The 72089-nt window shown below is 33.0% G+C and overlaps 4 protein-coding genes across 4 annotated transcripts; all 4 read right to left on the bottom strand.

The window, feature by feature from the left end:
* Positions 1 to 14363: 14363 nt before the first annotated feature.
* On the bottom strand, positions 14364 to 31440 carry LOC133202248 (receptor-type tyrosine-protein phosphatase alpha-like). The gene is made up of 12 exons (XM_061338044.1): positions 31360 to 31440; positions 28616 to 29218; positions 28346 to 28451; positions 27933 to 28224; positions 27643 to 27730; positions 27156 to 27232; positions 26532 to 26568; positions 25709 to 25809; positions 22866 to 23006; positions 22199 to 22347; positions 14805 to 14940; positions 14364 to 14588 (listed from the first exon to the last, which is right to left on the bottom strand). The coding sequence occupies exons 1-12, from the start codon at positions 31430 to 31432 to the stop codon at positions 14499 to 14501; spliced, it is 1893 nt and encodes a 630-aa protein (XP_061194028.1). The 5' UTR covers positions 31433 to 31440; the 3' UTR covers positions 14364 to 14498.
* A 4720-nt stretch (positions 31441 to 36160) lies between these two features.
* Positions 36161 to 37820, bottom strand: LOC133202251 (MAP7 domain-containing protein 2-like). The gene is made up of 3 exons (XM_061338046.1): positions 37597 to 37820; positions 37256 to 37428; positions 36161 to 36405 (listed from the first exon to the last, which is right to left on the bottom strand). The coding sequence occupies exons 1-3, from the start codon at positions 37818 to 37820 to the stop codon at positions 36161 to 36163; spliced, it is 642 nt and encodes a 213-aa protein (XP_061194030.1).
* Positions 37821 to 42558: 4738 nt separating this feature from the next.
* Positions 42559 to 44073, bottom strand: LOC133201932 (uncharacterized). Its single transcript, XM_061337721.1, has 2 exons — positions 44013 to 44073; positions 42559 to 43524 (listed from the first exon to the last, which is right to left on the bottom strand). The coding sequence occupies exon 2, from the start codon at positions 43522 to 43524 to the stop codon at positions 42559 to 42561; it is 966 nt and encodes a 321-aa protein (XP_061193705.1). The 5' UTR covers positions 44013 to 44073.
* A 9830-nt stretch (positions 44074 to 53903) lies between these two features.
* LOC133201931 (uncharacterized) lies at positions 53904 to 65059 on the bottom strand. The gene is made up of 9 exons (XM_061337720.1): positions 65053 to 65059; positions 64002 to 64199; positions 63690 to 63881; positions 61969 to 62606; positions 61623 to 61710; positions 58634 to 58750; positions 58263 to 58411; positions 57971 to 58106; positions 53904 to 53977 (listed from the first exon to the last, which is right to left on the bottom strand). The coding sequence occupies exons 1-6, from the start codon at positions 65057 to 65059 to the stop codon at positions 58653 to 58655; spliced, it is 1221 nt and encodes a 406-aa protein (XP_061193704.1). The 3' UTR covers positions 53904 to 53977; positions 57971 to 58106; positions 58263 to 58411; positions 58634 to 58652.
* Between the last annotated feature and the right edge of the window lie 7030 nt (positions 65060 to 72089).

Genomic DNA, 72089 nt, shown 5'->3' with positions numbered 1-72089 from the left:
CTTAACGTCTGTGGAGTCTCAGACAGACCATTTGTTTTGAGTAATCTTCTTTCATCAGGGTTTACTGAATACAATAATTTTTAAAAAAAAAAAAAAAAAAAATGGTAATTTTCAAAATCCACTTGAGTCATCTCTTGGCCTTCAGAGAGAAAAATATCTGCATATATATTGGTAAGTTGATTTTCTCATGAAACATTTGTTAAACAAAAATCTCAGGACAGGATTAAACAGTGAAAAAAAAAAACATGGAAAATAGTAAAGTGGAAATGAAAGGAAACATCGGAAATTACAGTAAAACGGATTGCACATGTGTCGGATTATACACTTCTCACTGTTTTACATGTGTTCATCCTGCATTCATTTTACATACGATGACATGAAGAATACTCAATGCAAATTATTAAGAAAGAATCCTTTATATAGACAGATTTATATGACAGGACTTGTATTTTAATCACAAATGTAGGACGGAAACTTCAATTGATCCAACTTTACATTATCAACTTTCTTGTCGGAGTTTGGATTCCTATTTTCCATGCAGACTGCACATAAAGTTAATTGTGTCGTGAGATATCTTTTGATGGTCCTAAAGTATACACTGATTTATCAATCATGGATCTTATCATCATATTAGGAGAGACAAAGCAAATATATCGTGAAAATTTAAAAAAAAATATAGCCCTAATTTTAGCTGTAAATTAATATTTTTTAAACTATCTAAAGAGTTACATATAAACCCGGGCTTTTAATTTTTTATTTCTGAATACCGAGAAGAAGAATTGTGCTTTTTAAAATTCAGGATCTCTAAAATACTTGATATATTTCAATGCCTGAAAATAACATTTTGTGAGTGCAGAAAGGTCAAATAATTGAGGTAATTTGAAACGTTTCCTTTGTCACAAATTTCAATATATCTATTCAAGAGAGAATAAGACTGTATTAGGTTCCACAAAGATGCATATTGACCCTAGCTTTTTGTTGATTTTTAATTAATAAGCTTTGTATGCTTTGTAGATACGAAAAATATATTTGACAAGAAATCCTTAAGACTTTTCATATCAGGATCCAACCTCCTTAAGTTGTCGTCTGTTTTACGATATATTTCCCTTCTTTATATTCATCAACTCAATTCACCAAACATTTAGAGATGTGAAAGAACGGTGCAAAAAGCACTCAATTCATTTGTCGATAGATATTTTAACAGTTGTTTTAAAATTCTTTTTTGGTTATCAATATTGTTTTAATTTGTGTTTAAATAAAATTACAAAAACCATCTTGACATCATTAAAAAAGTATCCTGATTAAGAATTAGCATTTCAGAAGCACTTACAAATTTTCTTGCAATATGTACATATTTTTAACTGATATCAAACAGAATACCAAGTGTCATCATTTACTCAATTAAACGAGTATGGGCAAACAAAGCGTGCATAACGCCTTTAGCTTCAAATGCATTCAAATTCAATTTGTGATCTAAGTATTTAGAGCAAAGTTTTATGTATGAAATATTAGATAACAAAAATTAAGCTCGAAAGTCTATTAAAATAATAAAAATTGAAAGCAGAGCAAACAAGGACTTCTAGAAGCATCAGAGGTTGGATCATGTGCCATGGAGGAGTAAGCATCCCATGTCTACCGGTCACACCCACCGTTTGCTCCTTGTCATGGTCGTTCAAACGGAAAAATCTGTACACAATAATTATCTGTAGAAAATAATGGCCCAACAATTCGTATGATAAACGTCAATTAGCATTTGACTTAATGATAGATTTTTTGCTGATAAGGTCATTTTATCGACCGTAGAATTTGCGAAATGTTGACTTTAAACGAGACCATGTTGATATCCATGTTTTATCAATTTTTTTGTAAATAGCTTGTCTCGTTTTAGAAATTGTCCATATTACAATTTTAAAAAGGCATAAAAATGATAAAAACACCCAAGTGATAAAAATTCTGAGTTTCTGTTGTCTTCTTAGAGACTGACACTCTAACCACTACAACTAATAACAAGTGATGGCATTTAATCTTGTTTGTGAAATGACCTTAGAAAAGGTGGACTTAAATATTTCTCGGCTAGATACGAATTTTGTCTCATAAAGCAGAGAACCACTCAAAGACCCTCTTACATAGAAAAGAATATAAAAGTATGAAGAAATTATCAATTTTCCCTTTTTGGTGCATGCTAGTTCACAGACGAATGATTCTAACACTTGTGAGATCGTTGCAAATTTTGGAGATTTTACTTAAAACACATTTAAATGTTAACTGAATTATGAAGGTAAATTGTGTTCAAATTTTATTTTTACTCTCTCTTTTGTTGAACAATAGGCATTTTCTCGTCTCACTCACTTATTTTCATTACGCCTAAAATTTCTTGCCTTAGTTTGATTGTTGATTTAACAAAAACAAGAACATTAGAATTTGAATGTTGATGATCCTAATTGCATTATCTCTCTTCTGTGAATAATTAACATTTGTAATTATATTAATCGGATTTATGTAGTGAATGCGTTATAAATCCATTTATCACAGCGCCCCACGTGGAAGGATGCGCGCGCAATATATGCGCAAGCATTTGTACATTCCATTCTCACACCATTTCCAAATGTTGCACGTTTAGGGTTTGCTGTGAATTTTTAAGAAAATTTAGAATATTGCACAATGACATTGTCAAAAGACTGTGGTGTACAAAGACGAGGTTTTTCTGATTGTTTGCACTAATTGTACCGTTAGTGTACTTCAACATGCTAGAGTTTTTGACTTCGCGCCGAAAGGGCTGTAAGGAGCGTATGGACGTTAGCCGAGGCTCTTACTTGTAGGAGTATCGTTGCTGTAAATATTGACAAAGATGTCCACAACATCTATAGTCGCCAAAGCCAAACAAGGCATTACAAAATGGAGAGAGAGAATAACGTCAATACCAGCAATGAGGAGGACATGCATAATACTACTACTACACACAGCACAAACGGTATGTCATCTTGTATGCCTACATCAATTATTAGTATAATGTTTTCACTGTTGTATCAATTACATTTAAAAAAAAAAAAAAAAAAAAAAAAAATGCACAAGAAAATACTAAATGTTCAGTTAATCGATCATTCTGTTAAAATCAGTGGGAAAAGGCAAAGAATAAGCTAATCATTACAATTGGTTTTAGTGTATTTAGTAGAATCTAAATTTAAGCACACCCTCTTCAACCACAGAGTTTAGAGCAATATAAATATAATTATGCACACGTTAAGACTGGGTTCCATAAAACTCCCATTGACTTGAATTAATTTAACCTCATACTCTTAAGATCACGCACTCGGCATCGTCGGTCATTGTTCCGATGTTGTAAGCGCCCGAGTATATACTTCATGGAGCCTTAAGGCTATAATAATAAGACTAATTTATTTATTCACCAATCAATGAGCTTTGAAAGGGGGGCATATATATATATATATATATATATATAATTTATAAAAACAATACAATTACGTTTATAGCAAGTAATGGCTGCATTACGTGCAATATTAACCTGATCCTCACTTGCAATATTTAACTGTCCTCGCTAGCATCCCTCATACAATTGCAAGACTAGTGTTTCGATGCCAAATATCGTTACTTATTGTGTATATATGTGCACATTGTTATAAAATATGTATTTTAAGCTTGTTCTCCCTTCGATTAACATCTTCGTGTCCGTCCTCAACAAATCAGCAACCCCGGCCTGGGGAACAATTTTTGAAAGAGAAAGCCTTAAATTCCGTTACTCCTAGGCATTCAATTAATAAACATCGGTCATTCTTAAGTAAATATTAAACTACTTCCAATATTTATGCATGTCATGTTCCACCAAAGCAAGAATTAGGCGATGAGTTGAGAAATGGTTTTAATTTAATTTAGGGCGCATGGAGTGAAGAGCAAATTAATTAATTAATTAATTGAAATTAATTTCAGTAGATCTGTATCAAGACAAATTCAGTATATGTTGCTGAGTGAAATAGCTATGGGCGAATGACTGTTCCTTTTTCCTTAACACCTCTATCAAAACTAGGCCCATAAATCATGGAGGGGGATCAATATCCACATAACAATAAACCAAAGATTTTATAGATTGAGGGCCATAATCGGTATGATAGCACCATTGACAAGATCTTTACCTGGCAAAATGGATACAAAAAATCGTTTTTAGACTATTGTCTAGAAAACCAGATGATTTTTTGCGTACTTGGCTTCGAATAACTAAGTATGTCAAACGCCTTCCATTTGTTGTTACACATCGTCACAAATAAATAAATAAATGAAGTGATTAATAAATTAATTAAACACAAATGAAATATTATCTTTTTTCACTCGTCAGGTCACAACCTGGTTCGAAATATGAAACGCATTTATTTATCTTGATGTCTTTCTGTTTTGCAAGTTCAGCTCACGCCAACATTTGCTCAAAATTGATGACACGTTTGGCGATTTTGGTCAGCATTGGGAATTCTTCAATGCGTTGAACATTTGTTCCCGTCACAAAAATTAATTCATCTGGGTTTGGAAATTGATACATGTCAAGTTTGTATTCTGACGAAAAGCTAATTAAACCTAAGATTTTGCTGATAGGAAGGGCCAATAAATCTTAAAAGTCACTTCAAATGAAATGCAATTCTTTCAGTGCCGTCTTACCGCTCTGTTACCAGCGTTCCCACGATGCAATGATTGGCATAAAAAATGCAGCAACTTTTCTTTTGTATAAAGACCATTTGTTTTTATGTCATTTAAATTTTGAATCACTTTATATTTATTTCTTTACGATATGGCTGATTAAGCAGTAATATTCTTAAGCGCAGACGGAAGGCATACTGGCTGCGGGAAAGCCAGCATATGATTATACACCTATAATTGTAGTAAAGTTATTTTGGTTACGATTAGATCACACAACTTTATAAACAGACGTCAAAATATGTAAGATCTATACAGTTTGATTTGATGTTTAGTATATTTATAAATGACTTATACACGTTTTTAGATTTTACCTTATTAAATTGAGATCTCCATCTTAGAATTACTTGATCACACTTCACATGTTATCATCACGGAAGTACTATTTCATTTATCAATATTACTTACATATACAGTGTCAAATTTTACAATATACAAATACATGTATAGATTATTTAGTATGTATACACATAAATTTTTTGTACTGTTTGTAATTGTAGAAATCATGCTTGTTGTGATGCCTGAAAGGGCCCTGATTTGGAAATAAAGAATCTTATCTACCATACTATCATCATCAATAAATAAATAAATAAATAAATAAATAAATAAATAGTGTATTCCATCTCATGTTCTCATTAATGTTAATATGTATCCAACAGTAGATAATTAACTATCTTTAGTAAGAAAACCTTTTTTATACTAAGCACTTTAAGTTTAAACTCGGCACTGCATAAGTACAACCTCGTTATATAAAACGAGTACTTTCATCACGTAGGCGTTAAACTGCAGGGGGGGGGGGGGGGCAGTAGGGTAATGAGACACAGTTACTCTCTGTATTGTTAATTATTAGTCATGCACCATTGTTTACGAATTAGAGCAAACATTCCTGGTAATTTATTATTTATATTAACCTTAAACTAGATGTGTTGCGTCTCAATATAAATATATGCACTATACATGTAAATTATATTCTTTTAGAACTTGAAAAGCTACTTACTTTCATGCGAATCAATTCAATTATTTGGAAGAGAACAATTTAAATGTTATCATTCATAGATTATAAACCCTACAGGTCAATAGAATAAGAAAGACATTTGAACTTTTTCTCTAGATATTTGGTTCATCTGTTCATTTTAATCACAGGCTTCTATAGCAGTAAATTTTAGTATGTTGTAACAAAGCAAGAGAGGAATGTGCTAGAATGGAGTTCCTAATCCGATATTCTATTGCGGGGCAAATGACCTTGGCTGTGTAAAGATATGCATTGATAAAACTGCCGAATCCTTAAATAAGTTCAGTAAAGTTAACTATAGGGTCGTTTCCAGATGTGATGGTGAAGTTCGATCAGGAAAAAGATCGCAAAAGTAATTATCTCAGTTACCAAGCATCATTAATCTAGTTACAACAGAGGATATTTTATATATACAATTCGTCTGGCAGTAAGCTAAAATTTTTAAAAGCGGGCTTAAAAACATAGTGAACTGCCAACTTGATTTAATATTATCATTTATAGTAGTAGTAGTGTCATTGATATATATTGTGGGGGTCACGGCTGGTTTTGTGAGTAGAGTGTTAAGCTACCCCCACGTTTGTGGCGGCGTGCATATTACATGAGTAACTATGCACGTTTGGCGGATTTAGCTTAACACACTTCATCTCGACTAGCGCCGCTGTGAACAGGGCGCAGCTGCAACATAATTATTTTGACAACTGGTCAATGGAAAACAATTGACAGAACATTGATTAATTGAAATATTGTTTGGCTTAAACATAAACTTACTACAATTCATTGAATTGAGTGAGTATTGATTGATTGAACATTGATTGATTGAACATTGATTGATTGAATATTGAAACATTGATTGATTGAACATTGATTGATTGAATATTGATTGATTGATTGAATATTGAAACATTGATTGATTGAACATTGATTGATTGAATATTGATTGATTGATTGAATATTGATTGATATTATTGAAAATGGATTGATTCATTGGACTGAAACTTTTTGATTGATTCAACTGAATATTCATTAATTGATTGGATATTCATTAATTGAATTGATAAATTGATTGATTGATTGATTGATTGAACTTGATATTGATTGATTCAATTGAATATTGATTGATTGATTGAATATTGTTTTATAAGGCTGGCGCACCGCAAAATTTGGAAAGCAAACGCCAGTCTTATAGTGTAAAAAATGACATGTGTACAGTTAATATTGATTGATTGATTGATTGTTTGCTTTGATTGGAGGTGTGCCAAAAACCAATTGGGTCGGCACCCACTGAACACATGTATCTTAAATAATTGATCTGCAACCAGCCGTGGCCATATGATGCCAAATTTAATAAATAAATAATTAAGAAATGGTGTCACTTGTTTTTTAGTGGTAGTCTGTGATAATTAGCAATTGTATCGATAGCCTACATAGATCTTTCCTAGGTTCCACAAACTTATTACTTCGATACAGGCCAAGAAAATATTTCATAATTATTAATTGTCAATTGATCTGGGTCAGATTGAAAGGATTTTTTTCTGTCTGGGTAATTTTTTATTTTTTATTTTTTACAATTATAGTAAATCCAAGTGTTTTTACAATAGTAAATCCAAGTGTTTTTACAATGAATTTCAAGTTGTTATATTCATTTTCTCCAGGATTTACATCATTTTTTTTTTATTTATTGAGGAAATATTTCTTGTATACTCACGTATTAGTTTTAGAATTTTAATTATTTGTGTGTTATTAAAGAGAAATTAAAGGTGCTTGGACACAGATTTGAAGTTAATATTTTCTCAAATTTTCTGTATGATTTCATGACTTATATGTTGCTATAGCATTTCATACAAAAATATAATAAAAATCTTATTTCATCTCGAAGTTATTGAAACTTCAAATTTCTGGACGCGTTTGATTGACACAATCTTGCACTTTCATAAATTTTAATTTTATTCTTAATACTTAAGAAAAGTGGCAATTTTGTTGTGTATTAATGAAAAATATTAAAACTATAATCCAGAAAATTCAGAGTAGAAATGTTCGAAAGCAAAACCCACTCACAGTATTGCCAGTCCGTGCTCAGCGGTGAATGCAGACTTTAACAATTGAACACACCCGGTGAATTGTAAACATTAACAATAATAGAGTGCGTGCCCTGTTTACAAAAACAGTTTACGTTTAACGGGTATATTCAACTTGTTAAACTCTGTACACAACACTTAGCACGTGCTGACGATATTAGTGAGGGGGTTTGCTTTCGCACATTTCTACTCTGAATTTTCTGGATTATATAGATGTAATGTTTTTCGTTAATACACAACAAAATCGCTTCTTTTCTTAAATATTAAGGATAAAGATAAAATTTGTGAAAGTGCAAGGATGTGTTAATCAAACGCGTCCAGGAATTCGTAGTTCCAATAATTTTCAGATAAAATAAGTTTTTAATTACATTTTCATGTGAAATGCTATTGCAATATATAAGTCATGATATTATACAGAAAATTTGAGAAAATATTAACTTCAAATCTGTGTTTAAGCACCTTTAAGGAGCGGTATCTAAAATAAGATCTACATAAAAGTTTCAAAGTAAATAAGTGTACCATAGTTAACTTCTATAAACTTATAGTTAATCACAGAAGATGTTGTTAAGGTACATGTATACTTGTATGTTTGAACAATGTCACATAAAAATGTATTTTGGTCATAGATGTGGTGTTTTTTATTCAATAAATAAAACTTTAAAAGGAAATAACGTCAACGTGCGTTCAAATGGTCTTATTGTTTGTTCACCGATTTGAATGTTGGTCTACAATGCGTATTTAAGGTTAATGTCTACAATGTCAAAATATGTCTGACTTCCCTTTGTAATACAATTTTAGTCCGATATATTCAGGGTTGGTCTTGAACAAACAAATGAAAAGTAGAATTCTTCATAAAATAATAAATGGAATAGCAAACTGAAGCGTATGATTAACATTGATTATCAGCTGTTAAAACGAATAATTATGATTAGTTTACAAACTCGATTTACCCAATTTTGACCATTCACTAATTATAAAACATAGTTCAAACTTGCTTGATAATAATGATAATTTAGCTGTATTGAAATATTGAATTCTGATAAATCATCTACCAAAGCGAAAAGCTTTCTCGAATCTGGAGAAAAAAGACGGTATATTTATATTTCACTTTAATCAGACAATATTTTTTAGAAAGATTTGAATTCTTCTATCCTTTTATGTGAGTTTAGGTTAACCGTCGAATATTAAAAGATTCTACGTTCGATATACAGATTAAGCTTCAACTTAATAAATCTAGGAATGCCCTTGCATGTTTAGAAATATAATATAACGATATTTAAATTTGATTCATTTTCCTTTTTCCCTCATCACTTAATCCAAAAATATTGCTTTTATGAATTTTAAGAAAAAGAACATTATTCAAGTTCAAAAGTACATTGAAACAATACAAATTTGGAGCAGAACAAACACGGACCTCTAAAAACATCAAAGATGGGATCAGGTGCCATGGAGGAGAAGCATCCTCTGTCGACCGGACAGCATGAAAATAATGGCCTAAAAATTTTAATGAAAAACGTGAGTCAACATTCGACTTAATGATAGATTGTATTTGCTGACAAGATCATTGTAGTATTTGCGAAATGTTGACTTGAAACGAGACTGTTGATATTCTTGTTTTATCAACTTGTTTGTCAAAAATTTGCCTCGTTTTAGAAATTGTTCGTACGTTGAGCATGCTCTTGCTTTTCGAATCAACTGGGAAACATATGCAGGTGATAATTGTATATTTAAGTAAGGGAAGTTGACGACAGAAAAGTGCTGATGTAATCACGTTTATCATAGTGTTGTTGCTAGGTTACCATTAAGGCTTTTTTCTAGTAAAATATTTAAATATGATACAGATGTGTCAGACTCCGTGGTATCTTTTATTTCCAGTTCAAAGGGATACACCAAATGAACGTAAGAATGAAAATGAATATTGTCAATTGATAAAACTTCATAGATATGTCTTAATATTAAATTGAAAGCCAAAACAAGAGACTTCTTCTTTTCATTTAGAAGTTTTTGAATACATTCTGCTTCATTTGAATAGAAATAAGGTCTGCTAATAACACTGCAATTAGTACCCAGGGGAATTCTGACAGATTGTTGGAAGACCTGATCTCCAAAAACTACACAGATATTGTCAATCAGAAACTCAAACATCTTTTTAATATCAACTTATGTGCAGAAACGGAATATTTTTCAAAATAATTTTGCAAGTTACCATGATAAGGTAAGCAAGATTACGAATTCCATTTTTATTGAAAACGCAGCTGTCTATTGTGTCCAAAAGCCTGGACTTTAATTTATCGTGGGGAATGGTTGTAAAAAGTATTGAAAAGTAGTAATACCTTCTGATATCTTTGATTTTAAGTATCCACATCTGATTTACACTCACTCTCGAATAAATTGGTTTACAGTACTCCTGAAGTTTCTCCCTCACTGCTGTTAATATTTGAGTAAGGAGTAAAGAAAGAGACTTAGTAGAACACTTATTGGAACCCGCTATGTATCTTCCTTTGTAAGGATTTCTATTTGCTCTGGAAATCTTATATAGGTATGTTAATTCAAATTCAATTTAATTCTTGGGAATATTGAAAATATTTATTAAAACTGACTCATTGGTTTTGAAGAATTCTCTCCTTAGAAAGGAAACTATGTGTACAAGTTACAACCTGCAGAATTAAATCCAAGTTCCTCTAAAATACAATAAAGATAATTATTTACAAACAAATACATGGTATTTCAGATTTTTATGGGATTCGGCAATTTTGATGAAAATAATGTCTGAGAGTTTATATTTTTTTTTTTTAGATTTAAATGAAAAACAATTTAAACTTTCTTCCACAATTTTTCTTTTAATGTTATTATGTTTGACTTGCATAAAAATTTAAATACAAACATGGGGAAATTAAAAATAAGCTATTTCTATAAATAGATAAACTTTTTTTTTTTTTAAATTATTAAAATTAACTTTAATGCTTTGGAAAATTATTTTAAAGGACATTGCGTCTACTATTAGAAATGCATGAAACAAAATAAAATAGACCGTTTCACGGTAACTGCGGTACTGCTCTTTTGCAGGGCAAAATGATTTAGTTTGGTGATATATGACGTAAAAGTAATTGTTAAATATACGTCATTTAATTATCTGTTAACAAAAACTTCGCCAAACGTTATAATTTTGCCCTGCAAAAGAGTAGTACCGCAGTTACCGTGAAGGGGCTAATTCATTGGTGTAGAAAATCACCTTAATTTTGATCTCAGTAGTACTGCTCTCTTTCAAGGATATGCATCGGTAGTATTTAAATTCCGTGCTTTATTTTCTGAAAATGACGGATAATGGCTGTAAGAGTATCAAAACGAGAAATTGCTGCATTTGTTTCAAAATATGCTAGATATTAAATGCCAAAATTTGCAGATATCTTTTTTTTAAAAACTGCATTTTTCAAATCATATCTGACATTTTAGTGAAAAAAGAGACAGTTTAAGAACAGATTGACTATAGTACAAATCAAAACAAAACGTTTCGGAATTAATTTGATCTAACGGTCTTATTCATGGTAGGTTTTTTTTCTTTCTTTTTTTAAATTCAGAAAATAGACTTTCGATAGTTATGATGAAGAGGATATAAGGAAGTTTTTTTGTAGCCGTAGCCGAAAGCCACTCCTAAACCCATATTTTAATATACTTGTTTACTTAAATATCAAGAATGATATTTCTTGCCAAAGAATCGACAAGAATATCCAATTTATTTTTCCGGTAACCACTAAAGATAATAGGATATTTTAATACACAATATGTTAAAGTTAGTTAAAAAGTAATATGAGTATTTATTAATTAAAAACAAAATTTTATTTCAACTTCCTTATCACGAAGTGATAGAAATATATTTTTCTATAAACCTATGACAGCGGAGCCTTGCTAAAACCAACATTTCCTTGAATGCCGGAAGTGCCAAGCACGAGTCAATGAACTAGTCAATCGAATGTCGTGAACTTTAGAAGATATATTTATAACTATCAAACCAATTCTCTGCTTCAATAAAATTCAGTTCTGAAATATAGGTCTGTGATACTCAAGAATGTTCAAGAACAGTTATATATAAAATATTTTGTGTCTCCAACTATTTTGAGAACCCATTTGTTTGTTAAAAACCTTAAATTACTCTTTGTTAGAAAAATTGGAATATTTTCTCTTTGAGTGGGTTTAGTTGGTTAAAGTATTTAAAGAAAATATGCAGATAACGAACAGTATTCAAGCTCACAAGTCCATTCAAACAATACAAATCAGTAGCAGAGCAAACACGGGCCTCTAAAACATCAGAGGTGGGATCAGGTGCCATGAAGGAGTAAGCATCCCCTGTCGACCGGAAATAGTATGAAAACCTCTGTCAACATTTGACTTAATGATAGATTGTACTTGCTGACAAGGTCATTGTATCAACCATAGAACTTGAGAAACGATGACTTTAAACGAGATTGTTATACCCCTACTGAACAGTCCCTTTACAATTTCTTATTTAAAAAGTCCATCAATTCGACTGTTTTCCCGACTATCGTTCCAGGAACTGTAAAAATATACTGTTAAAAAAGACTGTTGCCCGCTGACGTCAAATGGAGTTAAATTGAGTTATCTTTTTCTCATTCGGCAAACCTCAGCTGATTCGGATAACCGTGAGTTAAATAAAATCAGCCGAGGAGTGCCGAACAATTTAAACATGTCGTTAAGGTAGACAGAAATGGCCGATGTTCGTTTTCCTGCGGTGAACGAGGATGAAATCCAAGCGATACTTGAAAGTAGGAACATTAAAAATACGAAAAATGTTGTGAAAACGGCTGAAAATATTCTCGAATATCTGGTGACTGTTTTTATTTTCTAATAATTTTATGAATTTGATTTAGTATGGGGTTTAACAAAACAGTTGTCGACAGGAGTCTCGGGAAACAGTCGATCTGTTGGACCGGAGTGCAAGCTGTTGCTCTCGGCCTACGGCCTTGGGCAACAGCTTGCACACCGGTCCAACAGATCGACTGTTTCCCTCTACCCCAGTCAACAACTGTATACTGTTGCTATTCTTGTTTCATCAACTTGTTTGTCAATAACTTACCTCGTTTTCGAAATTGTTCATAGGTAGAACATGCATGCTCTTGTGTATCGAATCAACGTTAACTGAGAGACATAAACCCCATATGCAGGTGATAAGTGTACATGTATATTGCTACATAAGTAAGTGAAGTTGACGATTGAAAAGTTGAAGTCATCACGTTTATCATGAAGCTTTGTTGTTAGGTTACCATTAACGTTTTTCTAGTAAAATATCCAAATATGAAACAGATGTTTCAGACTCTACTATATCTTTTTTTTTCAAGCTCACTGGAATCGAGTCGACATATGAATTGAAGTAATTATTTTTAATTGTTAATACTTCGTCGATATAACTAAATGTCGAGTTGAAGGCTCAGCAAGTGTTTTAGAATCCTGTATTTAATTTGATACTATCCTTGGAGTTATAAATCACCAAGCAGCACTAAGATTTTATATATGCATATACTAAACGGAAGATACTTGAACAAAACGTCTCGGGTAAATAAACAATAAATAAACTCATCTGTGCCTTTTTCAATGTCATTGATAAGTTGTCCAAAGTAATAATCTAGGTTACCTTGCTATTACAGAATTACAATTATCTCAATTCATCTAATATCTCTGATGGGGCAATGAAAAAAATAAACAAGCTGATAAAACAGCCTTGTCATCTAGCTAACATTTATACTGCAAATTCTTACTTCCTGAATGTTGCCAAAATGTAATTGATTGAAGAATCGATTATACCACCTGAAGCAGTCACTTTTGTGTGGAGTATGAAAGAATGACCCTTCAATTCTAAAATTAAAGGTTCATTGTCGAAATCTACTCATACATGTGATGTTTGCCTTATACAAAAAACATTGTTAAGAATGACGAAAGAAGTCTTGGTCCCTACCAATCTCTGTGCCAAGAATGATCTACTAATGGTCTTCTAATGCACATGTACAGTAGAAAGGCACAGAGTTTAGATTTTTTTTCCATACCAAGATCTTCAGAAGATTACACATATTACTGCAAACTTGAATTAGTCGAAATGATGTTTGATCAATGCCATGATATATCTAACCCTCAGGACAAAAATTACATGGATTAAATACAACATTTTTGTATTGATAAAAATTTTACACTTCAATCTCAGCTAAACTTTGTGCAAATAACCATGATGCAAGATTGTTACAAAACCTTTGTTACGAACAACTTCTGGGTGCATTATAATTGTATAATTTTAATCTTAATGTGATGCTTTATACTGTATGAAATTCACGTCGTTCAAATGTCCTTAGTACAACGTCAACATATCTCATATCAAATGCTACCACTGTACCAAGCATAATTCTTTTTTTAATTTCTATGTTTCAAATGTTCAGACCATAATTTCTGTCCTCTTTTTCTTAGTCAGATGTTATGTTCAATAATAGTTTTAAAAAAGACATAGCTTTTATTGTCATCAATCCGAAAATACCAGTTCGCAATCGATAAAATGGAAATCAAAGTATCAATGCTTATAAATATGCAAATTAAGCATAATATGTATATTTGCAATCAAGTTTCAAGTACAAAAAAAAAAGCAATTAATGAAACACATTTGGAGGACATAAGTAGAACGAACGTCCCTGGTTAAAAAAAAAAGCGACGTGGTTTCAAATTTCATCGACAAGTTGATATAATGACTTTCTTCTAATATTCTTCAATCCCTGTGCAAGTGCGTCATAGAGAAAGATGTACTGCGCCTATAGTTTGAATAAAAATTAAGAATTAAGAATAACTTGGAAGGAACGTTTATTCGTCTATAAATGTTTAATGCCAAAAAACTTTTTTTAAAAATGTAATTTTATATATTATGTGTCCTTTGCCGTGTTGGAGACACAATTATTATGATTTCTACACCTTCCATTATACATCTTTCTTTTTTTATAAGTGATAATTTAATAATCTGTAAATCTTACCTTAGTTTGTATGGAATGCGCCCTTTGCTGTCTGAGTTTGGAGACACAGTTGATGATATCCACACTCTCCATTGCAGATCCTTCCTCCAACAAATAATCCAGAGCAATGAAGGTCCCCGTTCTCCCTATACCCGCGCTGTAACGTAATCATTACGTTATAAATTACGTTATAAATGTTTTGCTTGATGTCCTTGAGTAAAAAAGGAAAATTTTATTTTATACTGCATTTTCAGTATGTGACCAATTTAACCCCACCATTGAGCCCAAAGATTATAAATTTTATATTTTAGTAAAGTGCTTATGACTTGTTATTATAATGCAAACAGTTTGCTGCTAAATGTACATGAGTAAAAAAGTTTTTCCAAAGGTGTAAAGTACTGTATACAGGATAGTTTTTGCCCCGTGTTATTTTCGCCTTTTAAAACTTGCAAACAATTTTGCCTTTTTTTAAATTCACACAGTCACAGTTCTGTTTAAGAAATTATACCGTCTTGTTTGAATCTACCACGTCTTGCATTAACCCATTTATGTGTAGGGCGAAAGGGGCAAAAATAAAACGGGGGCGAGAATTTCCCTGTATACAGTATTTTCAATTTATGATAAATTAACCCTAACCCTAAGACCGGAAACATGTACCTGTGGGGAATGAATTTCCAAATTTTGGTAAAAGGTTAAGAATAAATTATAATTTGAAAACGGCATCGTAGAAGAGCAGAGAACATACATGTTTGTCACATGAGTCACGCAGGAGGAGATGATTATATACAGAACACAATAATCTGTTTACTCTACATAGGATGAGCAATATAAACAATGTAAATTCAATTAAAATATGATTTTTTTTTAATTATCCATTGCATTATACACAACAATCAAAATATTTTCAAGAGCAGAATTACAATGGATTGTTTTAGCACTTATACACCCATTAATAATCTCCTTGCACTTTAATATGGAGGTTGCTTCATACAATATCACTATCATCAATTGATTCTTAATATATATGAAAAAAAAATACAAAAACCTGTTCACATTGTCTTAAATTGGTTCAAATAAGTTTTTCCACAAAATCCATTATTTTTCAAAGTAAAACAGTATTGATTTCTTAATAGATATACAACTCTGAATATTGTGTTTCATTTTCAGATAGCTTAACAAACCAGTAAAAACAGCTATTTTTGTTTGAATGTAATAAACATAAAAAGATATATTGTTTTGTATATAGTATCATAAAGTTTTCAATTCTACAGTCTTTAGTAAAAGGTATTTCACCTAAAATTATATTATGGACATTAAATCCAACTCTTTTTGAAATGGTTCTGTATATGTGTAAATTCAAATTCCTCCATAGAGATACAATATAGTCACAAAAGACAAACACATTGTTATAGTTTCAGTGTCCTGAGTACAAAACTTACAAAAGTCAGTATTTTTTATATTGATTTTCATAAGATAAAAATCTACAGGAAGGATCCTATGGATAATTCGCTATTATAACCACTGCACAGAGGAATCAGATGTAGTCTTAAAACAAACTTTTAAAACATCTTTTATACATATTTCAATCACTACGTAGGGAGATAATCTACATTCCACATTGAAATTGCGATAAGAATTAAATCATTTTTGTTTATTTAATTAAAAATACTTTTCGTACATTTTTAATTATGAAAAATATTTTCAAAATAAAAAGGTAAATTTGGTTGATAATATTTTTTCAAAGATTTCCATCTATGGACTTACTTTTTAAAAACTTTGAAATAGCACAAACAGTGCTATTATTTTGCATGAAGCTTACATATGTAATGTTGAATTTTTCTTGGAAAATAGATTTTGATAGAAATTTGAAATCATCTGACAAAAAAATCTCCAATATTTTTAACTCTCATTTTATACCATGGCCAATTTTCTATAAAAATGTTCTTGTTAACTACTTTTATATTATAATTATACCATACAGGAATAAAACAAGCCTTGTATTTCATATGTACATCATTATCTACATTTTTCAAAACATGTTGCAATAAAGTAAAAACTCACACCAAAATATATTGTTCTGAGGCATTATGATATCTATACTCATAAATTAATAAATTTTGCAAATAAACTCCGAAACGGGTGAACCAGAATTCTTATTTACTCCTCGAACAATACACAAGATACAAGATGATGTCCGTAAACTGTATTTAGATTTCACTCGCATAGTAAGTATCGTACATTAAATTATAAGTCTACTTTCATTTTCTATAAACAGCCATGAAATAGCAACAAGAGGCCCAAGGGCCTTAACGGTCACCTGAGTATGATACAATAATTGAAAGGATGCATAGAGTATAATATGAACTGAAAGGTGAAGCTTTGTTGCCCAAAAGAAAAAAAAATAGGGTGATCATGATCAACAAAATAATTGGTCTTAATATTCATTAACAGATAATGAATTAGGTTCTAATCCGTTCCCCATTTATCACTATCACCATATGGTATATTAACAAATTATCAATGCTTCTGTACTACTTTAATCCCTTGTTGAAATCTCTTACATTGGCCTCTCTTGGTCTTTGATGAACATTTAATAAGACAAGTTATTTTTGTCTCATTTTTATTTATCTACTACTTACAAGTCTATCTGATCATTAAAACAATGAAAGTACTTTTTGTATTATACAATAAAAGTTCTTGCATAATTCTCTTATTCTATTTACCTTTCAAGTACATTATTTACAGTGATAAATTATCAAAAGTAAATGGCAAAGGGGAATAACTCCTCTCAGTAGAATACAAACTAATAGAGCCCTGGCCAGGACCAGAACACTTGACCAAATGGTCCAGATGTTTAAAAATCTGGTAAAAATCATCTTCCTTATAAAATTTTTTACTCTATTTACCTCAGATATGCCCTGGTGCGGAGAAGATTTTTAAAGAAATAATTCATTTTTACTACAGATTCACTATATTATCAATAGAGCCCCCCCCCCCCCCGAAAAAAAAAAAACACCAGAGCTTCATCATAACTAATCACTTTGTTTATCTGCTTAACACTAAGGAGCAAACAGGATTATTTAATAGAATTAATGCATTTTCACTATATTATCAAGAGCCCCACCCTCACACCAGCACATTTGACCCAGGGGTCATAAAATTCACTACTCTACTCTGAAAGAAGCACTCTTGCTCATCATAACTATACACTTAGCTTCTTTGCTTTTTAAACCAGAAGCAGAAAAGAATATTTTCAAAGAAATTTTGCTTTTTCACTTTATAATCAATAGAAGCCCCCCCCCCCCCCCCCCCACCAGAACCCTTACACCTGGGGTCATAAAATTCACAATTTTGGAAGAGGCATACTTGTGTATCATAACAATGTACTTCGTCTGTTTAAACAATACCCAGGGGCAGAGAAGAAGATTTTCAAAGAAATAATTCGCCTTGACTATAGAATCTATATAGCCCCGCCCTAACACCAGAACTCCTGTCCCCGGGGCCATGAATTTCACATTTTTGGAAGAGACATCCTTGCTTATCATAACTATGTACTTAGTTTGTTTAAATAATACCCAGGTGCAGAGAAAAAGATTTTTAAAGAATTAAAACATTTTCACTTTATATTCAATAGAGCCCCGCCCTAACACCAGAACCCCTGATCCAGGGGCCACGAATTTCACAATTTTGGAAGAGGCATCCTTGATTATCATAACTATGTATTTAATGTGTTTCAATAATACCCAGGAGTAGAGAAGAAGATTTTCAAAGAAATAATGCATTTTCATTATATAATCAATACAGCCCCACCCTAACACCAGAACCCCTGACCCAGGGGCCATGAAATTCACAATTTTGGAAGAGGCACTCTTGCTCATCATAACTATGTACTTAGTTAGTTTATCTAATACCCAGGAGCAGAGAAGAAGATTTTCAAAGAAATAATGCACTTTCACTATATAATCAATAGAGCCCCGCCCTAACACCAGAATCCCAGACCCTGGGGCCATGAATTTCACAATTTTGGAAGAGACACTCTTATTCATCATAACTATATACTTAGTTTGTTTATTTAATACCCAGGAGCAGAGAAGAAGATTTTCAAAGAAATAATGCACTTTCACTATATGATCTATATAGCCCCGCCCTAGCACCAGAACCCCTGATCCTGGGGCCATGAATTTCACAATTTTGGTAGAGGACTCAATGCTCATTACAATGATGCCAACAGTTTGACTGGTTGATGTCCGGGAGTAAAGAAGAAGATTTTTAAAGATTGCATTAATTTTGGTGGTTTTAGCCCCACCCCTCAGGCCCCAGGGGGGCAGGGACCATGAAATTCACAATTTTTGTTCCCCTTCACCCATAGATGCTATATGCCAAATTTGGTTGAAATTGGTTGAGCGGTTTCAGAGAAGAAGCTAAAAATGTTCAAATGTTAACGCACATCGCACGACGCACGACGCACGCCGACGGACAAAAACGGATAGCAATAGGTCACCTGAGTGACTCAGGTGACGTTTCAAGTTGGCGGATCTAAGTTACTGACAATTTTTAATGAAACTGACAACAAGCAATCGTTTATTTATTTCATAAAACGTCATAACTGAATTATTCAATCAAAACTTGATTTAAATGATATAAAAGAAATCAGCTATGATAACCGATTAAAAAGGGAAATGTGCAAATTATTTTCATCATTCACAGATCTTAATATTGACGGAAGCATCATATAGCATCGATGTTAAAAAGAAAATCGAGGCGATTATAGCTGCATGAACATAAAAAAAAGCGAAACACCCTATACTACCCCCCCCCCTCCTTTCCCATTTGACCAACTACTGTCAAGTTTTTATTCCGGATTGTTTTTTTTTTCTTTATCTGATTCCTTCATAAAATGCAATTGAAAGGAAATACTATCCCTCGCGAACAAGGTATTTTAATCTATGTCATTCTAACTCCCATCATCTCTTGTGTTGATTGCATAGAAGTAAATCATGTAAGTGCCCCTAACACCATACCTATAACTTCTAGTAAGGTTTTCTAATCTAATACCAAGTCCGTCCCTCCGTACATGACACGTTTAAATGTCAAAGTAAGCCGCTGAGTGTAAAAATCAGTGCTTCTCGCAACAGTCCAATCATAGGGCGTTAAAAGCTAATTTTTACACAGGTACTTGGTTCTTGGTTTATAAATAGGTATGTACCTTATTGGTATGTAAAAATAAGTAATGTACATTTTTACATATCAATAAGGTACATACATATTTATAAACCAAGCCCAAGTACCTGTGAACCCCCCCCCCCCCAAATCAATTTATCAGTAAAATGTGCATATTCATTGCTTTATCCTTGTTGGAAATGAAATACAAGCATCTAAAATACAATATTCATGACATAGTATAACAGGTTTCACAATAAACGTTAATTTATGAAATTGTTATTTTCCAAGTTTTTACAAAAAAGGGGGAGGGGGTGGTTGGAGACGTACATCTACTTCATGCGGGATTTTGAAAAAAAGTATTTCTTCCTGCTATAAGCCTGTAGGCTGTCAGTAGAAACTACAATATATTTTCTGTCGGCAGTGGTATAAATTCAATTCCCCGCGCTTGCGCGGGATTTCATCTAGTTTGAAATAAAAGCATCACCAAAGTCCATAAATTTATTTACAACATCAATACCATTAGTTCCCAAAAATATGTCTAGCCATACTTTATTACTTTCTGTTACCAATCTTTTGATCCAAGTACATTTTAGCGATTTTATGAAAATATCCACATTTACCATCTTTAATCTTTAATCCTCCAGCTTGAGTAACTATATCCCTTTTAACTCTATCAATCTTTGATTTCCACATGTAAATTCAAAACGGTCTTTACAAAATGAAGAGATTTTATCATAGTTTGGTGTAGGAAGGGAAATAAATAAATAAGTTGTAGCAAAAAATAGTTTTTACAATTTCGATACGACCAACAGGTGTAAGTACTCATCTATTCCATTATTGGATCAATGATTTAATTTTTGGTAGAATAATTTTGTAATTTATATCAGTAAAATTTTCTAACTCTACTGAAAAAATTATACCAAACAAAGTGAAGGTTTTGAATCCCCAATCTAGTTTCCATCCTGAATTATGATAAACTTTACTTGAATTTTTTTTAACCAATCCAAATAATTTTTGTTTATGAATTTTTCTCTTTAACCTGGATAATTGTGAAAAGAAATCCAAAGCATGGAGATCAGCAAAGAATTTTCGTGAACCGTCAAGGGCCAGTGAGATACATGTATCATCTGCATATTGAGAGATTTTGTGTTCTTTTTCATTTACTATAACGCCTCTTATATCTTTATTTTGTTTGATTAAAATTGCCAAGATTTCGGCACAAAGGAGAAACAGATAAGGAGCAAACGGAATCTCCTTGTCTACAACCTCTCTGAACAAGAAATTGTTCTTATAAAAATCCATATTGCAAAACTGATGCTTTAAATTTGTATTTAGGATCTTAATCCACTCAGTAACTTTTCTGCCAAATCCAAAGTATTTCAAGGCTTTATAAAGAAAAGACCACGAAATTGAGTCATATGCGTTTTCAAAGTTGTTTAGCATTAACAGACCTGGTATATTTATTGACTCTGTATAAGACATTAAGTCATAAATAAATCTGGTGTTTCCCCTACCTTTAATAAAACCTGTTGTGTATCAGAAATAATAATTTTACAGTTGACTTTATTCTAAAACTTTGACATCCAGTTATAAGTTTATACAGGACATTTAATAAAAATTATATAAAATATTATTTTTCATATTTTTAAGTACATGTAAAATTTCATTTTCCGCAATATCTTTCTCAATATTATTAGAAGTGTTCTCATCGAGATTTTTTTTAATTTCAGCTGGGTCAATAATTTAAAAAACAAAATTTATTATCGGTATTCTTTCTGAGTTCATGTACTTTAAGCTTTTATTGAGTTCTGCTGAAGTGAAATCAAAGTTTATGTACACAGAAATTTATCACGAAAATGATCAATCATTATAGGTATTTAGATGTTTCTAGCAGTTTAACCACATTTTAATAAACGAAGATTAACAGTAACATCTACTAAGGACAATCTTTGTACTTAAGATTGTATGGATTTATTTTTAAACAAATCTCAGTCTTTTATTATACCTAGGAACTGAATAAAGCACCATATAAGGTTTTGTAGATAAACCAATGGATCTCGCTCTATAAGATACCATCATTTTATTTTCATTGTTTTATCGTTCAGCAATGTCAATTAATGTTTTGTTTTGTTCTTTCTTTCTTCTTAATTGCAGCATTTTACATGATATTATATAGATAAAGGCTATTCTTTTGTCTGACATATTTTGAAAGAACACTTTCATTGTTTATCAACCTTGATAACTCTACTTACCTGCAATGAACAATTATTGGACCGTCAGCTTCAGGTCGGTCATTTTTCACAAGATCCCGAAAGCAGAGGAGACTATCAACATCGAACGGAACTCCACAATCAGGCCAACCAGTAAAGTGAAACTGGGTCACTTTTTTAATTACTTCGTTCTATAAGAAAGAATATTAGTTCAACAAATGATTGGGTATTCCGGATTTGGAAAATTTATTAAAATCATTTAATGTTGCACAATTGGGTGTGTATATTATATATTTGTACATTTTTTCACATATAGCCAAAATCATGCATTTATTTATTTGTTGACATGTAAATATATTATATTATATTATATCATGATATATTTTTATATTTGTATTTCTGAATTTGAGAGATAAATATATGTAGGATCTCCCATGATTTTATGTTTGTGGTCGCCAAGGCTCGAGGGTAAATAAGAAACAACTCGTTGGATAAAAATCATACCCAACCATAAATCATAGGATATTTTTTAATCACATGTTTCATATATGAATCCACATTATTTTACTTCACCATTTCATGCAAAAACCAATCGTGACGTCACAACAGTGGTACATGAAAAAATATGAATGAGTGATATCCACAAAATAAAGGGGTAAATATGTGATAAATACATATATTTTTCTGTTGGAAATCTGATAATTCTTACTGGATTTTCATCCTCACCCCCGACCTGCTGCACAACCAGGTGTCTAATTGTATAGTTTTCATAATTGTCCTGAGATTCCAATCGAATCACAATATCACCAAACTTATCCTCTTCCTCAGGCCAGTACTTAAGGCATTTCATCTGCATGAAAAAACATCTTTTTCATTTCCTTTACATGAAACTTTATAATATTTTAGAATCATTTAAATGTACGGTTATTACTTTTCATTGCTTGCTTTACATTTTTGGGTCCACTAGGATATAACCTATTTGGCGAATTTCTTGTTATGAATGATGTAACCAAAAGAATTATATTCACCAAGGTTGTAAAATCGTTAGTGAGATTAAGAACAAAATTGAAACCCACGAAATAATATTATTCCACTTTATCTTTAATAAGAGGGCCAAAGAGACTGAATGGTCACCTGAGTATAGTACAACACTGTAAACGATCCACAGATGTATAAATAAAACAAAATATACCGCTAGATGAAGCAATGTTGCCCAAGAGCAAGAAAAAGCACGACCAGGGATAAAAAAAAAATAAATAAATAGTCAAGTAGTCCGTATAACATGTCTAAAAGAAGATCCGCCTACCTGCCTGTACCCCCTCCCTCTTATTTGTCACTATATAAACTAAACAAAAAAATAGAGCCTGAGCACTGTTATTGAACTCATCTCATTCCCCTTCACAATGGCTTCTTTTGGTTATTGAAGAATATTGCATATATATAAAGATAAGGTATTTTTGTCTCAAGTTTATTTATCTATTATTTATAAATCTACACGACCATGAAAGCAATAAAAATACTATTTGAATAATATATTTTAAAAATTCTTTTACCATTCCCATTTTATTGATCTTTCAGTGACATTATTAACAGTAATCAATCATCATAGGTGAATAGCAAAGGGTAATCACTTCTCTCAGAAGAATACAAATTAAAAGAACCCCTGGCCAGCACCAGATCACTGGACCATGTGGTCCAGAATTTCCCAAATATAAACGAAATAATGCATTTTCATCATAGATTCAAACACAATCCCATCCTAACACAAAAATCCCTGACCAAGGGGCCATGAAATTCATAATACTGGAAAAGGCAAACTTGCTCATCATTATAATGCACTTAGTTTATCTGCTAAATACTAGAACTTAGGAGCACAGAAGCTTTTCGAAGATGTAATGCATTTTCACTCTATAATCATAAGAGCCCCATCCTAAAACCAGAGTCAAGGGGCCAAGTTACTCATAATTTTGGAAGACGCATTGTTGCACATCATAACTATGCATTTAGTCTGTTTGCTAAATACCCTTAGATAGATTAGACTTTCAAAGAAAAAATGAAATTTCACTATATACTCAACAGAGCCCCGCCCTAACACCAAAACCCCTGACCAAGGGGCTATGAATTTCATAATTTTGGAAGAGACATACTTGCTCATCATAACATACAATTTGTTTTCCTGCTAAATACCAAGGGGCCCAGAAGAAGCTATTTAAATTATTTATGCATTTTGCCATCTGATCAATAAAGCCCACCCTTTCACCAGAATCTCTTACCCAGGGGTCATAGAATTAACAATTTTGGAAGAGGCACCCTTGCTCATCATAACAATGTATTTAGCTTATCTGCTAAATACACAAAAAGCAATGACGATTTTCAAGGAATTAATGCATTTTGACTATATACATGTAATCCAAAGAGATCCGCCCTAACCCCAGAATCTTGGCCCTGGAGCCATATCATTAAACATTTTGGAAGAGATTTACAAAAACAATAATGCATTTTCACTTTATAGTCAATAGAGCCCCACCCCACTTTCAACATAAGAGCCGCTGACCAAGGAGCCACAAATTTCACTATTTTGGAAAAGGTACTCTTGCTCATAATAATCATGCAATTCGTTTATATGATAAATACGCGGGAGCAAAGAAGATTTTCAAAGAATGGGTTTGCATTTTCACTATATGATCATTATAGACCCCATCATAATCACCAAACAGAACCCCTGAAACAGGGATCATGAAATACATAATTCTGAAAAAAATTCACCCTTGCTCATCATAATTTTGCATTTAGTTTGTACACATCATACTCAAGAGCCTAGAAGGATTTTCAAAGAAATAATACATTTTCAGTACATAATAAATAGAACCAAGAGCCCCTAACCCTGGGGTCAAAATTTTTGTAGAGGTGTTTTGTTTGTATGTTGTTTAACGTCCCTCTCGAGAATTTTTCACTCATATGGGAAATTTTGTCCTATACTCGGCACTTACGGCCATTGAGCAGTGAGGGATCTTTTTCGTGCCAGCACCTACTGCGACACGGGACCTCGTTTACACGGTCTCATCCGAAGGACCGGTCTCCACGTCCCACAGTGGGATTCGAACCCGCGACGTAAGGATCAACTACTTTTGCCGCGACTCTAGAGCAGACGCTCTAACCACTGCGCCACGCGGGCGACTTTTGGTAGATGTAATCTTACTGATAATAACAATGCACTTCGTTTATCTGCTTAATACCCAAAAGCAAAGAAGATTTTCAAGGAAATAATGCATTTTCCCTATATAATCAATAGAGACCCACGGTAACATGGGCCATGAAATTTACAATTTGGAAAGAGGCACCATTGCTCATCATAGCTATGTACTTAGTTTGTTTGCTTAATGCCGACGAGCGTAGACAGTAATTTTCCAAAAAAATAATTCATGTTTACTATATTATAATCCTTAGAGCCCCCCTCCCAACGACAAAAACAGATAGCAATAGGTCACCTTAGTGACTCAGGTGACTTAAAAACATTTTATGTGCTTATGAAAGCATTATTAAATATCTCACATGATCGCCTTCAAATAAATTTGTTAGCATCACAATTCTTGAACTGTTTTCCTGCCAAATCATCCTCCAGAAATCAACCAATGTTGCGGGAGTAAATGGTCCTATATAAAAGGTAGTCTTTAGTAGTTTACAACATTATGAGTGAAAATAAAATAAAAGATGTGAGATAATGAATCTAATCTGAGGTTGAAAAAAGTTTTGAAGGAAAAAAAACTGCCATTTTGCTAAATTCACTGCATTTCATTTGATTTGATCAAGTATTGAAAAGTAAGATGTTTATTAGGATGAAGAGGAACATGCAAATGAAGACATATAAAATTAAAAAAAAAACGAACAATAACATGGATTTATGAATGAAGGAGCAGAAGTTGTTGAAATTATATAGTAAATTACAAAGAGTGATAAAGATTACGACAGGTAATGGTGAAATAGGCTTCATGGCATTGAATATGATACTTGTTTGGTTTTTTTTTAGGGCCTTAAGACACATCATAATGTGTCGCAAATACTTACATATTGTAGACTATTCATGTGTTTTCATTTTTATCAACAATAAAAACTGTTAGTATTTTAAATAAGGTGTTATCAATGTCATAATGCATGAAGTTGCTTTAAGGCATGAACTTGAAGTAAATGTATGTATATTATTTTTTTTTTATTCTCAAAAGTTGAACTAGAATCTCATTGAAATTAAATATTCTGCTTACTTAAGCTTTTGTTTAAAAAAATTGTTGTCTGTAGTATTTCGATTCCTTAGAGATATTCTTTTTAAATCTGGATTTGGATTCTACATGCATGCAATATAATATTTTCTTATATTTACCCTGGGCTGCAATATAGGTAGGATTTCCTTTAATACCCTGTAAAAATGAGAATAAAGCCTTAGGGTATTTTTAGGTCTTACTATCTTGGATGCTTCAACTATCATTGGGTCGTAGCTTTGATTGACATATTTCATACTACCTGTAAGGCCATTATTTTCACACTGAAGTAGACTACGAATTAGACTTTGTCTACCTGACCAATTAATACATAGGGGCCACGGCGTGTGACTGATTGACAGGGAATCCCTAATCCAGACACCTGATCTCACCTCTGGAATTTTCAGGGGTCCGTGTTTTATGTCCTGTTCACAAATTTATATTGTTTGTATGTTTCTAAGATCGACTACTGTGCGTTATCTTCACCTTTTAAATGTAGGTATTATTTTTTTCATATTCTCAAAAGCTGAACTAATATCACATTGAAATTAAGTATTCTACTCCCGATTTGTATTATCTAAATGGACTTTGAACAGTTCGTTATCTTATTGAAAACCCAAAGGTCTTTTTTAAATACTGGTTTTATAAAAGCGTTTAAAATATTTCACTTGTCGAATTATTTTTATTTATATAAGATAAGATTAATATTACTGAAAATAAAAATAAAATTAAACACTATTCCTGACCTCGACATAACAAGCATTAATATAGTCATTTCTTCCTTGTCCTTCGGAAGTGCTAAGTACAACCCGACAAAAATCATCTACAACAAAAAGAGCATCATTGTAGATAATTCATATATTGAACAAATATTTCCTTATGACGTACTTCATCATTGAATGTACATTTTTATTTTTTTAAATAATGAAAGCCTATTTTCCTCATAATGGGTATAAAATGGCGCTATATATTCGTACCTAATCTGTAACCATGTTAACAATCAACTATTTACTAGTAATCATGAGTTTTATTATAAAGAATTGTTTATATATATAGTACTTCTTATAATCTACGTACACTTTGTTTACAGTTTTATGTTTATTATCTATTACAGTACATGATTAGCATATATGTACACAGACAAAACGCATTACATCACTGCAACATTTTGTATTTCCGATTTATCATTCATATTGTGGAAAAGAATTTATATGAAACAGAGCGATAACTTACAAGGATATACGTATCTATAGCGGTTCTTAGAAATGTTCTCTTTCTTTACAGCCTCTGTGTATAGTTCCATTAGCCCAGTCGGTATTTTCTAAAATGATTCAAATTTTAGCTTGAACTCATCAAAAAAAAAATTAAAAGCTTTCTTAAACAAAATAATAAAAAAAAATAATAACATTTTTACTTTAAGGAAAACTTTTCAAATTTAAAGGAGATTTAGTAAATTTCATTAATTTAGCTGATAATTTTTTTCAGTAAACTCAAATGGCTGTTGCAAGAAATGCAAACTCTACCGCGAATTCTTCTTCCTCAAAGACGTTGTTTTCACGTCTGATGCTGTGGTACTCAATGAATTTGTCCACTGGGATCCTATGAGCTATGGTATTAGTATACTCCACATCTAGTCTTTGAATTTCATCAATGACAATGTCGTCTGCCTGAGTTATTTCTTCGAGAAATATCGTGTTGGCCTCGTTCCCCAGAATGTGCTGTGGTACAACATGGTTTAATGGCTGCTCTTCTCTAGGTCCATTCTCCTGAGAATCTAAGGCTCTAACGATCTCTGATTTTCTTAATAATTTCAATCTGCGTAGTGATCGAAATAATTCTAATTTATAAAGGTGATGGAAAATGCATGACTTTGAGAGTTCAAACAATTAGCATCATTTGAATTCAAAAAACAATATAAATTCATTACAATAAATACCTTTTGATCAGTAGAAGAATAAGAAGCAGTACCAAAATTATCATTCCAAACAGTACTGCCAATAATAGGTCATTCTTTTCTTTGTTTCCAGAATTCATTAGACTTTCTGGTCAAGAGAGAATGAAGAATGTGTTTATTCATTATATAAACTGTCAGAAATGAGCATTTAATATAATTCCTTTATTTCAATCAAATGATAAAATTAAAAAAAATACATAGGATTTTTATCGAAATAAAGTAAGATTTTAAAATTCATGGTAAATTACTCACGAGAAGATGTGTTGATTGTTGTGGTGCCAATCATTGTTTTATTAAACAATACGCATATATTAGGGCATGAAGTGCAAGTCTTATTCACATTTATATCACATGACTTTTTCGAACACGATGTACAATTGATACCCCTACAGTCTGAACAGTTCGTGACAACTCTATTCGGACAATTATCCCATCTCTGACTTCTATCACAAACATCACATTTATCGCAACTCAAACACTTAGAAATGGATTCGATGCATTTCAAACAAGATGGCGGTTTGAAGAGCTCTGATTTACATTTATAACAAGCGCCTGTTTCCTTTTCACAATCTCCTCTACACTTCTCACTACAAGACTTGTTGCAATTTACACCATGCCATCCAATTTTACAAGGTTTACACGTTTGTCCATAATATCCTGGATAACATGAGCTGCAAACTCCATTATTTATGTCACACTTTCCATCTGAACAGTTATATGGGCAATTTTTATCACAGGATTTACCGTACCAGGAAGAATTAGCACAAGTCAAGCAGAAGCCACTTGCAGGGTCGCAAGTTCTGCAGGATTTATTGCAATTTTTGCAATTTTCACCGTAATGGCTTTCGTTACAGTCTTCAAAAAAATATAGAATAGCGTTATTAGAAAACAGCGATTCAAAAATGTCTGTATTACAGACCCTCAATCAAATTAATTTTTTTTGTTAACACATTTGCCCCTTGCGCCCTTAGAAGTGTCTAACTCTTATGTTATAAATGCAACATGTTTCTATACAGCGTTACTTTTATTTAAAACAAAAACAAAGATGTGTTCTCCTGAGTTTCATATAACGACTTTAAAAAAACTTTTTATGTAAACTTTTTCCAAGCAGCACCCGTATTCATTGTTACTCTAGTGAATGGATGTAAACTCTAGGTTGTTTGCGGTAAATTTATCTTGTTGTAAGTAACATTCACTATTTTGAAATTTAAAACACATTTTTTATTCTAAAAATCAGCTCAGCTGGTATAAAATACCTCTCTCAAAACTAAAGTAACTAGAACAAAAACGTTGATTCTTCGATGTGTTATGAACCTTTATTCAAGAATTTCTTAAGATTTAAGGCCGTAATGCCTTTTAGTTACACATTATGAGGTAAAGTTAAGAAAAAAATGTTTGATTATGGATATTACATGTACGAAGTGGAGAAAATGGTATAAAACCATTCCTAGTAAAAATATTTTGATCTTCTATGGTAAAAACTTTGATTCACTACAGTAAAAACTTCCATGTTATAGTTAACTGTAGTAAACTATTTTAATAGTTTACAAAATTTTTGTCAAGGTAGTGCTTAAATGAATATCGCCAAATTATAAATTCAGATGTTTAAGAAAATGTCAACTCTGACAATGCTATTTCATTCTCTAATTAATTCATGAAATTGGTTCTTAAATTTGAATATTCTTAAAGAAGTACACACACATTTTATGCTAAATTACAGATTTTTTTAGAATCATTGAGAATTAAGTATTTTTTCAATGTTCTGGATTATTTTACTTCAACATTTATCGACGTAAACAATCTAGGTTTAGTTCGAAAGTAGAACTTATTATTAATCAGGGATAGTGGACTACTTATATGAAGGAATAATGCAATGATATTTAAGCATGTAGTAATATAGTATATCGTGTAAATACATGTATGCTAATTTTAATGTTTTCATATGAAAAGAAAAATAAATTACAATATATTTGTATTTTGCTGACATAATCATTTCCAGAACTACTTTTAAAAATTCTAACTTGTGTTATATTTATTTACAGTGAAATATGAAGAGAACTATAATTTTTATGTGTAAAGTTTATTTGGAATGATTTTTTTATCTACAGAAAAGGAAAATCAGGCGACATGTCGAAAAATTTTCTGAAAACACTTTCATAATATGTGTTTTAACTTAATTTGAAGGAATAGAGTGGGATTACGGGGAAAAGATATTATTATTAATAAAAAACAGTAACATATAGAAGACGTACAATTCCTCACAGTGGCAAGTACTGTTTGGTCAAAAGTATAATATCAATTCTATTTTTATAAAAAATAGAAGTTAAATCAAGGATCAGCAGACATGTACACGACATTTGGTAAACCCAGTTCTACTGGACAAGAAGATTCTAGGTTTGAAATTGAAGAAAACGAACAATTAAATCTGTGGACTTTTACTGTAATTACTGAATAGTCAAAAGGAGTAAAGGACAGGTAAAATTAATCGTATACAGGAAATCAAAATATTTTTCCCATTCTTTTAATGTAAGATTCTTATTTACAAAGAGATGGCTGCAGATGTGTAGCTCACTGTCTAATGATTAAAGTTGGACATTCAGAGAGCCAAAAATTGACAAAAATGCGCACGTTTCTCAATTTTTTCTCCGTATATTCAAACTGCCATCAATCGAAAACATGGGTACTTTTTTGGAATACAATTGATATACTTGTTTTCAATGGGCGATCTGTGTCTCTCTCATAGGCGTCGGAACCGGGGGGGGGGGGGGCTAGGGGGGCTTAGCCCCCCCACTTTTTTTGCAAAGATATACATAATATAGGCATTGAAAATTGGGGCTTACCTTTTTTCGTTGGTTTAGCCCCCCCCCCCCCAACTTTCAATTAGCCACCCCACTTTTAATTTGCTTCCGACGCCTATGTCTCTGGTCACCCATCCAACTTTTTTTTTCAGATCAACGAGTTATAAATCTGCAGCTAGCAAAAGGGTAGCAGTTTACCTTTAAAAGAGAATTCATACAGTCGTAATACTCCCTGATCTCTTCTGGTGAGGGTTAGAGAATTCCCCCTCATCTGTTTAAAACAACACACTGTAATATTGTTTGTTGAGAGTGAAGTATTCACGGTGAAATTGGCACAGTACTGGTCAAGTGTATTATCTATATTAACGTTCAGGGAATATAGACCTACAAATGAAATGGTAAAGCTTATTTAGAAGCCATTTTCCTGTATTTAAGACTTAAGTAACACTGTACGTTTTAGTAATAATTGTCACAGGTACTTGTGGACAGGACCCCCCCCCCCCCCCCCGAATATACCCCACAGGTCAAAAAATATTTTTATGTATTTTTTTCGATATTTTATAATACCGCGAGTATGATTTTTTAGTAAAACGTTAATTCTGCGTTATTTTTTGGATTTTTCTTATGGAATACATTGTAAATGTGTACTAGAAGAATAATTTATGAAAAAAATACATAAAAATATTTTTTGACCTGTGGGGTATATTTGGGGGGGGGGGGTCCTGTCCACAAGTACCTGTGATAATTGTATAATGAATAGGACTCAATTGCTTTCAGAGACAAGAAATGTCTCGTCGAAATGAATTATAGATAAGACTTGAAGCTCAGTTTGGTCATCTGTGAAGCAGACAAATTTAGTAATATTAAAAGTTCTGATCTTCTTAATAAATAACATGAAACATGTTTATTGTTGACACAATTCCAAATGATAGTGGTTTATATAGAAAATTCGAGAGGACCGGCAGATATAATGTATTAAAACAATATTTGTATGAGGAATGGGGAGTTATCATTCTTTGACAATTTTTAAGTTATTAGATTTTTCACTTGGCACATCATTTGGCATATGATCTGATAATATTTTATATTGCATCTACCTGTATTATTCTATATAGGGAAAATACACAGGGAAAAAAGTATCAGTTTTGATCTTGGACCTTGAAGCTTGACAATGAACTATAGTTAATAACAGATAACATTAAAGATATAAACACCTGCTCTAATAACAAATGTAAAACAGGACATATTCCTTTCCGTATCAAATGCTATCTTCCAATAGTTATTCACGCCAGCCTTGGTGATGGTAAATGTGAAAGGATCTCCGTCAACAGCAAAAGAGGCATATTCCTCCTTGGAATATCTAGTTTTATGAGGCGCAGAAGACTGTGAAACTGATTCATACTGCAAAGCTGATAGTCCTGATACAATATAAAGCAAACTGATATTAAAGAGAATTGTTATAGATTTTTAAGTGAAAAACATTTTTATAATATGAAAAATACATAATAATATAATGTTGAAAGATTTATTTAAACGTACATGTAATTGAAATATCATTTTATCAAACATGTTAAGTTACATGGACAAATTAAGTATTCAACAAAATACAATATATCCATCGTGATTGTTAAGCACTAATGTGCGTAAAACATCCATCAACAATTGCTTTTGAAACATACATAAATGAATGAAAAGTTATAAAAACTCACTACCCATGGTAAAAATTATCAAATAAAAAAAAGCTAAATCTTCCGCTCCTGATTTCATGACTCCTCCTGCATAAAATAAATTACAAATAAATACGACTCACGTAAATTTTTGCAGTACTTTTGCGTCAATGGGTATAACTTCCTTCCTAGTCAGTAGATAATTATATTTGTATGTTAATGGGCAAATGGTCACGCTAATAATAACTTAAGCAAGAACGCAATGTTATTTGATTCACCTGATTCAATCACATTGTCTGTTTTACAAACATTATATGTATAACGTTGAAGTCATATAAAACGATCCATTTCTAATGTTTATCTTTTAATAATATATAGATTTTTTCCAATCAGAATATTTCCTAGAACTTTCTCAACATTTAAAATCATTTAAAATCAAACAATTACAGAAGTATAGGTACTGGAACATCTAATCTTTTGTTTGTTTCTTTTTTCTTTGTTTTGCTATAATTACATGTATGGGGGGGGGGGGTGTTATAAAAATAATTTTAAATTGTATTTTGAAAATATCCATCTGCTATTTGTCAGAAAAATAATATAATGTAATTAAAAAAGAATGCCTGGTACTTAGTTTTCCTTGACGCAAGATTTGTTACCTAATGATAACTCTCTCTCTCTCTCTCTCTCTCTCTCCATAAAATGTCCACCTCTGGTATCTGAAGCTATGTAGTTATTAAACTAAAGACTTCTTTTAAGCACAAACAACATGGATAAGACTTTCTCCTAATACTTCTGTTAAATTTATAAATCTTGAAAACAATAATTGAATGTCCAACGTAATGTACAAAACATCGAATCCAGATGTTTACGTCTATTATTCTGCTACAAATTCATAACAGAATCGGTTTTTTTCATATATTATGTTAAACAGAGTTATATTCAAGGGTAATATCTTATTTGCATCATACATGAACACTCTTATATTCGGGTTTTGACAAAATTATGACTGAATCGAATAATCATTAAACAAAGTAAACATGCTCATGTTTATTGGATAAATATAACATGTTAGAAAAAATAGAAACCTTCAATGAATAAAGTATGATACATAAGACCATTCACATTTACACGTTGAAAACAAATGGTCTTGTAAATATTTCTTTGATCCGTAGGTTTTGTTAATTAACTGTAATTGACAGCAAAATTGTCTAAAAGTTCTTTCTTATTCATTCATAGGAAAAAATGCACAAACATCCACACACACACTAGGAGAGGGCATGAGACTAGGGATATAGAAGTAAAAAAGAAATATCATATATCTCTCCGACCAAACCAATAATATTTTTGTTTGACAATTTTTTTTCTATTTAGTCCATACGTATGTAAATTTGCTAAAATGAAAAAGGTGAAGATAACGAACAGTGATCGATCTTAAAATATTTACAAACAATACAAATCTGTGAAGAGGGCATAAAACAAGGACTCCCGGAAAGGTGGGATCAGTTGCCTAGGAGGAGTAAACATCCCCTGTTGACAGGTATGACCGGTTACCCGCCATGAGATCTATGTATTGGTCAGGTAGACGGAATAGTTCGTAGTCAAATTTAGTATTAATACAAAGGTCTAACAATTGGTATGGAAACCGAAAATTGGATGCGCGTCCTAAATTGGCCACTTGAAAACTTCTTCCTTTTCCATTTAAGATTGATAAGCACATATTTCCAAAAACAAGTCCTTGTGTGCTTTTATACTGTTGTCAAAATTTAAACCTGTTCATTTTGATTTGAAGGTTCATTGTTTTTGATGATATAATTAACTACACTATTTATTGACATACAGATAATCTTTACGTAGTGCATATTGTTAGATTGATGATTAGAAAATCTATGCAGTTGATGAAATAAACACTTTAATTCATCATCAAGAAAGACACTTCACAAAATTTTAAAAAATGGGTTATGGTATATTCTTCGTATGTTAAGTTGTGACTAAAATATGGTATCTGTATTCTGGAAGTATTTGTATCAACAAATGTACATGTAAGTATCTCATAACCGGAAATGTTGATAAAAAATAACCCACTTCTCTATCTCTCCTTTTCGATAGATTGAATTTTAACAATAACATTGAAAGAATTTCCTTGATTAACTACATATGCGTACAATTATTTTCATCATTTTTCCTGGTTTTACACATCTTGGATATATTGTCACTGTCAATAAAGACCCTACTTCTTTTATTTGTAAAGCAAAGAAAGACATACATGTACTTTTACTGATATAATATTAATCTCAATTATTATTTTAGTATTTATTAGATTTACCAAGAAAGATTGTGTGCCAAAACAGGACTGTATGTTCTGGAATAGAAGGTTTGTGCATTCTTATTCGCCGATTAGCGTACCCAAGTAGATTACAAGACCTTTCGCATATATTTGGGAGATCAACTGCTGAATTATCATACATTTTTAACACTGTCCTTAATTTCATTGATACAAGCCACGGACACAGACTCGAGAGTTTAAATCAGCCTTGGTTGTCGCACGCAAAGTTGGATGAAATGGCCACAGCCATAAGTAACTGCGGAGCCCCGCTGTTAAATTGCTGGGGTTTTATAGACGGAACGGTGAGGCCAATATGCAGACCCCAATCTCATCAGCAGTTGGTGTTTAATGGCCATAGGAGAGTCCATGGTCTTAAGTTTCAGTGTATTACGACACCTGATGGAATGATAGCGCACCTCTTTGGTCCAATTGAAGGTCGACGTCATGATGCCGGTATGTTACGAGAAAGCGACGTTGAGCATCAACTGCAACAATATATGACAAAGGCAAATAATGATGTCTACTCCCTCTACGGTGACCCCGCATACCCATTATCACCCTACCTAATACCCCCATTTCGGGGAGGTGTGATCTCAGCTAATCAGATGCGCTTTAACAAAAGAATATCGGCAGTGAGAGTGTGTGTAGAATGGACTTTCAGCAAAATTTTAACTCTCTTTGCTTTTCTTGATTATAAGAAGAATCAAAAACTGTATTTACAACCTGTTGGAAAGTATTACAGAGTAGCATCAATCCTAACTAACTGTCACACTATTCTCTATGGGAGCGAGACCGGGTCATTCTTTGGTATACCTCCGCCATCCCTACAAGAGTATTTGGCCTAAAACGTGCATCAACTACTAAGTACATGTATGAATGCATGATAATAGGCGGTTATGTGCAAAGGTACTAAACAGAACAGATTTTAAATGTGTCTTAATTTATTCATTTATAATTTATTCAGTTATAACATATGTGAATTATCACAGTACATGTACTTGTTTATTTGTTATTTATCTTTTGTTAATTTCTTTAACAAATCAATAAAAGCAAGTTTTTCTTGCTTTTCAATTTCCATCCTTTGCATCCTCTCTTGTCTATCCAGATCAAATTTGCCCTTTTCCAATTTTAGTTGTTCCTTTTTGAACTCCATTTCTTCGCTTTTTGTTCTCATTTCCATCTCGGTCTTTTCCTTTAAATAGTCGACGAGGTAAGTTTGGGAATTTTTCCTTTTTGGTGCCCCACACTCATCATCTGAAATTAATAAATTTCGAAAGAAGCAAATATATTCTACAACACAGACCGGGGGGGGGGGGGGTTAAATACACGTAGATTGTATCTATAGCATGTAATTTACTTGTAATTGCAAATAAATTACCGGAATTTATTAGAGAATGCATACATTAAATATACTACAAGATAATGATGGTAAAAATATTTTCAAAAATATCATGTACACCGTGATATACATAGAGAATAATATATACCCTTTAATTTCCATATCACATCTTGTATCAGCTCGAGACGCAGCTAGTGGGCCGAAGGGCCGAGGGCTGACATTGGTTGAGGGTATGTTTTAGTATGTTTATTACATGCTTGTAATAAACACAGCACACATGAACTTGAGAAAAATACAAATAAATAATCATGCGTGCCCCCCCCCCCAATTGAATAATTTTGCCGATATATAGAATACTATAGAAAACATGGCTATGCTTGTGCCCCTTCAATTAACAGGTCTGATGATTTTTTTGCTTGTCAAGGAATTTTTGGTAGTTCATAGTGCCCCCCCCCCAAAAAAAAACTGAAAATGTATGGCTGTGTCCCCCAAACTAAAATTGCTTCCTACGGGCCTGTCATGCACTGACAAATGACATGTAGCCTATTGTATCAAAAACAGTAATTTAAAATTAAGAGAATACGAACAAATTTTTTTATAACTAGATGTATTACCATATGTATTGTTTTTTAAGGTTTAATCTACAAGGAGATATAAATCTGTATCAGCCCTGCAATTCTGCAATCAGGTAAATCGCATATGCAAAAAAGCTATTTTTATTACTAAGTATGTTGTAAATGTATGTAGTGTACTACATGTGCATACCTTTTTTTGGTGTCAGACACTCTAAGGCTCTCTTTCTTATTTCTTTCCCCATGTTCTCGGATTTTTCTTTCTTTTCTTTTTCTTCTTTCTTTCCCCTTTCTTCCTCTTCTTTCAACTCCAGTACTTCATCAAGTAAAGTAGTTTTTTCTGTTATTTCTTCATCAACACCAGATCTTAAAAATAGTACTTAATAATGAGTTTTCAAACTGTCTGAATTTATTATAAAATCAGATTTTTGGTCCACCCGCAATATTGTGTAACTAAAAACATAAACAAAGAGCGGATCCAACTAAAATATATGTGTAGTATTTATTCAGAGAGAGAAATAGAGAGATGTGTACCTTTTGAGATTCTCTCGGTTTTCTCTCTTATGCTGATCAATGAGTAGATGTGTCCGCTCTCTCACTCTCCTAGCATCTAGAATAAAATCAGGTGATGACAGGGTTGCAGCGATTTCTGCCCATTTGCTCTTGTTTTTCATGGGATTACTGGCGACAATTTCCCTCAGAAGCCGGATGTCATCCTCACTTTTAAACCGAATTTGTTTTTTCCTCTCGATATTCATTTCCCCCTAATTTTCAAAGAAGATTGAAAGAAATACAGGTATTAAAATAAACATAGAAATTGTATTAGTGATTGAGGATTTGGGTTCTACAGAGGGGGGTGGGGGCATATTCTGTAAATAAATATTCTGGACCTTCACCCCCATTTTCCGGAAATAAAGTTTGGAATTTAGGCCGTCAACTCAACTGGTGCTAACCCAGGGTTTAATAGACCTTTTTTGTACAGGGTTCTGTACCCTTTTAGTTGGGAATTTTTAATCGAAAAAGTGGCAAACCTTGGAAATACTGATGTCTGATATCAAGTTAAAATGTTGATTAAAGAGTATCTTTTAAGTTTTATGCCTTAATCAATATTCAAATCTTTATTTCTATTTTCTTATCATCAAAGTCTCATAATTCAAGTTTTATTTAATATAAAAAGCACTAATTAATGCAATCTGCATGGTATTTGGGAAATTTTGAATTGGGAAAGGGTCCTTTTTACAGGACCTGAATGCAGGGGTTATTAAGCCCTGTAACCCCCCCCCCCCCCCTTAAAAGAATATTGGAGGGCGAAACCCCTTTTTTCGCTTTTTCAATTTCACATGGATTAAAATAAATAATATACTTCTGAGCATTTGGGAAAACATGAAAAGAAATAAAAATAGATAATGTGTCTCAATCCCCCCCCCCCCGCGCCCCTTAAATATGCGTGAATCGACATAATTCAGTAAGACGGGTACCAACAATAAAAAATACAATAATAATTAGTTCTTTAAGTAATGAATGTATTAACATATATCATATTGATTCTTCAACTGACACGTTGGAATTTTTCTCATATCATTCGAAATGACGTCATTTCAACATGTCACTTTACAATCCAATTGCTTGCTTCCGATATCAAAATTGTATTAGAGTTATCACCCCTAGATCTACTTCCGGGTAGGTAAATATTCGGGACGAACCGCTGCAACTTTTGATGTGCAAAGTATATCACTATATGTGTATCGACATGACAAGCACTGAGAGACGGTGAGTAATGAGACAATATTTAAGCCAAACAGTTTCTTATCTTTTATAGCAGAAAAATTAGCTTTGTATACATGCACAATAATCAAATACAGCGCACAAGATTGTACAGCATGTTGTACATGTAGGCCTAGTACGCACCAGCGCACTATTAACTTTCGATTTTGTGTGCGTGTGCTGTAGTACGCACGATTTACTCTCGAATTAATTAATTCTGTTTTACATGTATAAATTATGTTTTTAAGCTTAAATTTTGGAGTAAAATAATCTTATATCGTCTTTACTTATGTGCATAACAGTGCCATGTTAGTGTACTATGCGTCTAGTGTCTGTGTATATAAATGTAAAGTTAAACTAATGCATGATAGATAATACATGTAGCTACAATGTGAGTGTATAAGTTTGTATGAAATCGTTAAAGATATACAAATAAGCCTAATATTTATGGGTACTCTAGTTTCTTTCATTTGGGGGGGGGGGGGGGGGTTAAATGTGACTATGCTATGTAAATGTTAGCAAAGATATTAGTTGTAATATTTTTTTTAAAATTGTAGAGATCCCCTAACCATGTCAGATACAGAACACGAGTCTGTAGAAGTGCTAAGAACCTGGAAGGTGGACCAGTTGAAAAAATGGCTGATTACAAGAGGTCTTAAACGAAGTGGAAAGAAAGAAGTTCTTGTGAAAAGAGTGTATAGAGCGATGCAGTCTGGGAATGATTCTTCCAGTGATTCAGCGTCTGAGTCTGATCTTGACGACACACCCTGTGTAACACCCATGAATGAAATAACTGAACCATGGAGAAACATTTCTGTAGATTGTCTTCCTCCTTTAAATGAAAAAGATATTGACAACTATTTTATTTACCAAAAAAATCCTACATCTGGGAAAAAAGCACGTTTCCAACGGCATATGAAGAAAGCTAAAAAATTTGCTGCAGAGGGTTATATTTACATTTTTTATAATGCAGTTTCTGAGAAGTCTGACTACTGCTACATAAAATCAGACTGTAAACCATCCATGAAAACCAAGGTTAGTGTGGGTATTTGTGGAAAAATGACTGACCATTATTCCCTACATGTCTGTCTAGTTAAAGAAACTGGGAAAATAGAATCAGCTTATTGCAATTGCAAAGCTGGAGAGTGTGGTTTGTGTGCTCATGTAGGTGCCTTGATGTACACTGTCTCAAAAGTCAAGAATGCTTGTACTTCCCAAGAATGTCAATGGAACAGACCTCGGCCATTGAAAAAGAGGCAAGATCCTATGAGAGTGATTGATATCCAGTTATCTGAAAATGAACGTTGTACAGGAAAACCCTACCCTGATGTGTACCAAGCAGGTCCCTGTAAAGACCCTGATCAATTCTTGCAAGATTTGATGTCTGAAATTGGTGAAGTAAATCCAAGATGTGTTCTATACCAGACTCTTGGGTGTAAACCAGCAGATATAAGCAGTTTTCTTTCAGCATATGAAGTACATACTGAGGAAATACCAGATGATGTTGACCTTAACACTGCTGTGTACCAACAGAAGTTTCAGGAGTTTTTAGAAAATCTAAAATTATCATCAGAAACATGTGAGAATCTGGAAATAGGAACACGGGGCCAGTCTATAAATAACAATTGGATGGAAGCACGCAAATATTTAATAACCGCCTCACAAATTGGTGATGTATGTAAAAGAAAAACTGCATGTCCAGATGCACTTGTCCGTAGACTTATGGGATATACCCAACCCCCTCACCAGGTAAAAAGCCTAACATACGGAAGGAGCAATGAAAAGAAGGGTATTAAAGCTTATGTAAAAGAACACTCTTTAAAATGTGGAAAGGAAAATGTGCAATATTGTAGTAGGGGTCTTCATGTCAATCCTAAATATCCATTCCTCGGTGCCAGTGCCGATGGTTTGATTTTGTGTAAAATTTGTGGAAATGGGTTAGTAGAGGTTAAATGTCCCTATGGCCATAAGGATAATAAATGGAGAAATATGACTCCTGCTGAATGTGCCCAAGACAGTTCATTTTGTTGTCATCTTTCTGATCATAATACTCTAGTGTTAAAGTTAAATCACAATTATATGTATCAGGTACAAGGGCAGTTAGGTTTGTATGAATTAAAATGGGTTGATTTTGTAGTGTGGACACGGAAGGGCTTTAATGTCCAAAGGATTAAGTTTGATGTAAATATGTGGGCTGAAATGCTTGTAAAACTAAGGAAATTTTATGTTACTTGTGTGATTCCTGAACTTTTCACTCGACGTATCAAAAAGGGCAAACCGCTTTACTGTTGCTAGGTATGCAGAAATTGAGAAAAGTATATAAATACTTATTTCAGTTTAATTATTTCCTTAATAGTCATGCAGTATAACCCTCTATATCATTTCTTTAAGTAATGACTTCAACAGAACAGGTCTAACTTAACAAGCGTTCTGAAAGTATTGCATTAGCAATACTAGTCCCCTACCGGTAAGTGTTATCTGGTTACCGTATGATATTGAAAATGTCATAATTCAGTAAAAAAAATATTGAAGCAAAACGGAATGCAAACGATCTATAACTCATCAAAATACACTCCACATCAAAAATAGCTCAATATCTTCAAGTATTTAGGAAAAAAGTGCCGAAAACCAAGTGGGTCAGACAGACGGACAAATGCAGATGAAACCTATAGTCACCAGTAGGGGACTAATAATGCATGTGTGCAAAAAACAAAACAAAAAAAATCCAATAAAAATACATTTATCAGATCCATGTGTATTATTTTGATATCAAAGCAATCTGTGTTGATTCAAGTTTGGTTATAACTCCTTGGGCTAGGATGGGGCCACAATATAGGATCAATATGTTTTATTAGAATAAAGAGGTTAAAACCTGTGACTCAGGTGAGCAAAGTGGCTTATACTCTTAGGCCTTGTATTAGCAGTTCAGGCAATAATTGAACTTCATGTGAACTTTCGCATAACACTTGCATTTATTATGTCTTAGTCACTTGATATATTAGTACACTACTCTATATTATACAAGCGTTATTGATATTCAAATACTTGTACACATTGTACATACTATACTTTAAAATAATGGCATTTTTAGATACTCGCTTAACCCATGCAATTTGAAAATTGAATTAAAAGAGAATATTATAAATCTCAGATTTATTTGTTATAATTTCAATCCTTAACAATTTAACAAAATGAAACTGAATATTGTTTTATGTAAGCAGAGGTGGAAGCAGGTTAGTCAATGCTGTGCAGATAAAAATCATCTGTTCTGCCAAGTGTGCTTCTGATAATGGTAGAGTTCCACTCAAAATGCGATAGTTCTTGATTTGTTCCATTTTCATCTCGACTACAATACGGGCCGATGCAATGCCTTGGGTCTGAAAAAACTCTTGAGTGGTCATTTGTCTATGACCTGGTATACGTGGTGGTATATTTAAGCCAACATCTACAGGGAGAAGGTCTTCAACAGTGAAACCCTTATCTGCCATGATTACATCACCAGCAGATAATTTTGGCAAAAGAGAATCGTGCATTGTTATATGACGGTCAGATGTGTTGCCCCCCCTCCCCCCCCCCCCCCCCCCCACAGTCTGGAAACAAACGTAACTAGTCCATTTGGTGCTACCCCTATCAAAATTTTAAATGTATTCGAATGTTTGTATTCAGACCAGGTGGCCCACTGAGCACTAAGTGATGATGGTTTTTCAGTGTAGAACTCGGTACAATCAAGAATTATCCGTACGTCAGGATAGTTTGAAATGCTTGTGGTAGATTACATAAAATTTGTTCTCTTGTAGGCCAACAGACAAGTGACCTGCAATGATCATAAATGAAATTTATCCATGTGTTCATAATACGGGACACTGAAGACATTGAGACTCTGAATAAGTCTGCTAGATGCTCTTGCAGCATTCCTTGTCTTAATCGCATACACACCATCAGAAACTCATCTACAGGTCTAAGTTTTCTCTGTCTACCAGGTTTAGCACTATTATTAACATGGTAATTTTTTTCACCAAGAGATCTTGTGTTTCCTTCCCAATAACTAAGACGGTCAGCACCATGTTTCATGAGAGTTGAGAAGAATAACCAAAACATGGAAGATGATAAGAACCCTGTATAAAATCTTATTTTGTTATCATCATGTCTAATATCTTCATATGACATGAAAAGAAGCTTAGACTCCACACTACATTCTTTTACGTCAGTAACTTGTGGTTCTCCAGCTTGAGTGGAGACATGTTGCAGGCAAACATTTTTATTGTCCTGTGGATTTATATTCTCATTGCTGTCAATAGTTAAAGTCACAATATGCGATTCATCTTCCTGTGTAAGGTTAGAACCCAGGGAAACTGAATCCTCACCATCTGTAACATTCTTTTCATAGTCATAAGAACAGTTCAAATCATGTTTTACAAGGGGACGTCTAGTATTTTGTGGCTTTTGTTCCTTAGAAGGGAAAATTGTGGGAACTGAATGTTCAGTGTAAGGTTCTTCAAAATGTCTAGAACAAATTCTCGTGTTGTCATTAACTTTAAAATTTGCACGAATATTTTTAACTCTTGAAATCCACATAGCTCTTATCTTCTTTCTTTTCTCACCAATTGGGAAACGTCTCATAAATATTTTGTTTCCATTTTCATCTAGACTGTCTGACGTACTGTGGCATAATGGCACACAGCAATACTTTTTCCCCATCTAGTAAAAAATATAAATATCGCATGAACTCAAAAGGATTATTACTCAAAACAAATTGATGTAAAGTTAAAAACAGTTATAAAGTGTTTGTCAAACTGTAAGAAAATAAGCAACAACAATATGCACAGTGTAAACCGTGTCACGGAAATCGTGATGGACGGGTATAGACTACATGTACATGCATGACATTTCATGATTTTTTTTACTTATTTCCTACAAATATGCAAACAGAAATAAAATCATAACTATCCATTTTAATATAAAATCAAATTTCCCAAGAAATATACTTGTGATTATAGCATTTTTCATGTGTTAAGCTCGAGTGATTTGTTTGTATTTCTTAAGATTGCGAATTTCCTCGATGTTTTACTCGATAAATATACGTGATTGAAAATGTTATCAATGCCAACCAAAACATAGATATCAATATTTTCATTGTAAAATTCGTCTTTAATAATTTTAGACAAAAAACTTCATTTAATACTTACATTCTTGATGAAAATTTACCAACGGCGACTGTAAGTGTAGATTAGAGTTCTACGAGTCGGGTACTACCCGGAAGTGACCTTCGATTTACGCGCCACCTATCGGTTCAGTTCGAGACAACTCTAATAACTTTGCATATCGGAAGCAAGCAATTTTGTCAAATATTTCTATTACTTTGATCAAAAAAGGTGCACAGATGTACGTAATAAATTCTCAACATCACAACAAACACCACATGAAAAAAAAAAATTCCATTATTAGAGTTTAAATAGCTACAAGTTCTTACCTCCGTATACTTGTGAATTCACGCGTTGTGTACAACTTGTAGAATTACGCGGTATGCAAAGCTGATGACGTAAATCGCAGTAAATTAGGGGATTTCCCTAGCTACACGTACACGTAGACGTACACGGTCATTTGCTTAACCTCTCTGATATCATCCTTCATCAACAAGTTAACAAAATATTATTTAATTTTAACTGATAATTCATGTGTTAGTGAAATTCATATGACGGTACCCCCCAAAAGTGAAAATAAAAATTCTCATTATCTCCCTTGCGCATCTGTCATATCCTTAGTTGGTCGAGAGTAGCTGTGTCATTCCGACGCCTTCAAACCCTACAGTCCATTTTATCCCACAGATTTTCGATTGGAGAAAGAGATAGATTTTACGAAGGCCAGTTGATTTAGTAAATGTGAATGTTTGCGAGAAAGTCTTGACAAATTCTGGCTACATTTTCCAAGGGGTGAAATGCTGAAAAATAAGGTACATGACGAACACATGCGCGAGTGAGAGTAACACCGACGTAAACATGACGAACTCAAGGACCAAAAAAGCAATCTGTTTCTTTCAGTTTTTGGATGAATGTAATGATTATGATTGCCAACTGTATTATTATCGGTTTCAGTGGCAGTGCCGTGATGATTATAAAGGTGGCAGGATGAAAAACCCCATCTTGATGTTGCGTTGTTACGCGTCAACGTCACGGTTGGTTGGAAACCATTCCAGTTCCTCTCTGGCAACAGATAAAATTTACTATGGTGAAAAAATTAACGACAAACTGTACAGCAGTTGTTGCCTTCTTCTTCGATTAGGCAATTCAATTACTCGACGCATTGGAACTTTTGTCAGCCGTACCATGATTGCAAGAGATTCATATTGACTGTAAATATGGAAAAAACGATGTGTATACCTTCTGTGCATCAAGTAGTACAACAGATTGTGTTAACAAACTTGCAATCATCAATATGCACGTGTTTTTTGGCTTTTCACTACTTTCCCTACGTGACGTCATACATTTCACGGTTGAGTAATTTTGAACAACAATTTTATTGCACAGTAACAAAGATACACATCTGACTAGTTTTCTTAATTTTTGGCCAAGCAGTCAAAAATATTGCACATATTATATTACTCTACATTTCTTTCTCCATTCAGTATATTATTACACCATACAGCATTGGTTCCATAGAAATTGGTCGGATCAGAAAACATTCCAGATTAGACAAGTTTTACTGTACCTGCAGTGAACAACAATTGGGGCCGTGTCGTCTTATTCATTGAACTTTATCAAAATACAGCTATAGGGTATTCTTTACATGCTTATACGCTTATATACTGATATGCAGAAGACCATATTCAATTCATTCTTCATTGATAGACAATTTATGGAAAGCATCAGATTATGCGTTCTTTTTCTTTAAACCTCGGTTAAGTATCATTATTGTGATGTAAACATGTATATTATAAGCTTATAGTATAAAATATCATTTTCCAATCGGATTGAATTTCCTAATGGTCCATGAGTCAATCAGGACGGAATATTTTTTCCTAAAATATGTTCCCTACATTTTCCATTTAAACATATTCAATGATTTGTTATTTGCTTTTATATATATATATATATATATATATATATATATATATATATATATATATATATATATATATATATATATATATCATATTGGAAATTTTGATAACATTGAGATGTTGAACTTGCTGTGCTTGTAAATATTAAAAACACGGGGGTAAACGGGACTTGTATAAGACTATTTCTGAAGAAACCATGAAATATGAAGAAAACAAACAGTAATCGAGGTCAAAAGTCCATTTGAACAATACAGATCGGGAGCTAAGCAAGCACTGATCTCTAAATATAGCATAGGTGGGATCAGGTGCCATGGAGGCGGAGTAAGTTTCCCATGTCGACCGGTCACACCCGCCGTGTGTTCCTTGTCATAATGGGTTGAACAGAAAAATCTGCAGACAATTTAGTGTTAAAATAATGATCTAACAATCTGTATGAAAAAGACAATCAACATTCGACTTAATATAACGATAGATTGTATTTGTTAACAAGATCATTGAGTCGACCATAGAATTTGCAAAATGTTGACTTTAAACGAGACTGTCGATATTTTTGTATCATCAACTTATTTGTCAATTGTTACCTCGTTTTAGAAATTATTCGTAAAAAGAACATGTTCCTGTGTTCGAATCAGTTGGGAGACCTAAACTCCATATGCACGTAACGTTTAATATTCGAGAAAGATTGCGTTTTTGAGAAAGGGAAAAACATGATAATTGCATTTTTTTAAGGAGAGCCAGAATTTTTTTTTCTCCAAATGTCATCTAAATCTTATTGAGTCAATGGCTACCAGCTATGTAGCTAAAAAATTATTGAGTTACATATTGTTATATGTATATATAATATACATATAATTTACCTTCAATCTGGTTCAACATTGCACATCCACGATCAAAGGACTGGAAACCAAACTTATACAAGAGAGACATTATATACCCCAAAGAAGAATTTTACTCACTGACCTTTTTTGAACTTACTATTTTGATTAAGATTGCAGAAAACCATTGAAGTATTAGCAAGATATGGGCCAGAGGAACAAAAATATTCTACAACAAGGATTTTAAATAGATACCCTGTTTGACCTTGACCTTTTATCAAGACTAGTGTAGTCAACGAGTACCCGGTTAACCGGTTAATCGTCGGACAATGCGAGTATCGGTTAGTAAAACTGTTACTCGGCTACTCGGATATATTGAATTTTATAGAGTAAATCAGTAGGAATAATGTATTTTTGTCTATGATGTCTCAATTTTATTTACAGTTATTTAACGTAAGTCTCGACCTAGCGTTTTACGAATACGATTGATTTATTTTAATTAGTATTTCACAGTTTATCTAACTGATGGCTTTGATTCCCAAGGGGTATTCAAGTTTCGATGGCTAGATATGATTATAATTACATCAAATAAACCACATTTAATTATAATTACCTCACATAAACCGTAAACCTCTGCTAGTCCTCAGTACAAGATTAAAGAAGATGCCGTCACATGCATCGAAACATTTTTAAAAGAATAGCTGAATTTAAATCTATGAAGTGTGAATTATGTGAAATGGAATTAACATAAACGGGTGGGACAACTAATATTCTGAACCACCTCAGACTGAAGTTTAATTGTGAATCCAGCAATATATAAAGTGCAAAACAGCCAACGATTACGGAGTGTTCTATATATATAGATTGTTTTTTGAAAACCGAAAGTAGGAAAACATGACGAAAATTGCAAAGCATGGCTGCTAATTTTACCTGATTAAAGTCAAAATAGTGTGTTCATTATACCATAAACTGGCAAAGAGTGAAAGAGATACTGGCTTGGAAACAAAACAATACTTTTGTCAATTACGCTGAATTATTTTCAATTATGTGAATTTACTTGCATACACCCAGTGTCCAAGTTGTTAAATTAAGCCATGTTTTAAACTTGATTTTAATTACTTCTTTTCAAACTAAATTGTTGATATGATTAAAATTTTCATCTATTATATTATTTTTTCATTTTTAAAAAAATGTCATATATCTTTAGTAAGTCTGTAACCCCCCCCCCCCCGGCTAAAAAAATATTATGAACAAGAGGACATCTACTGTCAAGAGTTGGCTAATATCAGTATCAAATTAATTGTATAAATGTAGAAATAATTCCTATATTAGTTTTGTAAGTGGATACAACTTTAAATTTTACAATTTCAAAACAATGCCTGTGATATAAACAAATTGAAATTGTGCTATTAGTGGAGTGTTTCAGGGTTAGCATATACACTTGTCAAGACAAGATGAAAGAATGCGATTCCTTTCATCGCGAAAAGTGGCGAAAAATATTTTCGCTCCAGTGGGAGCTCTGATATATCGCGAACAAAAATGTTTTATATCTAAAGAAAAACCATCCGAGTAACCGGTTACTCGATCGGAAAGCTAAGCGAGTAACCGGTTACTAAAAATCGTCCGATTTGACAACACTAATCAAGACACTTGGATAAAATTCACTGCATATCATTACCCATGGGCACTGTGTGAGTGAAGTATAACCAATTAAGATTTGGGAGAGAAAATTTACCCAAGTCAAGAAATATCCAATGAATAGAATGAACAAGGAACGGACAGACAAACTGATCCCTATCAGCCAACCCAACGAAACCTGAAAGTAATTTATGGCGAAGGGTGGCTAGTCGTTGTTCAGTCTTTTTGTGTGTTAGTTTCAAAAAAAAAAAATAAACCTTAAGTGTGCTCACACAGGTATCTTACATTAATTTTGTAAGCATCAACATTTTTGTAGCTTTAGTTTGCAAACCATTTCCCAAAACAACAATGTTGCTTCCAGATTAAACAGCCCTGCAATTGTTTTCACCTTGTTTGAATTCATTTATTGTATTTGAAGTTTAAATATCAAAAGTCAAAACAAAATCATTTTCATTAAATGATTAAATAATCATAGATAAATCTCATGTATCTTGAACATACAATATAAAACATTCCCATTTTTTAAGAACTTAGATAAATTACTCTTAATAGAAATTGAAAGTACTTCCTTGAATGAGTTTCAGATAATTTTAAGCCAGAGTACAATGTCCGACGTATATTCAGAGCTTTTACAGCTTTCTCATTGATATGTACATAAACATTGGTTAAGATTTTTAAAGAAATCGATGATAGTTCATTATGAGAATGAGTAAACTGTTTGAAAATGATACTGAAAACACTATGAAACTCTGCCAGTGTACCTGAACCATGGATATATAGTCTCTTATTTCAGTACCAATTCTTATAGTTAATAGGCTCACGTGCTCTACAATTTGATTATTGCATTCTGTACAGATACGAAAGAAAACGAAACAATTGCATGTCAAAACGTCGATATCCATATCTATATTTAATGTTTCGTTAGAGTTTTACTGATACTTTTATATTTTGTACATTCATATTAAGATATTTTTATATTCCTTATTTCTTGTAAAAGAAAATTCCGAATTTCTTTAATGGCATATATTTTTTTCCTAATCAGTACTAGGGATAGTTTGAATACATGCTAGCAAACGATTTAAGAGTAGATAATTTAGTACAATATCATTATGCTTTTAGATTTGAAAATTAAGACCAAATTTAATTATTAGTCGTACATGGTATTTTCACATTGAATGCAATATCACATCCCCATTCTAAATGAGTGCTGCTAGAGGTATTTAAAAGGACATTGTTACGAACACTTTCATAATATCTGGATAAACATTAGTGTAATTACTGTCACAAGTGTATCTGTCTGAATACACTATACAGAAAATATTGATAAAGCAATCAGTTCGTCGGTAGTCTATATTTTTTTCGACATTATTTGTAATATATACAATTTATTAAGATTTAAAAATGAGTAAATTGGTACGTACAGTGTAATAGTGTCAAGTCTTCAAGAAAAAAAACGATCAATAGAAAATCAATACAATCAGTCAAATTGATATTACATAATTATTTAAATTGGCACGATTACAAAACAACAGACACATAAAATTTTGTTTTGATAAACATAAAACAAGCTAACTTTTGAGGTTAAGACAGATTTTTGGTTGGAGATTGTCACGGTAAGACCATGTTTTATAATTGCCAAATAATTGTTCATCAGGCGTTTCTGTTGATGATCATTTCATACTACGGCACTGGACCAAAAAAGGACATGATGTTAGCAGTGCACTGCCTTGAGTTTGAGGGATTCTAGATTTAAAACATATCCATACAGCAGATAATCAAACGTTGCCAACACAATGGGCTGTATTAGCTTCACCAAAAATTTTCCTATATAGCACTTAAACACAAGTGAAAATTCTTTTTCTAATAAGAATTCTTCTCTTTGAAATAGTACTTGTTAATTTTACAAGTACAAATATTTCTAAACAGAATTTACTACTTACGCAGCAATACACCTTTACCACCTGCATACGGGGTTTATATCTCTCAATTGATTCGATACGTAAGAGATGCTCTACGTATGAATAATTTCTAAAACGAGGTAGGTTATTGAAAAACAAGTTGATGAACAAGAATATCAGCAGTCTCGTGTAAAGTCATCATTTCGTAAATTCCATGGTCGATACAATGACGTTGTCAGCAAATACAATCTATCATTAAGTCAAATGCTGACTGATGTTTTTCATACTAATTGTTAGGCCATTATTTACACACTGAATTGTCGACATATTTTTCCCTTATTTCCCGATCATGACAAGGAGCACATGGCGGGTGTGACCAGGTCGGCAGGGGATGCTCACTCCTCCATGTCGCCTGATCCCCCTCTGATGTTTCAGAGGTCCGTGTTTGCTCTGCTCCTGTTCTGTATTGTTTGATGAACTTTTGAGCTTGAATACTGTTCGTTATTTCCATATATCCAATTCTTTGAAAAGCAATATTTGAATAAATGCTGACAGTTTGTTTACTTGAAGTAAAACCTTCTTATAACAATGTATTATTCAGTTTACGGTAACTCAAATCATATTCATTTAGCCCCGAATTGTTATATAGAACAATGGTTCAAAACATTATTCAAAATTGAGAATGAACAGAAAAAAACTATTTTTTGAAAATCCACGATCAAACAACTTCATGTTAATGATCACACATAATTAAAAAAAATCATTTTAAAAATTCTACATACATGTATTTTTGTCTTGCTTATGTTCAAAGATATCTTTGCATCTAATATGAACTGCTATAGCACGTGTAAAGGGATCAATTTTGGCATTCCTAATGTTATTGAATTTGCCAAGTAGAATAAGATGGAACTCATTTCTCAACAAGTGTAATTTGAAGCTTAAAATAACCTTCAGTTGGTTTCAAAACCATATACTAGTATATGAATCTAAATATTAGGGATGTCAACGAATATTCGAACATTCGAATATTCATTCGATAAGTTGATATTCGAATATGAATTTAAGATTCGAATATTCGGTGTTTTTCGGGTTTCATAAAAAAAGTACTGTGATTAATAAATTTTGATTGGAACAGTGCTGAAATTATCCCTGTTTAATCTACTAGCGATCAATTTCCATCGCCCGATTTCTTTCGCTATTTTCTTATCTTATATAGATCTACTATATTATTTTGTTTTGAGTAAGGTGTTTAAGATTTATACAATAATGTCTTATGTATAATACAAAACGTACTTTCATAGTTTTTATTAGTTAAATACGATCGAATCTAGAATCGAGGACAACGAAATGAAAACCTTTTAGAATGTCTACAAGACGTGAACAGTATACCTATCAAAACAAATCTAATTGATCATTCAAATAAATATCCGATAGAATTAGGCTGTAATTAATATTGTAAAGGGCTCAATTTTAGAATAAATGAGTAAATTACTTGATTATCTCAGGTTGTACATAATCCTGAATTTTATATTCATTATCGTGAAATTAGTCAATTACCTAGGAAAATTGTCTATGGAATTGTTTGTTTATATTTTAAAAACATTGTATCGAAGATTATAATCATATCTCTTATTAGGCTGATAAGTGTAATTAATTACACGTATTGAAATCTGAACAGTATACGACTATCTTGCCTTAGGTAAGACGACTGGTTCCTCATTTGGAGCTACTATAAATATACATGTATCATTTGTTAAAATTATACTTTTCTACATTTAAATCACTTATTTATTTCAAACATTGACAAGTACCAAATGGAATCCCTTATTGAACACCTACAAAAGTTTTCATACAATTTTATTTTAAAATATAAGAATACCTACACTAAACCTTTCATGAGAGTAGGATGATGCATTCAAAATATACCAGATTTTATTTATTTTATCGAATATTCGAATATATTCGAATACTTTCATTGAATATTCGAATATGAATTATTCACAAAATTGACATCCTTAAATCTAATACATGTTTCGTATTGTCAGGTCACGCTAGAAATGTCATGCTCTGCTGTTATAAAACTGGGATTGAAAATTAGAAAAAAAATTATTTTCTTCATGTTAAGAGAATGCATATGTATGTAATACATTATAAATACATTTATAGTTTTACAACACTTAGTAAGGAATTTCGGAGGTACAGGAATTTCATACAATATGTTCAATTTGGGATTTGCATCTTAAGTGAATGCTCTCTCTCTCTCTCTCTCTCTCTCTCTCTCTGAAATCCATCTAGTATCTAGTAATCAAAAGTAAAATACAAACGAAAACACAGATAGTCTATGTGATGAAGTTGAATTATGTTGCTTATCAGTTTTGTTGTTTTATGTGTAAATAGTTGTAATTATATCCCTATTTTGGTTCCGTAGTTGAGAGTGTTCGTAAATAGGTTATTTTTAGTATGACCGGTTTGGTCAGGGAGAGTCGTGGCTGTTTGTCAAGTGTGCGGCCACGTTTTGGTTTTGTCCTGTAGTCGATATTCCATGGCGAATTCCAGAAGTTAGTCTGGTAAACGGGTAGCCAAGGAGTCGGTAATTTTACTACATGGGCATTTATTTCTCCAGCCGGTAAGCTATAATTTTCTTTTGTGTATATATTTGTGGGTTTTGTTCTAACTTTACGGGCGTATTGTTTGTTATCACTATTTGTAGTTTAAGTGAGTAGGGTATAGGTTTTAGATAAGCTAATTATTGTTTCAGTGCGGAGGGGTTATGATTATAAACCCGGGACTGAAGTAGGTTTTAGGACCTCATGAGGGAGTTTGGGTCGTGTGTCGAGACGGGGGCCAAAACAAGTTGGTGACACAGGGCGTGGTGTACGTGGACAGTGCGTATAGAGCATTGGTGATGGTTCACCGCAGTATAATGACGAGTAAATTCTCAAGTTGTCCAGTGGGAGACCTGTGAGTCCAGGGCTGGAATCAAAGGGGCGGAGTGTTCGTTGTATGGAGGCCCAGTGGTGTGAAGTTTAATGTAACAGTTTTTATACGGTATTGAAAAGCAAAAAGCCAAACTTCCAATTCAGTTTAAAGAAATAAAACATTGATAAGAATTAAATTTTGACATTTAACGGAATTTACATTTACTGTTATTGTTTAATTAAAAGTGAATTTTTTCTGCGGACACTTAATACAGTGTTGAACTTTATTATTTGATTGTTTCCAGTTAAAGTTAGAGTTTATGTTTTGAAACCAATATCTGTTTTATTGACAATTGATTGTGTTTAAAGTTAAATCTTTATTTCATTGTCAATATTATTTGGTTTGCAAATTAAAGTTATAATTTGTTTCTTTCTGAGAGAGGGTGCGCGAGAGTGTGTTTGTTTTGAAATTTTCTATATTTTTTTTTTATTTAATAAATTTAATTTGTTTTGTTTATTCTACGGCTTATCGTTTTCTCTACTGCCTGCACAAAATCCAAAAGAACTTCATGACAGTCTATATATTTGAAAAGGATTATTCTGTTTTAGCTTCCAATGCCATGAATGTCATTATGATTTGAAATTGTCAGTGACCGCTCTTTTCTTTTCTTTTTTCCCATTTTTTAAAAATCTTTACGGTTGTTCTTTTACTTATATCTTTGATATAACTGGGATTTCCTCAATGCTTCTATTTCAGGATATGACGTCCACATACAAATGTGTGAGATTTTCAGATAAGGCTTCGTGCAGAAAACGGTACTCTTCCTGAAAAGTATCATCTAATACATATTAAAGAGTTTTATTTCATTAAAAATTCAATGAAGAACTTAAAACTTAAAAAATTCCTTATTATTTTCACTGAAACCTCAATACAAGTATATAGTTTGCACCATGGCTATAAAAACTCTAAGAAGATCGTTTCAACAGATTTTTTAGTAATTTTTTTTTAAATGTCCTTAAAACCATACAGCTTTCAGAGAAGAGGATGAAAGGAAGTAAGAGTATTTTAGGAAACAAAAGATTGGAAATATAATATACCAATTGTGAAATCGTGACACCAGGTCACAAAACTTAACAAAAATAAAAAAAGAAATTCTTTTTACCTATCGATCAATAAATCTAGTTATTTTTTATATCATATATTTGTAAGATTTCGTGATTCAGGTTTTTTTTCTGCGTTGCCTATTCTGATCAGAGCTAAACATTTAACAAAATAAGACGACAACATATTATATAAGAAACACGTCTATGGAAGGGAATTACCACCAAGAGTCTATTTATCTTGCTTTTATTCTTATTCTGCCTACTTCTTTATTCTTCGTTATTATTGTAACTTTATTGTTTTCATATTCGTCTTTATTACATTTCACTTTGAACTTTTTTCATTCTTCATTTTGTCCTTTCTTCTATGTTGCTTTATTCCTTTATTCTTGTATATACGTTTTTTTCTTTTAAATTGATACAGTTTCTGTAATAAATAATTATGTTCATCTCTATTACAAATGTAAATTCAGTCACGCAAACCATGAAGCGCATTCAGCGAAGACGAACACAGGTAGTGTGAATTTAATGCGGCATTTTAACGCTAGGTGGCAGGGTGTTCGCTGCGAGTGTTGGTAAAATTAGGTACGCAAACCGGGCCGAGGTTATTCCGAGATTTTTCAATTTTCTGCCTTAATACTTTATCAATCGAACCCAAATTTTCAAGTTATGTTAGTTATAGGTTTATTTGTATACGCGGTAAAATTGCACTGAAATGCTCAATATTTTAGATTTTCTCGAAGATATTTGATTTCCAAATTGGTAAAATGGGAAGGCAGTATCAAGCTGACATTTTTTTTTTGGGGGGGGGGGGGTTGGGTTTTTTTTTTTTGGTTTTTTTTTTGGGTTTTTTTTTTTGGGGGGGGGGGGGGGTTGGACAAAAAGCTTACAAATTTATGAATTATTCTGGTGTTAAACATTATATTTTAACTATTTATAAGCATTTCTTCTTTCAAATGTGCTTTTGTTGCTTTAAATAACTCGTTTTAAGAAAATCTTGTATTTTCTGTCACATGAAAAATATAACCCTATTCAAGTTATTTGTTGGATGATTGAATTTCAGTTTTATTGATATAAAAAATATTTTATATTTTGATAATAACTAGTATACCCTTATAAATTGAGTTGTTTTTCAGGACCCCTATATATTCTTCCACTGAACTGACATTTCTTTATTTCAGGATAATAACTGTTCATGCGCAGCCGCGTGATTCTGGGTAACGGAGCTAGTCTGGTTTTGGCCAACCGATAATGCTCTGCAAAGTAGTGCGAAACGTCAAGGGTAGGCGTGGCCGGAACCAGACTAGACCGGGGCATACTAGAAACTTCCCCCGATTTTTATGAAAATACGTATTAATTTTTTGTATAGAAATAGCATTTTCAATAAAGAAATAAATATTTCTGGTAAGCACACAGTGTTTGACATCAGAATAACTCAAAAAATTATTTTGCCAATGTCTCGTTTGGCAAACAATACGTAAAATATCGGCTTGATATTGTCTATCCATCTTAGCAAATTGGAAATCAAAAATCGCCAAAAATAATCTAAAATATTGAGATTTTCAAAATATAAATACATGAATATAAATAATGCCAATTTTTACAGCGAATACAGATAAAACTTAGAGACGTAGCATTGTTTTTGAAAGGGGCAGCCAGAGAAAAAAATAACTTACCTAAAAATCTTGACAAGCAAAAAAAAAACAAACAAACAAAAACAAACAAACAAACATAAAACAAAAAAGAGGAAAATTCTTTCAGTTCTTTCAGAACCAAATTTTACTCATACATCACAACGTACATGGCCCTTATTTAACTAAACTGCAACAAAAAGTGAGGGGGGGGGGGGGCAACCAGACTTTCATTGAACATTTTCAGTAGTAAAAAGTTAAGGCTAGAAAAATGTTTGATGCCCCCCCCCACCCCCGCTACCGAAGTCATATAGTGAGACTTCCCCCATAGTGAGTTCCCCCCCCCCGAAAGTCTAGCGATATAGTGAGACTTCCCCTCGGGGGGGGGGGGGGGGGGCAATGACTGTATAGTGAGCCTTCCGCCCTAAACGACCATAGTAAGAATTCCCCTTCCGTGTTTGGTTTGGGTTTTATTTACATCGACGATAGTATATATTGCATTTTAAGGTAATGATCTTATATATAAAAAAAAATATATATAGTTTCAAATCAATCAATATAAAAGTGCGCATTAAAAATTTATCGTGCACAGCAGATTATGGTATTGTATTAAGAGACGATTCTTATCAAAAGAAAAAAGACATAATTAGTTTAACAGTAAAGAGGTCATTACCCGTAGAAACGTGCAATTTACCTATGTTTACCTGCATGGTTAAGATGTTTTAATTATAAAAATTACAATTAAAATGTTTGAATTATTTATTCGTATATTTATTTATTCAATCATGTAGGAAAGAGAATTAACTTTTATCCAAACACTGAAAACGTTAGTATAAAAAACATCGTTTTACAATAAAAAAAAATATTCGGAAACAAAATTAAAGGGGGAAGTTTTGCTATGAAGGGGGGAAGACTGACTATATAGTGAGACTTTCCCCCGGAAGACTGGCTATATAGTGAGACTTCTCCTGGAGAAGTCTCACTATATAGCTAGTCTTCCCGGGGAAGTCTTACCATCTAGCCAGCCTTCAGGAGGAACGACACCAGGTACATACCTGAACCTATAACATACATCATTTGAAAATTTGGGTTCGATTGATAAAGTATGAAGGCAAAAAATTGAAAAATCTTGAATAACCCTGGCCCGGGTTTGCGTACCTAATTTTACCACCCTGCCACCTAGCATTATATTAAATTCACACTACTTGTTTTCGTCTCGTTGAATGCGCTTCATGGTTTGCGTGACTGAATTTACATTTGTAATAGAGATGATCATAATTATTCATTAAAGAAACTGTATCAATTTAAAAGAATAAAGAACGTGTATACAAGAATAAAGCAACGTAGAAGAAAGGACAAAATGAAGAATGAAAAAGGTTCAAAGTGAAATGTAATAAAGACGAATATGAAAACAATAAAGTGACATATAGTTACAATAATAACAAAGAATATAGAAGTAGGCAGAATAAGAATAAAAGCAAGATAAATAGACTTTTGGTGGTAATTCCCTTCCATACACGTCAATGAAATGTGGAAAAAATGAACTAGTTACTATGCTCAAAGACCAGTTAATTAGTTTAAATCGAACAAAGTAAATACAGACCTATGAAATCATAAGAGGTGAGATCAAATGCCTAATTTAATCATCCTGTGTCGATCGAATGATTAAAATTTTCCAAAGTTTATGTAATATGCTATCATAATTAGTGTAAGCCGAAATAATGAGAGTTAAATGCAACAGAAATAGAAAAGAGTAAAGTGATGTATTATATTTGTTTTATAATATAATTCTACACGTCAAAATTGGAGAGTAAGCAAACTGTAGATAGGAAACTACCCGATATTTTCAACATGCTACACGATATCTACTAATATTTGTCAACAATCTTTAAGTAGTTCCTGGATGTCCGTGTTTGCTCTGCTCCCGATTTGTATTGTTTAGATGGACTTTGAGCTTGAATACTGTTCGTTATCTCCGTATTTCATCAAAGGTTTTCCAAAACTATACTTGACCATATTATTGTATACAAACGAGATATATCAATTCGAACTTGGCCGACTATTTATGACTGAATACTAAGCGTACCGAGGTTTGCACCATAAACGGTCTTTGCTGACGTAGTTTTCCGATGCAGTTTGTGACGTCAACAGTTCCTTTCTTATTGGCTTCGTCCATTAGGTAATCAAAGGCTACGTATGTCCCCGTTCTCCCAATACCCGCGCTTAAATTAAAGAAAATATATCAAAATCCTAATTACAGCAGTGTTTTATAATAAAGTGTTCCTTAATTAATGAAAATTTCAGAAACAAATTTATAATTAATATATTATTTATTGAAATTGATTTTTTTTTCAATCATAATCCACACTTCACCAAACCTGCAGTGAATGACAATTGGTCCCGATTCCTCCTCCTCTTTAAATTTGGCCAAATTATGGAACTGTATTATTGCATTTACATTACTTGGAACTTTGTTCTTAAACCAGCCCGTAAATTGGTAATGCTTTAGAGTTCGCGATTCGCCATCCTGCACACAGTTCAAACAAGAATATATGTGTTTGGTTTTTTTTCATTAATCACTATCATTGAAAATAAAAATAAAAACATACGAATTGTTGCTTTCTTCTAAGTATTTCATATTGTTTGATAGAAAAGAATGAAACCTTTGTATATCAAAACTATATTTTAAAAAAATCACAGTTTCTACTTATTCATCGAGAATCTTAACAAAATTTAAAAGAAAATGTACCCTCTCTAAAAGAAAAGTTCTAATTGTTATGCACTCCATTATACGACAGCTCTGTGGGATAATCTTTACGCGCCCTATCCTTTCTTCCGTTTGAGGCCAGTACTGCACGCACTGCATCTGTAATACATGATATTAACCAAAGAAAAATAAAATACGGAGATAACGAACAGTTTTCAAGCTCAAAGTTTACTAAAAAACAATATAAATACGGAGCAGAGCAAACACGGACCTCCAATACGTCAGAGGTGGGATCAGGTACCATGGGGGAGTGAGCATCCCCTATGTGCTCCTTGTCATGATCGGGAAATAACGGGATAACTCGTCGACAATTCAGTATTTAAAAATGGCCTAACAATTAGTATCAAAAACGTCAGTCAGCATATGACTTAATGCTAGATTGTATTTGCTGACAAGGGTATTGTATCGAACATAGAACTTACGAAATGATGACATTAAAAGAGACTGCTGATATTCTTGTTTCATCAACTTGTTTGTCAATAACTTACCTCGTTTTAGAAATTGTTCGTACGTAGAGCATGCTCTTGCGTATCGAATCAACTTAGAGATATACACCACATATGCAGGTGATAAAGGTATATTGATGCATAAGTAAGGGAAATTGACAATTGAAAAGTTAGTCATCAAGTTTATCATAAAGCTTTGTTGTTAGATTACCATATACTAGTACGCCTTTTTCTAGTAAAATATCCAAATATGAAACAGATGTGTCAGACTTTGTGGTATCTTTTATTTCAAGCTCACTGGGATATATAGTGTCGACATATGAATAGAAGTAATTATTGCTAATTGATAATACGTGGCCGATTTATCTATATGTCGAGTTGAGGTCCACAGCAAGAGATTTCTTTTTCTCATGTACAAGATTTTGAATAAATTCTGCTTCATATGAATACAAATATAGGTCTGTTAACAAGGGGGCGTTATTGGTACCCATGGGAATTCCAACAGATTGTTGGAATACATGGTCTCCGAAAACCACATCGATATTGTCAATTAGAAACTCAAGCATCTTTTTAATATCAACTTCAGAGTACTTGTGTTTACAATCAGAATGTTTAACCAAAACCATTAAATTGTAGCTTTAAGATTTTGACACTCATAGCAATTTGACCAATAAAAACTAGTTTCCATACGCGCATATTTTCAAAAAATATGTTGTACAGAATGACGTTCTCTATACGTTTAAGTTCTAGATATTCATAAAATTCTTAATAACAAATACTAAATAATCAGCTTACTTCCTCGCCTTCCATTAATTTAGTCAACATCAATACTCTAGTAACGTTAAATTGCCAGATCATTTCCCAAAACAAAACAGTAGTTTCGTGATTAAATGGACCTGAAATGGAATATAATTTCAATGTCAATTAAATATTGATAATGAGAATTTTTTAAATATATTTATTCATTACTTTATTTTGCATTTACTGGAGAGAAATCAACTTCTCTAATCGTTATTTCTAGATCTGTTGTGATTTGCAAAAGAAATATCCCTTATCTTTAGCTACAGAACTGTAGCTCTCTGGATGAGAAAATTCAGACAAACAAACCAGAGAGCTACATGTACACATCCAAGCATTGTAAAAACCTTCGATTCATGGCACCGCGGTTATGTCGCTCGCTTCGGGTACTGTTTCCTGAATTATATCCCCTCACCAAAAGCATGGTATCTGTTCATTAACCATATATTTTACTCATAATCTCGTTACTTTATTTATCTTTCAATGGTACCAAACAGCCCTATATGGCCTTGGAATGTCAGTTTAAAAATTCGCATTCCGGCGTAAGCATTGGAGTCGTAATAAAATTATGCCTATCAAAGAACATACACATACTGAGAAAATCTATTTTGGGGGGAGGGTGGCGGGGGGGGGGGGGGGTAGGTGTTGGTCACATAATATCATCTATATTGTCTATATAATAAAAGAAGGTAATATGTATAAACTTGGGAATGTTATTTTTACTAAGAACCAACAGGGACGTCGGAATGCGAATAGGGTGATTTTGAATCTTTAGAAGAAAATAAAGTACTCTCTGTTGCGGGATTATGAGTAAAATATATGGTTAATTAACAGATAACATGCTTTTACCTGGGGAACTCATATAATACAAGAATGAAATATGGTGATAACAAACAGAATTCAAGCTCAAAGACCATTAAAACAATACAAACCGATAGGAGAGCAAAACGGACCACCAAAAAATCAGAGGTGGGATCAGGTGCCATGGAGGAGTGAGCACCCCCTGTCGACCGGTCACACCCGCCGTGTGCTCCTGATCGGGAAAAAATGGAAAAATCCGTAAAAATTATACCCAAAGCGAGCGACAAAAAGCGGCGCCGATAATCGAAGTTTTTTTATAATGCTTGATCTGTAGCTTTCTGGTGTGTCTGTCCAAATTTTCTCAACAAGAGAGCTACTGTTCTGCAGCTACCTTAGCTTCTAGTTATTCTTAATTTGACATTTTACCTTGAGCAGCAATGTATTTTCTATCTTTCTCGAATCCCTTTAAAAAGAAATTAAATCCAAAATAACAGAAGCTAAATATATTTCTGATAATTACACACAAGACATACACATCTCTCTACATAAAACAAAAATAATCTTTAAAAATCAAGGCGTACAGAATTTTAAAAAAAATAATTCATTAAATATTTATGTATGACTTGACCAAGGCACACTGCCTATAGTACATGTATTTCTGTTAAAAAAAAATAATAACCTCTAGGCTGCTCCATACGTTTCTTATTTGTACTTCACTTTAAGCTATATTAAATTTAAATAAATGAAAGTCTTTACGTTTATGAACGATGCATTGATGTAATCTGAGTTGCCAGTTACGTCACACAAGTCCAGAACGACTCTGCTACAGTCATCTAAAACATACAAGAAATCAAAACGCTTTTTTTAGTATTTCCCCTTTTTGTGAATAAAAGCTTTAAAGCTGATTTTCTATCAGCTAATCATACTTGGATATATTTTCTTGTAACGATTTTTCCTTCTATTCTCAGGAAGAAGTGCGTTGAGATGATCATCTGTCGTTTCACAAGGAATTTCCTACAATCAAATGCAAAAAAGGAGAGAAAATTTTAATCATTTAGGAACAAAAACAAAACTGTTTAGGATATAGAAACAAAGTTTATATAATGTAATATGTGTGTTAAATTATAGATGTCTGTCAAACTTTATTAAATGAGTGTAGGTATAATTTCAACTGTAGAATGATAATTTGCCTTCTAGCATTATGCTTTTCAAAATAACATCAACATGCTACATGCATTAACAAAATAAGTAAGAAAATGGCTCTTAATTTACCTTAAATTCCTTGAAAAAATCAATCATCTTACGTCTGACTTTTTCTACAAATTTCTCAATAGAGACACCCAGATCTAATGTGTTCACATACTCATGTTGACATATTTCCTCATATTCGTTTTGATTGTCCTGCCGAATTTCCTCCAACTCTATTACACGATATGTCTCACAAGTGTCATACTTCTTGGCCATACATGTCCGCAGTATTGCTTTTCTCTCAACGAGGGCAATTATTATAATTATATTTAAGGCTAAGAAGATTACCACAGCTATGGAAATATTCTTTTGATTGAAGACATCTATATTGTTATTAAAACTCCTGGACGTAATGCATTTGCCTGTTTCAGCTTCACAATCGCTATCACAATGGTCAGTGCAAGACTGATTGCAGTAATATCCATACTTCCCTGCTTCACAAGGTGTACATTTCTGCCCATATGCTCCGGGATAACAACTTGTACATAGTCCCGTGTCTCTATCACAAAGCCCGTCCAGACATTTATACGGACAATCCTTCTCACATTGGGCTCCAAACCTGAATGGAGAGCATGATAAGCATTCCCCATTCGCTGCGTCACATGTGGAGCAAGATTCATTGCATTTCGTACATGAAAAACCGTAGAAACCTTTGCAGCAACCTGAAAATTTAAAATACAACGCATAATCTGTATCACAACAAGGCATATTATAATTTAAAATAGTTAGCAACTATTCCTTCTCTTAGCGCTTGTCACATTGAAATAAAAGTAGTGGGTCTTTGGGATGAGACTTTCAAACCGAGTCCCCGTGTCACGGCAGGCACTGACACGCATAAGAACGCATAAGAATCCTTACTGTTCAATGACCCCGACTGCCGAGTACAAGTCTATATTTGAAGCCCTTAATGGGCCTCTGATTACGACTCATATGAGTAAATTGGAAAACCTTGTAAGGGACTTAAAACTAATCAGTCAATCAATAAGACATATTCTAGTATGTATGAAAAAGTACGACTTTTCAACACTTTATACAACCATTTCCCAAGATAAATTGAAGTCCAGGCATTTTTACATCATATAGACAGCTGCTTCTTTCAATAAAAATGGAACGCGTAAATGTACTTACCTTGTCATTGGTCATTTATAAAATTATTTTGTTAAAAGGCACTCTGATTGTACACACAAGTACTCTGAAGTTGATATTAAAAAGATGCTTGAGTTTCTGATTGCCAATATCAATGTAGTTTTTGGAGATCAATTCTCCTAGGAGAATATTAATTGTCTTCTAGTTCTCTAGGGTTTTTTTTTTCATTTTGTTTTAACTCTAACACTTGTAGAGCAATGAAATATGGATTGTATGTTGTTTTACGTCCCATTCGAGAATTTTTCACTCATATAGAGACGTCACCATATACCGGTGAAGGGCTTCAAATTTTGACCTTTCCTCGGCACTCAGGGCCATTGAGCAGTGAGGGATCTTATCGTGCCAACGCCTGCAGTGACACGGGGCCTCGGTTGTTAAGGTCTCATTCGAAGGACCTGCAAATTTCACTTCAAAGTGCCGAGCGCATGGCGAAGGAACAGTTGCTACCCATTTTTTATCGACTTATGTCAGTCGCGGCCGAGATTCGAACTCACGACCTCCCGATCACGGAGCGAGCGCTCTACCGACTGAGCTACCGTGAACGGTTGAAATATGGATAAATGTATTTGAAATGTACACACTAAAGTGTAAAAACCTACCCTTTAAGTATATTTCATTTAGCTGTAACACTCCAACATCTGTGCGCGTGATCATGAAAGAATCCACCTTAACCTCTCTGTCACAACAAACGTTAATTTTGTAGATGTGTTTCAGAGATTCTGCAGGTATTTCATCGCAAATTTTCTCCTTTGAATGTGGATAGCTTAAATTTACACTTATCGTATATACACCTGAAACATTTAAAAAAAAATAATGCAATTTGACGATTTTTTTCCCTATAATCCTACAGACATACTTCTAGACACTTTAACGATTTAGCCAAAACAGCATAGAAGCCGATATTTGCGAACCTCCAGTGACAAACATTGTAAAACATGATATCGTGGTGGGTTTATCAAATGTAATCTTCCAGTAATTGTTGCTTCCATTTTTCGTTTGAATGAATGTAAATGGGTCTCCATCAACAGCTTTGGCGGCGTAGTCTACCCTCCTCATTGGCGATATCTTCTCAGGAACCGAAGACTGCGAGACCGATGAGTACTCAAAACCTGCCAAACGAAAAATTGTCCATAATCACAAGCATTCTGAGAGTATTATATTGCTTTAGCAATACTAGTCCCCTACCGGCAAGTGTAATCTGGTTCCCCTTAAGAATTGAAAATGTCATAATTCCGTCAAAAATCAATGAAGCGGAACGAAATACAAACTTATTCTATAACTAATCAAGGTAAAGTCACATACCAAAAATCAGCTCAATATCTGAAAGCGTATAGAAGAAAATTGCGGAAAACCCTTAAAAATTGAAAAGGCCATAATTCCGTCAAATATCAATGAAGCGAAACGAAATGCAAACTTGATCTGTAACTCATCAAGATACACTCACATACCAAAAATCAGCTCAATATCTGCAAGCGTTTAGGAAAAAAGTGCGGAAAGCCAAGTGGGACAGACTGACAGACGGACAGACAGACAGAGAGACAGACGGACGGACAGACTCAGAGGAAACCTATAGTCCCCTCCGGTTTCAGCGATAGGGGACTAACAATGGAAGCAAGTTCTGTACAGAAATCAAAGGTAAGAAACCAATGAAAAATAGATTTAAAAAATTCTACAAAAGCTGGTTCAATAAACCTTCAGTCATAAGTTTATTAAATATTAATAAATAACATTACAGGTAATCATGAATAGGTAAAAATGTACATCAACATTGTGGGAGATTTACATGGAAATATGGAGACAACAAACAATATTCAAGCTCAAAGTCCATCTAAACAATACAAATTGGGAGCAGAGCAAACACGGACCTCCAAAACCATCAGAGGTGGGATCAGGTGCCACATTTAGGAATTATTTTGCTTCAGCCATGTTTTGACGTGCGCATCCCTTGCCGACCGGTCACACCCGCCATTTTACTCAAACATAAGTATAATATTGTAATTAATTTTGTTTTCACTTCTATCACTTAGTCGCAACGCTCCAGATAAGGTGTGTATTTGCAGAAATATGCATTGAATTTTTCAAAATACGCATTAAAAATTAAAACAGGGCGTACAATTATGCATTAGAAATAATAAATAAGCATTACACTACGAAAGTACTGCGTACCACGAATTGAATGATACAAGTACGATATAACTAATATAAATTGATGTTATCTCAGTGTTTGGATTTTTATCAAAAGGAAATTTTGATGTATTCGAAATAACCTAGTCCGATTTCCAGATCGGGAGAATGATTTGAATATAAAATGTCAGAAAATATCACAGATTTCCACCGTTCATATAATATCCAAATTTCGTTCTTGACGCGTACACGTCGATATTGTCAAAATTGCGCAAAACACGCATGGGGTCTTTATCACTGTTTATTAAACAGTTCTTATATACAATATATTTAACATTTCTGTCACAATAATATCATTTAAAGTCCGCCAACAACCTTTATGTTTGAAAATAATTGCTTTTTTCCACATGCTCCTTTGCCATAAATAGCGCCACGCGACTTTTAATGCAAACGGGGAATTACTCTAAAACTTTTACCTCGATCAATGCCAACATTTTATATATAACAGAACCTAATATATATTTTAGATAACAAAAAAAAAAACAAGAAAAAAGAACAAAAACAACAGGGCGGGACATTTTTAGAGGGACAGGTTGGGATGAAAATCTATAGATTAATTTTATCTGGCCAAAGGAAGGATATTTTTCTCGGTAACCCTATGATCGTAAAGACCTAATCTTAAATGGAGTTCTGAGTGCCCTTGGTAACTTTGCCTACCGAAAGGTCTTTCTGGTGAAAGAAATGAAATGTTTCTTAGTTATAGCTAAAAGCTGACAAAATTTTTAAAATTTCATTAACCTAATTGATAAATACTGAAACTGTCCTTTTTTTAAAAAAAAAAACATTCCTCTTTCAAAAACACTTATTTCGATAACATGCTAAAAATCACCTAGATGTCAAAAGAGCAATAAATTAACAAAGTATTCTTTGATTATCTTGCTGAAAAGCAAAATCTGCATTGATTTGAAAATCAGGGAGTAAATACACTTTAAGGTAAAAAATTATCTGGAGCTCTGAGTCGCTTGCGTGGCGCAGTGATTAGAGCGTCTGCTCTAGAGTCGCGAAGTAAGGAGCTGATCCTTACATTGCGGGTTAGAATTCACTGCTGGACGTGGAGACCGGTCCTTCGGATGAGACCGTATAAACCGAGGTCCCGTGTCGCGATAGGTGTTGGCACGAAAAAGATCCCTCACTTCTCAATGACCCCAAGTGCCAAGTATAGGTATAAATTTGCAGCCCTCCACCGGCGAGTGGTGGCGTCTCCATATGAATGAAAAATTCTCGAGAAGGTCGTTAAGCAATTAAAAAACAACAAAAAAACAACTTCTATCACTTTTTGCAATCATGATACGACAGATTGTATAGTTCCTTATAATTATGTTCTCTGATATGTTATTCTTGTAACCTCTATTTCTGTACACTCTGCAAAGGAAAACTTTTGTCTTAAAATGTAAAAACGAATATAGCAAAAACTCCGCAAATACATTGCATTTCAAACATTGTTTGACTAGCACATATTTAGTGAATTTGAATCATCTATTAAATGAACATGCTTCATAAATAATGATTTGTGCTCTGAAAAATTGAATCAACAACATTTACGTTCAATAAAAAGATATAAAGATAGCAAAAAAAATTACCTTCTATAAAAAATATTGTTAAGATCAAGCACGTGCCTTTCAATAGTTCTGTCATGTTAATGTTTTTTTTTTCAAAACGTTCAATATTGCTGTTTATCTTCCGTGTTACTTAAATTGTAGTAAACTCGCCGGTTCACAGAGGTCATTTGTAATGCATAAATGGTTACTCATTTTACAAATAAGGCTGCTTTAAATATAAATCAAAAAAGAACAAGAAATCAATCGTATGATTATGTTTTGGTACATCAAACTCATTATTTTTCCTTAATTTTGAAGATGAGAAAATATGTGTTTCAATTCAGTTCTACGAGTAGTATATTCTGTATTCAAGAGAGAATATAGCATTAATTTTTAATCGTATGAATGATTTTAATTTCGTTGTTGTGTAAAGAATTACATAAACAGGCATTTATTTATCGTTCGTTTTCTGAGAAAATATCACTTTTCTTACGATGAAATGACTAGATACTTATATTTTTCAATATTATTGAACTAAGTTAATGTCTCTTTTAAAAGATCAGTTTTTGTGAGTTTCAATCAATCTTGCTGTAGTTAGAGCTATTTTTAACTGCACTTAAATGATAAAGTTCATAATATGGTCAAGTCCGGAATTGTCAAATCAATTGTGGCCAGAAGAACCACACAATATCCACTTCAACATTGTCTCTAAAAAGAAACATCTTGAAATGACTATTTTTATATCACAGCTCTTCCTTGCGGAAGAAGGGGATGGTCGACAACAGCATAATTGAAAAAACCTGTAGGAAGTTAGTTTGCCCTCTCCCGACCCGCTGGCTAAAAATGGCCCGACTCAGAATTATTTTTAACCTTCAGGAAGCATATTATTTTTTTATGCATTCTGGAAAATAGATTTTGAAAATTCAGCATTGATTTTGAATTTTTTGTTTTTGAAAAAAATATTTCTCACCTACCTACCGACTCATTGTTTTCATCCTGAGTCGAGAGAGGGCAAGCAAACATTATCTTAAAGTTGGCCTAATGTCATTAGTCATCAAAAAACTTACCTTGTTAAAAATCATTTTGATTCTACCAATGCCGTACATATTAACGGGATAGGAAACTCTCGCATGTTTTTGAATATCTTTCAGGAAAAAAAATCCAGTTATTTATCGATCAAAAAATTATTTAAAATCATCACATGCCCTTGATCGGCTGTATTTCCAAATTTTCGTCGAATTAGGTGATTATTTTATTTTATATTTTAAATATTTTACTTTTTACTTTTATATTTTACTTTTATATTTGTATGCTTTTAAATTTATTAAAAATCCATATTCCAATAAACACAAAAAAAGATTTAATCTGTAAGATCTTTTTACTGGGAATAAACGCAGTTTGAAAAACTTTTATTGTTGCGTGTGGCGTTCTGAGCAAATAAAAATGGTGCTGAAGGAGTTGCCTATCCTGTTAGCATATATGTCCCTGATTCTATACACAAATACTCTAAAGTTGATATTAAAAGATGCTTGAGTTCTTCATTGACAACAATCTATTTAGTGTTTGGAGATCAGGTTCTCCAACAATCTATTGGAATTCCCTGGGGTACTAATTGCCCCCCCCCCCCATTATAAGCAGACCTTTTTTTGTATTCTAATGAAGCAGAATTTATTCTGAACTTCTACATAAAAAGAAGTAGTATCGTACTGTGGCCGATTGAACTCGAAATAAAAGACGCCATAGAGTCTGACTTATCTGCTTCATAAATGAATATTTTACTAGAGAAAGACATTGATGGCAAAATGACAAGTTTATGGTAAACGTAATGATTTCAACTATTCTCAACTTCACTATTTATATAGAAATAAACCATTATCACCTGTATATAGAGTTTATGTCTCCTACTTGATTTGATACATGTTCTAAGTACGAACAATATCTAAAACATGGCAACCTATTAACAAAAAAGGATACAATGATATCAACAATCTCGTTTAAAGTCAACACTTCGTAAATTCTATGATCAATAGAATGACCTTGATTGCAAAACTATCTGTCAGTACGTCGAATGTTTAGTAACTTTCATACATTATTTTCATACTGAATGGACTGCGGATTTTTCTGTTTACCCGATCATAACAAGAACTCGACGAATGTAACCTGTTGACAGGAGATGCTTACTCCTCCATGATACCTGATCCCACCTCTGATGTTTAAAGAGGTCCTTGCACTTAATTCAAATACTAACAGTAACATGTTCCGAATAGTGATAAATGAGACGAGATAACAATAAGAATTTATCATTCAATGAATTAAATGGAGTGAAATATATTGAGATAACGAACAGTATAGTATTCAAGCTCTAAAGCCCATTCAAACAATACAAATCAGGAGCAGAGCAAACACGGACCTCTTAAACATCAGAGGTGGGATCAGGTACCATGGAGGAGTGAGCATCCCCTGCCGACCGGTCACACCCGCCATTTGCTCCTTGTCAAGATTGGGAAATAATGGAAAAAGTCGTCGACAATTCAGTGTGTAAATAATGGCCTAACAATTACAAAAACGTCAGTCAGCATTTTACTTAATGATAAATTGTATTTGCTGACAAGGTCATTAGAGAGCTTTCGCAGAACAAAGTGGACGTGTACATGTACGTGTATAGTACCAGTTAGAAATACAAGTCCGCATTTACTTCACTTTTCTCGTTAAGCAACATAACTTGTACGTGTAATTGTAAATCCTTTAAAAACAAAAGCCTTTATCTTCGGATAATTTCAATTGGGGCGGGGGTTATCCTCTTAAATTTATAATGTTCATCACTAATTTCATTTATTTTATGCAAATATTTATAAAAATAAATTTCAAAAAGAATACTTATACCCTTAATTCGTAAAATAATGTTTTGAAAGTCAAGATTAGTGTATTTAACGCTTAATAAATAATTTTATTGCCCCCGGATCGAAAGATCCCGGGGGTATATTGTTTTTGTCCTGACTGTCTGTTTGTCTGTTCGTCCGTTTGTCTGTCTGTCTGTTGTCAACTATAACCTTGCCCATAACTTTTGATTGGTTGGAGCTATGACTTTCATATTTCACATGTGTATTCCTTGTAACAAGACCTCTCTTTGGGTACAATCATATTTGACCTTTTGACCTTGACCTTGGAGTTTGACCCACTTTTGCAAAATTTTATGAGACTTTTTCCTTGGTCATATCTTCTGAACAGTTGGTGCTTGGGATTTCAAACTTCACATGTGTATTCTTTGAGACAAGGCCTTCCTTTGGATACCAACAACTTTGATCTTTTGGCCTTGACCTTGGAGTTTGACCTACTTTTGAAAAACTTTAACCTTGGCCATAACTTTTGAACAGTTGGTGCTTGGGGTTTTAAACTTCACATGTGTATTCCTTGTGACAAGACCTTCCTCTGGATATCAACCTCTTTGACCCTTTGACCTTGACCTAGGAGTTTGACCTACTTTTGAAAAACTTTAACCCTGGCCATTTTTGATCGCTTGACCAAGGAGTTTGACTTGCATGTGAGAATCTTTAGCCTTTGCTACATGTATGAGCTGCCATTTCTGAACTGCTTTTATTAGGCCTTTCGTAGAGAAGTTGAGGGGGAGTATTAAAACGAGCCATCAACTTCTCAAAAGAGAATATCGGCGCCATTGATCATGAGCCAGCCTGCGTCAGGCCCATCCACATCGACTACCATTACTGCCAAAGATTCTGGTACAAATATTTCAGGTACGGTCAATTATGACCCCTTAAATAATTTGCCGAATCCTTTTATTAGTTCGGCTTCTCCACTTGCTGCTCATGTGCCGCAAAATACAAAAGAAAAAAATTTTAATGATCATTTTGTAAGTTTTGCAACCATTTTTATTTATCCCATGATCCTACTGTAACTCAGCAAAATCAAGTTGTATTTGAGGATGGGGTTTTCCAAGTAAAACCAAAGCAGAAGGACCAAAAAATTCAAGTTTTTCTCAATTAATTTTGCATAGATTACTTTCTCCGGGGGTACTGTTTTTCCAGGCTCCCTGGATCAAGATGGCACTTCTATTGCAAAATTTGTATGCTGCCAAATGTTTCTCACCGGCGCATACATTTGTTCATTATTTGTACTTTTCTGATATATTGTATATCTATTAAATGGCCATGACAAGCACGCCAAAACACAATTTTATTATACATTTGTTTATATTTAAAATCATCCGGTACCTTTGTTTAAGGGTTTTCTGATCTATGTCTTCTGTCGTGGTTTTATATTGAAACTGTCACTAAATAACCTTGAACTCTTCTGAAACCAATGCATGTAAATATCACTCATCAAATTGCGTCTCCTTGAGAGACTTTGCACTCAAAGTTCTAAAAGTTTTAAGGCTATATGAAACAATTGGTTCGTGACCATACAGTTACTTCTTAAAATTATAAAGGAGGTGAACAAGATAATTGATTGGTAATAATTCAGCACAAAGAGAAGCAATTATACTTATCCACATCTCAACGCACACAAGATAGTGTACAGTTACTCAAACAATGGAAATTCATCTTTTGCTTGAAAGTATTCAAATGCTGCAATGTTAGCATGGTAAGAACTATATTTGATATGGATGACTTTTTTGGTAGTCCATAGCGCTTATGTATGAATAGTCAAATGCTTGCGAATTTTTGTCTTATTTCTAACAAAAACTATTTTTGTGAAAAACTGCATATGAATAGCTTTTATCAAGCTATATTGAATAGCTTAATAAAGCTATATAGCTATTTCAAGCTACATACTCAATCAAGAGATTGTGCTGGACCTGCTTGTTAAAAATAAACATCCCCATGGCCCAATTTTTAATAATAAAATTTTCAATTAACATTTATTGATACATTCATGTTAAATAAACCCTAATAAATACATTTAATCAAAGATAGACATTATACATTTACATTGTACAGTACTCACAGGTTCCAACAGGAAGAACAAGCCCAAATCCTCTGTGTATTTTGAGTACTGAGATCAGTCTGTTGTATTTCTACTTCTTATGGAATGATGGTAATGCATGAGATACATGAGAATTTAAAAGGAATGGCACTTGACACGTTTTTTTTCTTCGTACATCAGTGTTTCGTTTCAACAGCAGAGTAAAATGTGTGGAACAAATTTGCATATTATCATAAGTTTTCGGCAAAAGACCACATTCTGTTAGTAGTATGTCCCTATTGTTAATATCTACTGAATTCAATCCAATTAATTACATCTTCTAAACAAGTAGAATCT

The sequence above is a fragment of the Saccostrea echinata genome, unplaced genomic scaffold (assembly GCF_033153115.1).
Source record: "Saccostrea echinata isolate AGI-Se365-2 ecotype Australia unplaced genomic scaffold, CSIRO_AGI_Sech_v1 ptg000046l, whole genome shotgun sequence".
NCBI classification, from domain to species: Eukaryota; Metazoa; Mollusca; class Bivalvia; order Ostreida; family Ostreidae; genus Saccostrea; species Saccostrea echinata.
Note: the sequence above shows the minus strand (reverse complement) of the source record. Positions and strands in the feature narration are given on the sequence as shown.

What these genes read in the sequence shown, in the direction of transcription:
- LOC133202248 (XM_061338044.1), bottom strand. Translation starts at nt 31,432, where the DNA reads ATGAGGGGGAATTCTCTAACCCTCACCAGAAGAGATCAGGGAGTATTA. An exon ending in TACCTATATTGCAGCCCAGG is followed by an intron (nt 25,810 to 26,531) that starts GTAAATATAAGA and finishes CCTTTTATATAG; the next exon opens with GACCATTTACTCCCGCAACA. An exon ending in GGGGTGAGGATGAAAATCCA is followed by an intron (nt 22,348 to 22,865) that starts GTAAGAATTATC and finishes TCTTTCTTATAG; the next exon opens with AACGAAGTAATTAAAAAAGT.
- LOC133202251 (XM_061338046.1), bottom strand. Translation starts at nt 37,820, where the DNA reads ATGAATATCGAGAGGAAAAAACAAATTCGGTTTAAAAGTGAGGATGAC. An exon ending in AACCGAGAGAATCTCAAAAG is followed by an intron (nt 37,429 to 37,596) that starts GTACACATCTCT and finishes ACTATTTTTAAG; the next exon opens with ATCTGGTGTTGATGAAGAAA. An exon ending in GTGTCTGACACCAAAAAAAG is followed by an intron (nt 36,406 to 37,255) that starts GTATGCACATGT and finishes TATTAATTTCAG; the next exon opens with ATGATGAGTGTGGGGCACCA.
- LOC133201932 (XM_061337721.1), bottom strand. Translation starts at nt 43,524, where the DNA reads ATGGGGAAAAAGTATTGCTGTGTGCCATTATGCCACAGTACGTCAGAC.
- LOC133201931 (XM_061337720.1), bottom strand. An exon ending in TACAATGTTTGTCACTGGAG is followed by an intron (nt 63,882 to 64,001) that starts GTTCGCAAATAT and finishes TAAATGTTTCAG; the next exon opens with GTGTATATACGATAAGTGTA. An exon ending in ATTTTTTCAAGGAATTTAAG is followed by an intron (nt 61,711 to 61,968) that starts GTAAATTAAGAG and finishes ATTTGATTGTAG; the next exon opens with GAAATTCCTTGTGAAACGAC.